This window comes from Musa acuminata, chromosome BXJ1-10 (genome assembly GCF_036884655.1).
Source record: "Musa acuminata AAA Group cultivar baxijiao chromosome BXJ1-10, Cavendish_Baxijiao_AAA, whole genome shotgun sequence".
Lineage (NCBI taxonomy): Eukaryota > Viridiplantae > Streptophyta > Magnoliopsida > Zingiberales > Musaceae > Musa > Musa acuminata.
In genome coordinates this window covers 10,301,940-10,374,028 of record NC_088336.1, presented here as the reverse complement: position 1 = coordinate 10,374,028, position 72,089 = coordinate 10,301,940, and the positions used below count along the sequence as shown (strand labels likewise).

At 40.0% G+C, this 72,089-nt stretch overlaps 1 protein-coding gene across 1 annotated transcript; it reads left to right on the top strand.

Moving 5' to 3' along the window:
- Positions 1–38,130: 38,130 nt before the first annotated feature.
- Positions 38,131–42,266, top strand: LOC135594870 (plasma membrane ATPase-like). The gene is made up of 13 exons (XM_065085375.1): positions 38,131–38,337; positions 38,438–38,557; positions 38,641–38,739; positions 38,832–38,969; positions 39,039–39,680; positions 39,760–39,879; positions 39,952–40,074; positions 40,151–40,562; positions 40,646–41,160; positions 41,249–41,422; positions 41,510–41,692; positions 41,772–41,953; positions 42,033–42,266. The coding sequence occupies exons 1-13, from the start codon at positions 38,272–38,274 to the stop codon at positions 42,127–42,129; spliced, it is 2,871 nt and encodes a 956-aa protein (XP_064941447.1). The 5' UTR covers positions 38,131–38,271; the 3' UTR covers positions 42,130–42,266.
- The last annotated feature ends 29,823 nt before the right edge of the window (positions 42,267–72,089 follow it).

The window sequence follows — 72,089 nt, the reverse complement described above, 5'->3', positions numbered from 1 at the left end:
ATCTCTTATTTGATCTCCTACATTTCTTTTTACTAGTTACTAAAGAAAAGTTTTATCTAGATCATGATCTTAAATTCTCAAAATTATAACTTAAATTTTCTTTATATGATTCAAGATCACTTGCTCTTTATTTGCATATGATTCTTGTATTTTATTAAAGAGAATATTTATTTAAATGAATCATAATTTTTCTCTTGATTTCTTAGAATTCATGACTTCAATTTTCTTTTGAATATCTTTTCTTATTTGACATCTGAAGATTTCTTTTTATTTAAGAGGATATTTGTCAAAATAAATCATATCTTTTGGTATTCATTATTTGATATTAATAATTTTTATGTCATGATTTATTTATTTCATAATGCTCCCTTATTTCAAAGAAAGGCACAACTTGCTAGCTTGCATACCTCAAAAGAGAAGCAAAAAGTACTAGCTTGCCCATCTCAAGAAGCAAAAAGTACTAGCTTGCCCATCTCAAGAAGAAGCAAAAATTGCTATCTTGCATATCTCAAGAAAAGCAAAAATTTTGCTAACTTTTGCATCTCAAAAAGTTGCTAGCTTGTATGTTTTAAAATAATGTAAAATTTGCTAATTATACTTTTCTCCTTTTGTTTGATGACAAAGGGGGAGAAGTTATGATGGTGATTTGAATCATGCATGGTATGACATACCTTGATATGTTTTGAAATTATGATGAGTTGAAATTATGTATGTAATGTTGAATCTCGGATTTTGATGATGAAGTCAATTGTCATTTGTTGTCTAATCTATGTATTGAGATAAGTGTGCAGGATTAACTACGATGAAAGATAGACAAGCAGCAAGAGTTGCGCCGGAGTCAAGTTCATGATCACGTTGGGAGTTCGAGAGTTCGACAGAAGTTCGGACGGTCGTCGGAGGTTCTGCGAGAACAGATCCGAGAAGTCCAGAAGCTTGCCAAGCGAAGCTCGTCGGAACTTGCCAAATGGATCGTCGCAAAGTCCAGGAGTTTGCCGGAAGTCCGCAGGAGCATCACCGAGGGTTCATCGGATGATCGACGGAAGTTCACCGGAAACTCGCCGGAAGGAGCGATTGACGCACCGAAGCAAAGCTGCAGAAGTTGTCTTAGATTTAATCGTAGTTAGCACATTGATTAAGTTGGAAAATGGGAGGTGATCCCATTGGCTTAATCTTGGGGCAATTGGGCCCCTGAAAGATTGAAATTGGGCCGAATGAAATGAACCATTCGGACCCTGATTGCACCAGGAGGTGCAACCGCCCAGGCCAGGAGGTGGCACCGCTTGGGCTAGGCTTCCCAGCGAGACTGGGCGGTGCAACCTCTCCAACCGGGAGGTGGAACCGCCTGAGCTCAGTCTTCGAGCAAGACTGGGCGGTGCAACCTCCCTGGCAGAGAGGTGGCACCGCTTGAGCTCAGTCTTCGAGCAAGACTGGGCGGTGCAACCTCCCTGGCAGAGAGGTGGCACCGCCTGAGCTCAGTCTTCGAGCAAGACTGGGCGGTGCAACCTCCCTGGCAGAGAGGTGGCACCGTCTGAGCTCGGTCTTCGAGCTCTGCCAGGCGGTGCAACCTCTCCAGTCAAGAGGTGCAACCGCCTGATCCCAGAATTCCGGGATTTGATTGTTTTGAGCTCCAAATTTGAATTGGGTTGGGGCCTATAAATTCCCAACCCATTCAGCACTGAAAAGATACAGACCTACACCGAAATCTTGATCTTTTCTGTGATTCTAAGAGCTCAAAAGTGTTGTAAAGCCTTTAAGTCTCCTCCTTCTGTTCTTCAAGTTTTCAGTTGTAAAGTGAGGAGAGAAAGGTCTGTAAAGGTTATCTTCTGAGCCTGTCAAAAGGAGAGAAACTGTAAAAGGGAAGTTTGGCCTTCGCCTATTGAAGGAAGGCCCCTAGTTGACGTCGGCGACCTCGTCGGTGGAGGAAGCCAAAAGTGGAGTAGGTCAAGGCTGACCGAACCACTCTAAATCTCTGGTTTGCGTTTAGTTTTGAGCACTTTATCATTACTGCAAACCTCCTTCATTACTACTGCTCTCTGCGCTTTCACGAACAAGTTCTAAGTGCTGTTCTTCCGAATCTGCATTCAGACGTAAATTCGTATTTTCGTACATTACAGTTTACGTTTACGTTTGATTCTGCAGAACTGTCTTCCGTGCTTTTATGAACGAGTTTCTTTGCAGTTTACACTTACATTTTGATCCTAGTGATAACTGCAAACTGTCCTCTGTAATTTTACGAACGAGTTTCAACATTTAGACGTAAAACTGCATTTAGACGTAAATCGGCTTTCCTCGCACAATCATCAGATCTCAGTTCTCGTTTACGTCTTGATTTCAACTGCATACTGCCTTCTGCGAGTATACAAACAAGTTTCAAAGTTCAGACGCAAATCTGCGTTTAAGATGTAAATCTGCGTTTAGACGTAAATCTGCGTCTAGACGTAAATCTGCGTTTAGACGTAAATCTATTTTTTGCAGATTACTTTTTGAGCTATACAATAGCAGCACATTGTCTTTATACTTCTGCTTAAACTGCTCCTAGATGCAAACTGTGTTTAGACGCAATCTGCGGTTAGACGCAATCTGCGTTTAGACGCAATCTGCGCTTAGACGCAATCTGCGCTAAGACGCAAACTGCGCTAAGACGCAAACTGTGCTTAGACGCAATCTGAGTTTAGACGCAATCTGCATTTAGACGCAAATTACGTTTAGACGCTAACTGTGTTTAAACGTAAACTGCACTTAATCATAAGTAATCTTAGAATCGGCTTTTGCATCAAAATAGTCTTTATCGAACGAACGCAGCTTTTGGTTTTAATCGCTGAAAAATATCCGCTACACTAATTCACCCCCCCCCCTCTTAGTGCTCTCGATCCTAACAATTGGTATCAGAGCCCGGTTAACTCTCAAAAGGATTAAAACCCAAGAGAGATGGCTTACGCCGGAAACCAAGAGGGCCATTCCATTACACGTCCACCCATGTTTAATGGGACGGACTACACCTATTGGAAGACCCGAATGAGAATCTTTCTTATTTCTATGGACATTGATCTTTGGAATCTTGTCGAGAATGGTTTTTCAAAGTCTTCTCTTCCAATGATCGATTGGAATGATTTGGAGAAGAAGGCTTTCGCTCTTAATGCAAAGGCTATGAATGCCTTATTTTGTGCACTTGATAAAAACGAGTTTAACCGTGTTTCAACTTGTGAAACTGCATTTGATATTTGGCACACGCTCGAAGTGACCCATGAGGGCACAAGTAGAGTAAAAGAGTTAAAATTCAATTTGCTGTTACATTCTTTCGAACTTTTTCGGATGAAACCGAGTGAAACCATTGGCGACATGTTTACCCGTTTCACGGATGTCTTCAACGGTCTAAAAGGATTCGGAAAGAGCTTTTCGGATTTTGAGCTTGTTAATAAGATACTAAGATCCCTTCCTAAGAGTTGGGATCCTAAAGTCACCGCTATTCAAGAGGCAAAAGATCTGCGAAATTTCCCTCTTGAAGAACTAATCGGGTCATTAATGACCTACGAAATGACTTGTAAAGCTCATGAAGAGCAAGAAGACATCCTTCCAAAGAACGGGAAGGATATGGCACTCAAAACTTCAGAATGCCACTTGAGAGAAAACTCAAGTGATGAGGACTGTGATGATGACTTGGCACTTCTAACAAGAAAGTTTAAAAAGTTCTTTAAAAGAAACAAGTTTAAGAATGATGTAAAAAATAAACTTGAACCCAAAAAGGACCAAGTAATCTGCTATGAATGCAAAAAGCCGGGACACTACAAGAGTGATTGTCCCCAAGTCAAGAAAAGAACAACAAAGAAGAAGGCGCTCCAAGCAACATGGGATAATTCGAGCGCATCTGAGGAAGAGGAGTCCAACACCGAGCAAGTTGCTCATTACGCCTTAATGGCCATCGAAGAAGAGGTAACAAATTCAATAGATGCTGATTTATCTTTCGATGAATTATTAAATGCTTTCAATGACTTATTTGACGAATGCAAGAGTATAAGTAGAAAATATAAATTGCTGAAAAAGATGCATGATAGTCTTACGTGTGAGTTTGATAAGTTAAAAGTCAAACATCATGATAGTTTAAATTCATGTATCAAATGTCATGATTTAGAAACTTTGCAAAAAGAAAACCTGCTACTCAAGGACACCTTGAAGAAATTCGAGGTTGGTAGCAAGTCATTAAACATGATCCTTGCAAACAAGGGTCACATTCCAAAAAGGAGCGGAATTGGATTTGTGAGAAGTCCTCACCAAAATCCAACCACCTTCATAAAAGGCTCCATCTTACATGTTCAACACCAAACCAAGTGCAACTTTTGTTGCAAATCTGGACACAAGACACATTGTTGTCCATTCAAGAAAATAAGTCCAAACAAACTAATCTGGGTTCCTAAAGGAACCATGACAAATTCTATGCAACATGATAAGAAATGTAGATCTATTTATGAGGCACCCAAAAGCAAATGGGTTCCTAAAGATTATCCCTTCCTATAAAAATATTAAAATTTTAGGCCGGAGCAAGAAATAATATTCTGCTCCTTGACTCTTGATGGTCATAAATCAAGAATTAAAAAAGGAACTCGCAACGCTTAAGTAACAAATGGGAGTTATGAAATCACAAATACGATTTGGATACAACCTTATTAGAAACATATGATATCCAAATTCACATACCCCCTTGATCTTCAAAACCCGTTAACACTATCATCTACGAATTAATTCTTGTATCATGAAACTAAATATGTCATGATCGTAAAAGGGATACCAAACAAACTATCAACATACGTATGCACGTTAAAAGATCTATCTTGATCGTACAAGAGCTTCTTCCTTAGATAAAAACTCATACGAAATCATGTAACAAACATTATTTGCTCTGAAACTCTCCTCAAGGCAAAGGCTCCCTGATCAAATCATATTAGGTGCTCACTGGCTGCAGGCGGTGGCACCTCTCCAGCTGGCGGTTGCACCTCCAGCTATCACGGGTTGCCAGAGGTTGCACCGCTCCAGCCAGAGGTGCAACCGCCCGCAACTCTGCCTTTTTAAACCCACACTAGGGCCGGCTATGGAACCGACCCCAACTCACTCCCATTTCCTCCTCTACTCTTCCAAGTCTCCTCCATTCCCATTTCACTCCTCTAAGCCTTCCAAATACCTCCCATTTCGGAGCAAAACATCAAGAATCCTTCCTTTTCTTGAAGATCTCACAAAGGTACTCTCTAAGAAGCTCTTAAATTCTGTTTTGTTCTTCATTTACTCTAGCTCATCATCATCCCTCTAAACAGCAGTAGTTATGGGATCTAGAAGATCCTCAAGGGATAAAGGAAAGAGGAGATTAGTAGAAGAGTTTGATTTCACTCTTTTCGATTCGAAATACAATGCTGAAAAATTTCCCTCTTTCGAACTTAGATCTATCAGTAAGGGAAAATACGTAGATCTAAATGAACTAAGAGACTTAGAGACCATTCAATGGTTTGCAAACCTAGGTCTACTTCCAATCTTGCAGATTAACGAACCCATCTATCCTAGGCTTGTTAGATTATTTTACAATAACATACAAATAGATGATGAAGGAAGGATGTCCACCTATCTTTTGGGACAACACATCTCAATCACTGATAGGTTCATTTGTGATATGATATGCATTCCCATAAAAAGCATAGGACTCTACTTTAGAGGATCATGGGATGATGAAAGTATTGGAACATCCTATGTTGAAGCCTTAGGAACAATCTTTGCCAATCCTAACATAGCATTGGTTCCCAAAAGTTGTGAACATCTATTGCCCTTGAACACTAAGATACTTCATTATATCATGACTAGTATAATTCTTCCTAAACAATACCATCATGATGAAATAAGTCAACTAGAATTAGGAACTATGTACTCAATCATGAAGGGACATGACATCTGTCTTGGCTATCTTATTCAACAAAATATGTTAGAATTATCTAAGAAAGATATGATGCTCCCATATGGTGGTATAATCACAAGAATAATAAAAGCTTACGACATTCTAATATCACCAGAAGAAGAAGTAATGAAAGTAGATCGATTCAGCATAATAAACAAAAATCTACTTCACCGACTAAGATGTTACTATAGAAACGGTAACTGGGTTAGACTCCCTAGAAGGACTGATCACCCTCAATCTGAACCAGAACCGGAAACACCAGTATTTAGGGGTACTCAATCTCCTTCGACCCTTCCCTTTGAGGAAACACATCCAGTTGAGCAAACTCATACATCCATCGAAGAAATTGGGATTCGTATGGATCGATTCGAATAGAGACAAGAACGGATTGAACAAAGACAAGATCAAATCCTATCTGAGCTGCAGCAAATTCATAGTCAATTTGACTTCTTGTTTAGGCACTTTAATTTTCCACCGCATCAATGAACTTATTGAACACCTGTTGTTGTTGTAAACTTCTTATGATACTCACTTCTGATGTACTGGCTGTAAACATCTATTATGGTAAAAGTTATCTCAGATTTTTGTGGTATCATTACTGTTTAGTATGTGATGTGTCCAAATTAAGAATGTTGTGCTTTGAAACTAAAAGTTTTTGAAAATCTTGTGTTTTGATTTCATTCGAAGAGAACTAGGAATGTTGATGTGTCCGAACAGATAAATTTGTTAAAATCATTTTTTTTTCGGACTATATTATCACTTGATTATATGTGAAAATCTGCAACAAAATCTTGTCCGAATGCATCTTATTTATGGAACAGATTTTCTCATACACTTTCAAAAAAAATGAGTTTCTGAAATAGATTTGATGAAGTGATTCATGAGTATGTATTCCATCCTGCAAAATCTTTACAGTGGAAGAAGTATTTAAAGCAATCTATGTAAAATTCCTCTATAAGCTTACTATTATTATTTTCTGGTATCATGATTACTATGCTTTTTGTTGATGACAAAGGGGGAGATATATATATGAATTGATAAACACTGCCATGATTAGAAATACTATGAATGATGCTATGAACACTGCTATGATTATGCCATCCTTGCATCACCAAGAGATATATGAACATGTGCTAAAGTTTGCATTATGCCCTGAGTTGATATCTTATCATGTGAAGAAAATGCAAAACTTGCTAGAATATTTCAAATGTGTGCATCATGTAATAAGTTTCACAGCTTTATATGATAATGTTCAAACTACATGATGAATAGTTACAAACACAATCATACAAACTTGATGATGTATGTCAAGCTCTGACATCATCTTTGAAGAGATACATCATGATGAGTATCATGATGGGAGTATTGATAAGTTTAACTGATCTAACTTATCAATACGTCACTTGAATTCTTAGGTCTTGAATTCAAGGTTGACTTATCTCAACTATGACATATAGACAGGGGGAGTTAAGGATAACTCCATTATCAATTGATTGTCATCATCAAAAAGGGGGAGATTGTTGAATCTCGGATTTTGATGATGAAGTCAATTGTCATTTGTTGTCTAATCTATGTGTTGAGATAAGTGTGCAGGATTAACTACGATGAAAGATAGACAAGCAGCAGGAGTTGCGCCGGAGTCAAGTTCATGATCACGTTGGGAGTTCGAGAGTTCGACAGAAGTTCGGACGGTCGTCGGAGGTTCTGCGAGAACAAATCCGAGAAGTCCAGAAGCTTGCCAAGCGAAGCTCGTCGGAACTTGCCAAATGGATCGTCGCAAAGTCCAGGAGTTTGCCGGAAGTCCGCAGGAGCATCACCGAGGGTTCATCGGATGATCGACGGAAGTTCGCCGGAAACTCGTCGGAAGGAGCGATTGACGCACCGAAGCAAAGCTGCAGAAGTTGTCTTAGATTTAATCGTAGTTAGCACATTGATTAAGTTGGAAAATGGGAGGTGATCCCATTGGCTTAATCTTGGGGCAATTGGGCCCCTGAAAGATTGAAATTGGGCCGAATGAAATGAACCATTCGGACCCTGATTGCACCAGGAGGTGCAACCGCCCAGGCCAGGAGGTGGCACCGCCTGGGCTAGGCTTCCCAGCGAGACTGGGCGGTGCAACCTCTCCAGCCGGGAGGTGGTACCGCCTGAGCTCAGTCTTCGAGCAAGACTGGGCGGTGCAACCTCCCTGGCAGAGAGGTGGCACCGCTTGAGCTCAGTCTTCGAGCAAGACTGGGCGGTGCAACCTCCCTGGCAGAGAGGTGGCACCGCCTGAGCTCAGTCTTCGAGCAAGACTGGGCGGTGCAACCTCCCTGGCAGAGAGGTGGCACCGCCTGAGCTCGGTCTTCGAGCTCTGCCAGGCGATGCAACCTCTCCAGTCAAGAGGTGCAACCGCCTGATCCCAGAATTCCGGGATTTGATTGTTTTGAGCTCCAAATTTGAATTGGGTTGGGGCCTATAAATTCTCAACCCATTCAGCACTGAAAAGATACAGACCTACACCGAAATCTTGATCTTTTCTGTGATTCTAAGAGCTCAAGTAGCTTGGCTAGAGAGGTTTGTTGGGGCATGAGTTTGTTGAGACAGAATATCCTTGTTGGCGATGTTTGTTGTGGCTTGAGTTTGTTGAGGAAGAATATCCTTGCTGGCGAGATTTGTTTGGGCCTGAGTTTGTTGAGTTATTGTGGACGGATCCAATGATATTGGAAGAGATGAAGTTCCTGACTTATGTTTCTCCTGTCCACTAGTACCAAGGGAAACCTCTGTTGTGGAAGGCTCCGACATTATAGGAAGAGATATAATTTTGGATTTGTCCTTCTGTCCGCGGTGCTGTCCTTGTGAGTCGGAATGCTCAATAGTCTTCGCCACCATCGGTGCTACTGCCATTAGAGAAGACTCGCTTTGTTGCGGAGGCGCTTGACGTGGTCGATAGACCTTTGTGATTTGTTTTGGAGTTTGCTGACAAGCTCCATTTGCATGACCAAAAGATAAGCAATGCTGACATCGTTGTGGCTTCCAAGAATATGAGACATGTACCTTCCGAGTGTTCCCGTCAAGATCACGATAGAAAACCTCATTTGGAAGATCTTCGTCAGAAGAAACCAGTACACATGCTCGTGCAAATGCTAATCTCGTCTGAGCAGCTGTTGCTTTGTCGATGTAGAGTGGCTGTCCCAGAGTGCTGCATAACTTTGCAATAAAACGTCGACTCCAAAGATGTAGAGGAAGACCTTGAAAGGATACCCATAATGGAATAGACTGTAGGCTATCTAACTCCAAACGGACATCAGGAGACCAGCGTCGTAGAATCATTGGATGGCCACGAATCGTCCAGAATCCTTCGAGGACTCGTTGTAAATCATCTTCAGAGTATAGCTTGCAAACAAAGAATCCGTTCTCCAGCATATGAAGATCAAATGACGATATTCCCCATCGAGTTTTGATAAATGAGGATAGTGGGAAATAAGATGTTTTGAGACCTACCACATAGCCAACAATCGCCATAGACCATGTCTCAATAAGCTCTGCTGAATCAGCAGTCTCGTATACAGCAATCTTCTTATCAGCCTGAACTTCTGGAGTAAAGAATTCCAAGCTTAGATCCGGACTTCCAACCGGAGCCTTGAAGAGGCTAGTCCAAGGCCTAGGGTCACTGGAAATGAGGGCAGGCTGCCGCGATCTAGAGCGCGATCTACTTCGATACTGTTTCGTCGAAGGAGTTTCTCTCTGGAGAGGATATGGAGGAGGAGCCAATTGAGGGGTAATGGTAGGGAGTCTTACCATCGTATCAACTCTCCCGCCACCATCGCCAGCCCTAGGGGCCGTCGCTGCCATGTTTGATCCCTCTTCTGGTCGCGGCTATAAAATCATCTCCATAGGAAAAAACCACCGTCGCAGTATATCAGATCGCCGCTACAGTACCGTCGCCCTAGGGAGATCTGGTCGCCGCTATAGTATCGTCGCCCTTGGGGAGAAGCCGACGCTGCAGGAGATCCGATCACCACTACAGTAAGGGAGATCAGATCGTTGCTATAGTATCGTCGCCCGTGGGAGAAAGCCAACGCTGCAGGAGTCAGATCGCCCTAGGGAGATCTCGTCGCCGCTACAGTACTGTCGCTGCTACAGTGTCGTCGCCGCCGCTACAGTGTCGTCGCCGGTCTCCCGTGGGAGAAAGCCGACGCTGCAGGAGTCAGATCGCCCTAGGGAGCTACTCCAACAAGTACTATCCAGGAAATTGTGCTGCAACAATCTTATCGTGCTTCAACAAACCCTGCCAATCAAGACCACATGATTCAAGGTATTTTAAAGTTTAAAAATCTGCAAGCTGTAGATGAAGTGGATAAATATAGAAATCAAGTCATAAAAGGTAAGGATATTGTGCGGGAGGAAAATACAAAACCGAAGGATAAGAAAAAGGATGGTACAGTCCATCCAAAGTCGTAGGATGAATACCTTACCACCTTTTCATTTCTTTATTACTGATGAAGATAACATGTTGGAATGTTCGCGGACTTAATAAGCCGGAAAAATGTTGGGAGCTCAATAGAATAATCAAGTCTGCCGCATGTGATATTGTTATTCTAGTAGAAACGAAAATTAAACAATCGCGCGTTCAAGCTCAAAAGAATTTAATATGGCCGGACGCAGAACTGTTTACCAATGACTCAAATGAAACTTTTGGTAGAATATGGGTCTTATGGCATCCTAACTCTATTAATGCTTGGTTTATTTCTGCTACTGATCAATTCATTCAACTTAAGGTAGAGGACAAAAAGAATGGCTGTCAATTCAATTTCATTGGTATATATGCTTCAAATAGCATGCAAGAAAGAAATACTCTTTGGTCTGACCTGACTAATATTGCAAATGGCTGTCTCAATGTACCTTGGATTGTTCTTGGAGACTTTAATACTGTTCGGTACACAAATGAAAAAGAGGGGGGTAGACAACTTTCAGAAAGCCAGCTTCAAAGTTTTAATGATTACATTGACACTGCAGCTTTGTTTGATATGAAATCTGTGGGTAATTGGCTCTCCTGGAGTAATCAAGGTGCTGCTAACAGAAAAATAATGGCTCGACTTGATAGGTGTTTGATTAATCATGAATGGTTAACAGTTTACCCAGATTCACTTCTTGTGTATGGTGCTCCTTTGTTTTCTGACCATTCTTTAATGTATATACACGCAGACAAAGCGACACCAAGAGGCAAGAAACCGTTTAGATTCTTTAACATGTGGAGTACTCATCCTCAATTTCTTGATGTTATCAGATCTGCTTGGAATGTTAATGTGCATGGATCTCCCCCTTACATCTTATGTCAAAAGCTCAAAGCCTGTAAAGCAGCACTAAAGGAGTGGAATACAAATACCTTTGGCAATATTACCACCACAGTTCAATTTTGCAGGAAGGAACTAATGTCATTGCAACATGAGCTGCAACTTCAGCCAAATGATGAGAATATTATCTACAAAGAGACAGAAGCCAGAAATAACTTCATGCAAGCCTTAAAACAGGAGGAAAGTTTTGTAAAGCAAAAGTCTCGACAGCATTGGCTTACACTAGGAGATTCCAATACTAAATTTTTCTATGCTTCAATTGCTACTCGAAGGGCTGTTAACCGTATCAGCAAATGCAGAGACAAAGATGATAATCTTATTGAGAATTTAGAAGAGGTTAAAGCACACACAGAGCAATTTTTTTATTCCTTACTCAATCAAGCTGGGAAAACTAATAACATTCATGTGGAGCCGACTAGAAAACTTGATTCGGAAGCTATTTCAATCCTCAATGCCCCAATTACTGACGACGAAATTGTATGTGTTGTCTTTAAGTCACCAAAGCACAAAAGCCCAGGTCCAGATGGATTTCCAGCTGAATTTTACCAAACTGCTTGGTCTATTATTGGAAATGATGTGATCAAGGCTTGCCAACATTTTTTCTCTTCAGGTCATATTCTTAGAGAGATGAATTGCACCTTTATTTCTTTAATTCCGAAGAATGCAGGGGCTGATTCACTAGAGAACTATCGACCCATATCATTATGCAACTTTATTTACAAGATCATCTCCAAAGTATTAGCAAATAGAATGCAAAAGGTAATACACAAGATCATTAGCCCAAATCAAGCTGCTTTCATCAAAGGGAGAAGTATACATCATAACATTTTGCTTGCTAATGACTTGGTCAAAGATTTGCATTCAAAAGCAAGAGGGACAAAAATATGTTTTAAAGCTGATTTACGGAAAGCCTTTGATTCAGTTAATAGGAAATTTATCTATAAGATGCTCCTCGATATGAACTTCCCACAGCAATGGGTTAATTGGATTCAATCTTGCTTGGAAACTCCAAAGTTTTCGATACTCTTTAATGGCTCACCTATTGGTTTTTTTGGGAGCACGAATGGCATCCGACAAGGTGATCCACTCTCTCCGTATCTCTTTACTATTGCGATGGAAGGACTTAGCTGTATGTTGGAACATGCAGTCTTAAATGGCAGCATAAAGGTACCCAATGCTGGCTCTATTCATATATCACATATAACATTTGCAGATGATTTACTTATCTTTCTCCAAAATGATCCAACTTCAGTAAAGAACCTGGCTACTATTATGAATGACTTTGGTATGGTTTCTGGACTTCAGTTAAATCATGCGAAAAGTAAAGTATATATGAGCCCTTACGTTGAGAATAAGGTCTTTATTGCACAAACTTTGGGGGTTAGTGAGGGAAGCCTGCCAGTTCCTTATTTGGGTCTCCCGCTCATATCCACAGGCATTCACAAAACCCACTGTCAGCCTATCCTACAAAAAATAAAGAATAGAATTTCTTCTTGGAAAAATAGGCTTCTATCAAAAGCAGGACGACTCGAACTCATCCGTTCTGTATTGCACTCCTACTCTATATATTAGTGTAATGCATTTCTTCTGCCTGCTGGACTTCTCCAAGATATTGAACGGTTATTAATGAACTTCTTCTGGAATGGCACAAATGATAAGGCAATGCATATGGTAAATTGGGATAGCATTTGCAAACCGAAAGATGAAGGGGGGCTAAACTTGAGAAATACTAGAGATTGGAATCAAGCATGCCTGGTACAACAATTGTGGGATCTTTTGCAAAACAAATGTTCCTTATGGTCACAATGGGTTTCTGCTAGGTATCTTTCAAAGGAATCAATCTGGGAAATTTCAACAAGAACATACCACTCTTCAGCTTGGAAAGGAATTTTAAAGGCAAGGAATTGGCTAATCAAACACATTTCTTATGCAATCTCTTCTGGAACTAGTACTAATATGTGGTACGATCCTTGGGTGAATGGGAAGAGTATATTTCAATTATATGGCGACAGAATACGAAAAGATCTTGGGGCTCCCAAAGATTGGAAGGTTTCCGAGTTCATTACTAACGGTACCTGGTGTCTCCCTAATCCTATTTCTCCCGAAATGTTATCACTTTGGCCGACTATCATAGCTATTCCAATCAGGAACAACTCTTCAGATATACTTATTTGGCCTCATGACAATGGCAAATTTAGTGCCACATCCGTATGGAATCAAATTAGACAAAGAAATAACAAGTGGGTCCCAAGCAGTTGGACATGGGATCGACCGGGATCACAAAGACACTCCTTATGTACATGGCAGGCCCTTCTCAATAAACTACCTACAATAGACAATATGAAAAGAAGAGGTATCTATCATGTTAACCGATGCTCCCTTTGTTTGCAACAAGAAGAAACTGTTGACCACCTTTATTTTGCTTGTGATATGGAAGGAGATTCTCCAGCGATTTGAACTCAATAGACTGCCGCAACCAAACTTGCACCAAGAACTAGGCGACCTTATGCAATGTTTCTCAAGAAAAGGGCCACTTACACAACTGGCAAAGGTTACTTTCAGATGCGCTATTTGGTGGATATGGAAGGAGAGATGTAATAGAATCTTTGAAAGTCAACACACAAACAATGCTCAGCTCTTGAAAGAGATTATTAGAGACTCAAGATCCTGTATGGAGCATGATCTCAAAATCGAGCATTTCACCCGAAGAGAAAAAGATATTTTTATCAAATTTAATTTTGCTATTAGCTAAAGATCTTGGAAATGATGTCAAATAATGTACCCACAGGTAGTTACAGTCTACAGCATGTGTAGTCATAACTATCGCATTCGCACTCTATGAGTTAATTGGCTTTGTCTATGACTTGTATAGATAAAGCTATTTGTAGAATCTTTACACATAATCAATTTACTTTTACTTACCAAAAAAAAAATTCTAAGAGCTCAAAAGTGTTGTAAAGCCTTTAAGTCTCCTCCTTCTGTTCTTCAAGTTTTCAGTTGTAAAGTGAGGAGAGAAAGGTCTGTAAAGGTTGTCTTCTGAGCCTGTCAAAAGGAGAGAAACTGTAAAAGGGAAGTTTGGCCTTCGCCTATTGAAGGAAGGCCCCTAGTTGACGTCGGCGACCTCGTCGGTGGAGGAAGCCAAAAGTGGAGTAGGTCAAGGCTGACCGAACCACTCTAAATCTCTGGTTTGCGTTTAGTTTTGAGCACTTTATCATTACTGCAAACCTCCTTCATTACTACTGCTCTCTGCGCTTTCACGAACAAGTTCTAAGTGCTGTTCTTTCGAATCTGCATTCAGACGTAAATTCGTATTTTCGTACATTACAGTTTACGTTTACGTTTGATTCTGCAGAACTGTCTTCCGTGCTTTTACGAACGGGTTTCTTTGCAGTTTACACTTACATTTTGATCCTAGTGATAACTGCAAACTGTCCTCTGTAATTTTACGAACGAGTTTCAACATTTAGACGTAAAACTGCATTTAGACGTAAATCGGCTTTCCTCGCACAATCATCAGATCTCAGTTCTCGTTTACGTCTTGATTTCAACTGCATACTGCCTTCTGCGAGTATACAAACAAGTTTCAAAGTTCAGACGCAAATCTGCGTTTAAGACGTAAATCTGCGTTTAGACGTAAATCTACGTCTAGACGTAAATCTGCGTTTAGACGTAAATCTATTTTTTGCAGATTACTTTTTGAGCTATACAACAGCAGCACATTGTCTTTATACTTCTGCTTAAACTGCTCCTAGATGCAAACTGTGTTTAGACGCAATCTGCGGTTAGACGCAATCTGCGTTTAGACACAATCTGCGCTTAGACGCAATCTGCGCTAAGACGCAAACTGCGCTAAGACGCAAACTGTGCTTAGACGCAATCTGAGTTTAGACGTAATCTGCATTTAGACGCAAACTGCGTTTAGACGCTAACTGTGTTTAAACGTAAACTGCACTTAATCATAAGTAATCTTAGAATCGGCTTTTGCATCAAAATAGTCTTTATCGAACGAACGCAGCTTTTGGTTTTAATCGCTGAAAAATATCCGCTGCACTAATTCACCCCCCCCCCTCTTAGTGCTCTCGATCCTAACATGTAATACTCATGATTTTATGTGCATGCATTGATGTGAAAGTCATGGTTTTAAAGATTATCATTGTTTTTGAATTAAAGTTTATTTTCTTTCAATATGACATATTGATAGGGGGAGTTTAGTTTAAACTCCGTCATCAATTGGTTGTCAAAATAAATCATGTCTTTTGGTATTCATAATTTGATATTAATAATTTTTATGTCATGATTTATTTATTTCATAATACTCCCTTATTTCAAAGAAAGGCACAACTTGCTAGCTTGCATACCTCAAAAGAGAAGCAAAAAGTACTAGCTTGCCCATCTCAAGAAGCAAAAAGTACTAGCTTGCCCATCTCAAGAAGAAGCAAAAATTGCTATCTTGCATATCTCAAGAAAAGCAAAAATTTTGCTAACTTTTGCATCTCAAAAAGTTGCTAGCTTGTATGTTTTAAAATGATGTAAAATTTGCTAATTGTACTTTTCTCCTTTTGTTTGATGACAAAGGGGGAGAAGTTATTATGGTGATTTGAATCATGCATGGTATGACATACCTTGAGATGTTTTGAAATTATGATGAGTTGAAATTATGTATTTAATACTCATGATTTTATGTGCATGCATTGATGTGAAAGTCATGGTTTTAAAGATTATCATTGTTTTTGAATTAAAGTTTGTTTTCTTTCAATATGACATATTGATAGGGGGAGTTTAGTTTAAACTCCGTCATCAATTGGTTGTCATCATAAAAAAGAGAGAGATTATTGAATCTCATATTTTGATAATGAAATCAATTGATGAAATTATGATCTAATGTGCATTTGAGTGACGTGGGGCTAACCTCGATCATGGAAAGATAATTCGATTAAAAGTATGAAGAATCAGACATTGGGATGGAGTAGAACATGTTAGAAGATTGGATATCGGGCTAGAGGAATGGTCGACATGTCGGAAGGACTTCGTGCCATGAGTTCGGGTATTAGGCCGAAGGATCAAACATTGTACGAAGGAGATCAAAAGTTACGGGAGGTCAACATGTCAATTGGGCAATACGCCGAAGGATCGAATGAAGCACCGAAGGATCAAACGAAGCATTGAATGAACCAATGATATGCTAGACAACATAGGATTCACGCTTGTAATTGATTGTGTCTATATCTAGTTAGTTTAGGGATAATTGAGTTAATTTTTTGTGTAATCATGCTAACTCAATTATGGGCCAATTAGGCCTAAATTAGGACTATTTTGGGCCAAGAGGAAGGCCCATTTAGTGACCCAAAGTTGGGTCAAGCGGTGGAATCGCCTATGAGCTGAAAATGTCAAAAGCCTAATCTCCGAGGTTATCAGGAGGTAGTACCGCCAGATTGGGCGGTGGTACTACCCAATGTTAGTGTCAGATTGATAGGTAGTGATACCTCCAGTTGTTAATCTAGTAGGCAGTGGTACCACCCAGTACTAGCGGTGGTACTGTTAGTACCTCGAAAACCCAGGATGAGACCGTTTTAGCTCCAAATTTGAATCTATTTAGGGCCTATAAATATCCCACTCTTTCTTGCTTGGGTAAGTAAGAAATAGAGTAGAAAAGGGCTATAATTCTAAGTTGAAAAAAGTTTGAAAAGTACTAAGTATCCTCCTCCTTTTCTTTATGTTTTGGGCTTAGTCTAAGAGAGGTGCAAGGCTTGTAAAGGAGAGAGAGTTGTATGAGGGTAGTTGATCTTCGCCCATTGAAAGAAGATCGGTAGTGAATGCCGGTGGCCTCGACGGAAGAGGAATCAGGAGTGGACATAGGTTAAGACGACTGAACCATTATAAAACTCGATTTTAATTTTAGTTCTACTTTTCATTGTCATTGATATTATTTTAATTACTTATTGCACTTATTCTAAGTTAAGCACACTTTCAATATTTCCGATATGATTTTTCATCAAACGAAAGTTTTCGAATCGTCAAGGTTTTTATGAAAGCACTAATTCACCCTCCCCCCCCCTTCTTCTTAGTGCCGAAATGGTCCTAACACTCTTGAGATACTAGCAATTCTCTTTCTCCCCTTTGTCATTAAAAAAAAGAAAGGAGAAGAGAAGGATTCAATGGTGCAAAAATTGACATCAATATTTCAATCATCTCATAAAAAAAAAATGAAGGATCAAGTCATGAATACCGAAAGACCAAGAATCATTTTGACAAATCTCTTCATTTTAAATAACCAAAATAATGAATGATGGGAAATGATCTTTATTCAAAAGGAAAACTCAAGTCATGAAAAACCGATAAATCAAGATAATGATCCAAAAAATATATAAGAAGAGTTTATGCATTTAAAAAATTTATCATACCTAATTCTCTTCTAATAAAATCAAAATTTTCCTCATTGGTTTAGTAAAAATATATGCTAATTGTTATTTTGTATCAATAAAATATAAAGATATATCATGATTATTAATATGATCTCTAATAAAATGATGTCTAATATCAATGTGTTTAGTTTTAGAATGTTGAATGAGATTCTTTGTTAAACTAAATTCAATGTGTTTAGTTTTAAAATGATCTCTAATTTTTCTATGCTTCAATTGCTACTCGAAGGGCTGTTAACCGTATCAGCAAATGCAGAGACAAAGATGATAATCTTATTGAGAATTTAGAAGAGGTTAAAGCACACACAGAGCAATTTTTTTATTCCTTACTCAATCAAGCTGGGAAAACTAATAACATTCATGTGGAGCCGACTAGAAAACTTGATTCGGAAGCTATTTCAATCCTCAATGCCCCAATTACTGACGACGAAATTGTATGTGTTGTCTTTAAGTCACCAAAGCACAAAAGCCCAGGTCCAGATGGATTTCCAGCTGAATTTTACCAAACTGCTTGGTCTATTATTGGAAATGATGTGATCAAGGCTTGCCAACATTTTTTCTCTTCAGGTCATATTCTTAGAGAGATGAATTGCACCTTTATTTCTTTAATTCCGAAGAATGCAGGGGCTGATTCACTAGAGAACTATCGACCCATATCATTATGCAACTTTATTTACAAGATCATCTCCAAAGTATTAGCAAATAGAATGCAAAAGGTAATACACAAGATCATTAGCCCAAATCAAGCTGCTTTCATCAAAGGGAGAAGTATACATCATAACATTTTGCTTGCTAATGACTTGGTCAAAGATTTGCATTCAAAAGCAAGAGGGACAAAAATATGTTTTAAAGCTGATTTACGGAAAGCCTTTGATTCAGTTAATAGGAAATTTATCTATAAGATGCTCCTCGATATGAACTTCCCACAGCAATGGGTTAATTGGATTCAATCTTGCTTGGAAACTCCAAAGTTTTCGATACTCTTTAATGGCTCACCTATTGGTTTTTTTGGGAGCACGAATGGCATCCGACAAGGTGATCCACTCTCTCCGTATCTCTTTACTATTGCGATGGAAGGACTTAGCTGTATGTTGGAACATGCAGTCTTAAATGGCAGCATAAAGGTACCCAATGCTGGCTCTATTCATATATCACATATAACATTTGCAGATGATTTACTTATCTTTCTCCAAAATGATCCAACTTCAGTAAAGAACCTGGCTACTATTATGAATGACTTTGGTATGGTTTCTGGACTTCAGTTAAATCATGCGAAAAGTAAAGTATATATGAGCCCTTACGTTGAGAATAAGGTCTTTATTGCACAAACTTTGGGGGTTAGTGAGGGAAGCCTGCCAGTTCCTTATTTGGGTCTCCCGCTCATATCCACAGGCATTCACAAAACCCACTGTCAGCCTATCCTACAAAAAATAAAGAATAGAATTTCTTCTTGGAAAAATAGGCTTCTATCAAAAGCAGGACGACTCGAACTCATCCGTTCTGTATTGCACTCCTACTCTATATATTGGTGTAATGCATTTCTTCTGCCTGCTGGACTTCTCCAAGATATTGAACGGTTATTAATGAACTTCTTCTGGAATGGCACAAATGATAAGGCAATGCATATGGTAAATTGGGATAGCATTTGCAAACCGAAAGATGAAGGGGGGCTAAACTTGAGAAATACTAGAGATTGGAATCAAGCATGCCTGGTACAACAATTGTGGGATCTTTTGCAAAACAAATGTTCCTTATGGTCACAATGGGTTTCTGCTAGGTATCTTTCAAAGGAATCAATCTGGGAAATTTCAACAAGAACATACCACTCTTCAGCTTGGAAAGGAATTTTAAAGGCAAGGAATTGGCTAATCAAACACATTTCTTATGCAATCTCTTCTGGAACTAGTACTAATATGTGGTACGATCCTTGGGTGAATGGGAAGAGTATATTTCAATTATATGGCGACAGAATACGAAAAGATCTTGGGGCTCCCAAAGATTGGAAGGTTTCCGAGTTCATTACTAACGGTACCTGGTGTCTCCCTAATCCTATTTCTCCCGAAATGTTATCACTTTGGCCGACTATCATAGCTATTCCAATCAGGAACAACTCTTCAGATATACTTATTTGGCCTCATGACAATGGCAAATTTAGTGCCACATCCATATGGAATCAAATTAGACAAAGAAATAACAAGTGGGTCCCAAGCAGTTGGACATGGGATCGACCGGGATCACAAAGACACTCCTTATGTACATGGCAGGCCCTTCTCAATAAACTACCTACAATAGACAATATGAAAAGAAGAGGTATCTATCATGTTAACCGATGCTCCCTTTGTTTGCAACAAGAAGAAACTGTTGACCACCTTTATTTTGCTTGTAATTATACAAAATGGATATGGAAGGAGATTCTCCAGCGATTTGAACTCAATAGACTGCCGCAACCAAACTTGCACCAAGAACTAGGCGACCTTATGCAATGTTTCTCAAGAAAAGGGCCACTTACACAACTGGCAAAGGTTACTTTCAGATGCGCTATTTGGTGGATATGGAAGGAGAGATGTAATAGAATCTTTGAAAGTCAACACACAAACAATACTCAGCTCTTGAAAGAGATTATTAGAGACTCAAGATCCTGTATGGAGCATGATCTCAAAATCGAGCATTTCACCCGAAGAGAAAAAGATATTTTTATCAAATTTAATTTTGCTATTAGCTAAAGATCTTGGGAATGATGTCAAATAATGTACCCACAGGTAGTTACAGTCTACAGCATGTGTAGTCATAACTATCGCATTCGCACTCTATGAGTTAATTGGCTTTGTCTATGACTTGTATAGATAAAGCTATTTGTAGAATCTTTACACATAATCAATTTACTTTTACTTACCAAAAAAAAAGATTCTTTGTTAAACATATTGCACTAGTGTTATCATATTTTATAGGAATATTTTTTAAGAAAAGTCCATAGTCTTCTAAAGTGTTTTTCATCCAAATAACTTGTGTACAAAATGAACCTACTACTACATATTCAACCTCGATTGTAGATAATACAAGAGAATTTTGTTTCTTGGAAGACCAAGAAACAAGTGCATGACCTAAGAGTTGACATGTTCCATATGTTGTTTTTCTATCTATTCTATATCCAACAAAGTTAGCATCGGTATAAACAATTAATTTAAATTTTTTAGATTTTGAATACCATAATCTTAGATTAGGAGTTCCTTTCAAGTATCTAAAAATTATTTTAATAGCTTTAAAATGAGATTGCTTTAGATTAGATTGAAATCTAGCACAAAATCTAACACTAAATATAATATCAGGTCAAGTTGTTGTGAGGTATAGTAAAATACCTATCATACCTCTATAAGCCTTTTAATCAAAACATTCTCTTTCATTATCCATATCTAATTTTATAAAAGTACTCATTGGTGTATTAATAGCCTTAGCACTATATATACTAAATCATTTTAATAGATTTAAAGTATACTTTTTTTTTTTGGTAAGTAGATTTAAAGTATACTTAGTTTAACTAATAAAAGTTTCATCACTTAGTTGCTTAATTTGTAACCCTAAAAAAATATTAATTCACTCATTAAACTCATTTCAAATTCTTGGTTCATACTTTTGGCAAAAGATTCACACAAAGACTCATTTATAGAATTGAAAATAATATCATCAGCATAAATTTGAATAATAAAAAAATTATTTTTAAAATATTTAATAAATAATGTGGTATCAATCTTGTCTTTCAAAAATTTATTTTTAATAAGAAATGAACTAAATCTCTCATACCAAGCTCTTGAGGCTTGTTTCAATCCATAGAGAGCCTTAAATAACTTTAAAACATGGTTACGAAAAAGAATATTCTCAAATCCGGGTGGTTATTCAACATAAATTTCTTTATAAATAAAGCCATTAAGAAAAATACTTTTAACATATATTTGAAATAACTTAAAATTATTACAACATGCATAGGCAATGAGTATCCTTATGGCTTTAAGTCTTATCATAGGAGCGAATGTTTCTTCATAATCGATACATTCTTCTTGGTTGAGAGACCTTTGGTCACTAATCTAGCCTTATTTCGAACAATGATACCAAGTTCATCTTACTTATTTCTAAAGACCCATTTAGTGCTAATTATAAGATGGTCACTAGGTCTAGGGATAAGCTTCCACACCTCATTTCTCTTAAATTGATTTAACTCCTCATGCATTGCAAAAACTCATGAATCATCTTTTAGAGCATCGTTAATGCATTTAGGTTAAATTTGAGATAAAAATATAGTATTAGCATAAAAATTTTTAAAAGAAGAATGAGTTTGAATACATTTTGATGTATCTCCAATGATTCGTTCCTTAGGATAAGCATCTGCATACTTTCATTCCTTATGTAGGGATTCTTTGGAAATAGATGCATTCAAGTTGCTTGGGAGAGGAGAATTTTTATTTAAATTCAAAGTATCAAAATCAAAATCATCATCAAGATCATTTTTCTTAATTTTGAAAAACTTATTAAAGATAACATGGATGGATTCCTCAATAACTAAAGTTCTTTTATTAAAGACACAATAAGCTTTAAAAATATAGGAATATCCAAGAAATATGCATTCATCAAATTTTATATCAAATTTTTCTAAGGCATCTTTTTTTATTTAAAATAAAATATTTTACAACCAAAAACTTTAAAATATGAAATGTTAGGTATTTTATTATTCCACAATTCATAATGAGTTTTACAAAGTAGTAGTCTTATGAGAATCCTGTTCATGACATATCATGTCCAATTAACGGTTTTGGCCCAAGAGTATTTGGGTAGTCTATGTTCATTAAGCATGGTTCTTGTTATCTCTTGTAAACTCTTATTTTTTTCTATCAACAACTCTATTTTGTTATGGATTTCTTGGAGTAGAGAAATTATGGTCATACCCATTTAATTCATAAAAATCTTAAAAATCATGATTTTTAAATTCACTACCATGATCAATACGAATAAAAAAATAATAAAACTCTTTTTATTTTGAACTAGTTTATAAAATTTTGAAAAGCATTTAAAGCAATCACTTTTATGTGCCAAGAAGTATGTCCAAATATATCTACTATAATCATCAATAATTAAAAAAAGTATATTTACTACCTCCTAAACTTGTGATATCAATTGGTCCAAATAAATCCATTTGGATTAATTGTAGTGATCTAGAGGTACTTACTTGATTTTTAGATTTAAAGCTGCTCTTTATTTGTTTACCTAGTTGGCATGTATCACAAACTCTATCTTTGATGAATTTAATTCTAGGCATACCTCTTACGAGTTTTTTAGTTGTAATTTGTGAAATTAGTTTCATACTTATATCACCTAATCTCCTATGCCAAAGCCATGCATCATCGTTTAAAATCGAAAAGCAAGTTTCATCATAATAATCATCAAGATCAATAGTATATGTTTAATCTCATATTTTGATGATGAAATCAGTTGATGTGTTTGTCATTTAACGTGCGTTTAATTGACAGAGGACTAACTTCGATCAAAGAGGGGTAAATTGATTAAAGTAAGAGGAATCCAATGTTGGGCCGGAGTGAACATGTCAGAAGATTGGACGTCGAGCTGGAGGATCGGTCAACGTGTCGATAGAAGGCTTCGTGCCATGAGTTCGAGCATTGAGCCAAGAAGATCGAACATTGCGCCAAGGAGATCGGATATTACGGGAAGACAACATGTCGATTGGGCAATATATCGAAGAAGAGGATAATGCGTCGAAGGATCGGACAAAGCGCTGAATGAACCAATGACATGCCGAACAACATAGGATTCATGCTTGTAATAATTTATCTAAATCAAGTTAGTTAAGGTCTAATTGAGGTGAAACAAATGCCAACTCAATTAAGGGCTAATTGGGCTTAATCAGGGCTGAATTGGGCCTATTGTTTGGCTCATTCATTGTATTGTAGCAGCATCTGATGGTGGTACAACCCAAACTTGGCGATGGTACCACCCAAACTTGGTGATGGTACCGCCCAAACACAGTCTTTAAGACTATGTCAAGCGATGGTACCACCAAACTAGGTAGTAGTATGTTAGAACCCTTGCAGATTCTAAACTTGGGGTTGATCTCTTTAGGGGATCGGCCTCCTTGGAACTCTATAGGGGTTCCTCCCTCCAAGTTGCTGCTCAAAGGCTGCAGAAAAGATTCATCTATTGCTTATGAAAAGAGATGGAATACATGACTATTTATAGGGCTTCTAAACCCTAACTCCTAATATGACTCTTACTTAAGACTCCTACTTCTAACCAACTCCTAATAGGACTCCTACTCAAGACTCCTACTTCTAACCAACTCCTAATAGGACTCCTATTCAAGACTCCTATTCCTTTACAACTCCCTATTCTTCTCTAAGAAATAACCTCCTAACCCTAGCCGGCCTCTTCACCTCTTTAATAGGGGTCGGCTTAGGTAGGTTTTACATGAATGTCCCTCTCAATTAGGACTCTCCTAGCTAGAGTCCTAACATAGTACTGCCCAAATACAATCTTCAAGACTATGTTAAGTGATGGTACCACCAAACTGGGTGGTAGTATCGCCTAAACATAGTCTCCCAAACTGTGTCAGGTGGTAGTACTGCCAGATTGAGTGGTGGTATCGTCTAATGTTAGTGTTGCAGGCAGTGGTACTACCAGGACTCGAGAAACCTAAGATGAGACCTTTTTTGGCTCCAAGTTTGAAGTCATTTTGGGTCTATAAATACCCCAGCTATTCCTGCATGGAGTAGCAAGAATTAAGTATGAAATTGAGTTGAAAAAGGGGGAAAGAATACTTGAAAATTTTAAGAAACTCTCTTAGGATTTAGGATTACTTCTTCCTAGTATTTAGAAGTTCGTCTAAAGGGAGAAGTGAGGTCTAAGAAAGAGAGATTTGTAAAAGTTGTCTCCTAAACCCATGAAAAGGAGAAATAGTGTAAAAGGGTAGTTGATATTCGTCCATTGAAGGAAGATCGCTAGTAGATGCCAGTGGCCTCGACGAAAGAGGAATCGGGAGTGGATATAGGTTATGATGACTAAACCACTCCCAATTCCAAAATAAGGTAAAGGAGTTTTGGTCGAGTCACTTACCTCATTGTCGAAAGCCACCAAAGCGTGATTCGCAACCTCGTCTTCGGATGTACTCGTTTCATCGTCAACTATCGTCTTGAGTGCCTTATTCTTCTTTTGTAGCTTCTTCATTTGCGGAAATTCACTTTTGAAGTGCCCCAGTTGATTGCATCCATAGCAAGTTATTTTGTCCAATTTAAGTTTGTTTTTATTTTTTAATTATTTTTTCATGAACTTTTTAAATTTTATAGTAAGAAGTTCAAAGTCATCATCATCATCATCACTTAAGTTATCACTCAAGTGATATTCTTTTGTTCTAAGTGTCAAATCCTTCATATTCTTTAGAAGGTTATTCTCATATTCAACAAGTTCATCATGTGCCTTATACGTCATTTCATAGGTCATTAATGACCCGATAAGTTCTTCAAGTAGAAACTTGTTTAAGTTTTTTGCTTATTGTATTACAGTTACTTTAGTATCCTAATTTCTAGGAAGGGATCTTAATATTTTATTAACAAGTTCAAAATTAGAAAAACATTTACCAAGACTTTTTAAACTATTGACGATATTTGTAAAACGGGTGTACATGTCAATAATAGTTTCGCTCAGCTTCATTCGAAATAATTCAAAATCATGCATCAAAAGATTAAGTCTAGAATCTTTAACCCTACTTGTGCCTTTGTATGTGATTTCAAGAGTGTGTCAAATGTCATGCGTAGTTTCATAAATAGAAACACGATTAAACTTGTTTTTATCCAAAGTACAAAATAAAGCATTCATAGCTTTCACATTTAAAGAAAACGATTTTTTTTCAAAGTCATTCTATTCATTCGTAGGTTTATGGGGGATTTGAAAACCAAGTTCAATGATATTCCATAAATCAAAATTCAAAAAAAGTAAGAAAATTATCATCCGAGTTTTCCAATATATGTAGTCCGTCCCATTGAACATAGGAAGGCGAATGATAGAGTGACCCTCTTAATAGTCGAAAAGAACAATTTCTCTTGGGTGTTAAATCAAATGAGAAAAAATGTGGGTTTGATACAAACTGTTAGGATCGAGTCTGCACTAAGGGGGGGTGAATCAGTGCTTTCATTAAAAACATCGGTTTTGAAACGTTTGTTCGATGAAAAATTGTATCAAAAATATATTAACTTGAAAACATATAAAAGCATAGTGAATAAGTAAGTAAAGTAGTTTGCAATGAAGGTAAAAAGCTTAAAGTAAATACAAACTGAGTTTTATAGTGGTTTGATCGTCGTGACCTACATCCACAACCGATTCCTCTTTCGTCGAGGCCACCAGCATCTACTAACGGTCTTTTTTCAATGGGCGAAGACCAACTACCCTTACAACTTGATTCTCCTTTTGATAGGTTCAGGAGAGAATCTTTACACCCCTACTACCTCCTCTCTTTAACTTCACCAACACTTAGAGCTTGAGAGGAATTCTCATAAGATTACAATAATATTTTTCTTCCTTTTTTACTCTCAATTCTTATGTAATCTGAGTAAGGATGAGAGGGGTATTTATAGGCCCCAAGTGGATTCAAACTTGGAGCCAAAAAGTATCTTATCCCCTATTTTCAGGGTACTAGCGGTACCACCGCTTGTGCTAGGCGGTACCACTGCCTGCAGCACTAACACTATGTGGTACCACTGCCCAATCTGGTGGTACCACTGCCTAACACAGTTTGCGAGACTGTGTCTGGGTGATACCATCACCCAGATTGACAGTACTACTGCTTGACATAGTCTTAGAGACTATGTCTCGTATACTGAGCCACTAGCAATGCCACCGCTTGACCTAACTTTTGGATCACTGAATGAGCCTTTCTCTTAGCCCAAAACAACCCCACTTTGGGCCTAGTTGGCCCCTAATTGAGTTAGCTTAATTACATTCTAAACCAACCCAATTACAGTCTAAACTAACTCGATCTAGACAAATTATTACAAGTAAGAATACAAAGTTGTTCGGCATATCATTGGTTTAATATGTCCGAATGCATGAATTTGTTAAATTTTATTTTCGGACTTTCTTGATTTTTTGATCAATCATTTAAATCATGTGCTGATAATTTTATGATGCAAATTTTACATGATGATAAGGTTGTGTGCCTCAATAACATGTTTACTTTGAAGTTGGAAATTTTGTGCCTTGATGCTAAAACTTTCTATGATTTTGAGCATATTATCATACAATGATGCAATATCATGTTTACTTTCATGATCATGATTTCTATTGAATATTGAGAAGTTTTAATCATACATCGGATTCTTAATCTTCAAGTACTACAAAGCACTAATGATTTTGTCTCATGCAAGTAAAAAGCTATGACAAAACATTTTACGAATGCATGAATTGAATGTATATTTTTTCCGGATTATCTTTCACTTAATAGATTTCTTGAATGGAGCTTTCATGAGTCTATGACATATCAAGTTTATTTCATATCCATACTCCATCACTTAATGATTTTTTATACATAGAAGTCATTGACAAATGCATCTCTCTCGGATTTATCACTTGTGAATTTTTAATGAGAAATGGATTTGATATGATCATTCATGAAATTTCTTTTATTGGAATTTCTTTTATCCTTTATATGATGACTCTTTCACATGAATTCTTTCTTAATGAAGGAAGAATTTTTTTTTAGATGAATACTTGCAAGAGTGAGGATTTAATTTCACATGAATATCTTGATCCTTGTGAAAATTGAAGCATGATTTAATGAAGCTCTTTTATTGTTTTTAACTTCATTCAAATCATTTCACAAAGTTGGTTCTCAATGGATTTTCCTCCTTACTCTCCTTCTTCATGCGAAGTTTTAATGAAAAATAAAAAGGGAGAAGTTGATGAAAGCCATCTCTTTAAATATTTATAACTTTTAATGTAAGAACTTTTGAATGATACCATGTCATTAATGCTTGAAATATGATTGGTATGCATTTCTTTATAATTTGAAATGTGACATGAATTTTTACCACACTTGCATTGTTGAATTGTTCTCCTTTTTGTTGATGACAAGGGGGAGAAATAATACTAAAATATGGTAAATTGATGACAAATGTATGTAATGTATTTCATCATATATACTTGAAATATTTGCTTGATAAACTTTCTTCATTATGATAAGATATTTAGAGCTTAACTTGTAATTTTACAAATTGATATCTTGTCATAGAATGATGAATTGCTATCTTTGTCATCTTTTATATTTGAAATATCAGACTTAAAAATAGATGTCATGCCTTGACATCATTTTAAGAATGTTAGATCATGATAGGAATCATGATGTGTGTATTGATAAGATTAAATGAACTTAACTTATCAATATGTCTCTTGAATTCAAAGGCCTTGAATTTGAGAATGAATTTTCTCAAGTATGACATATAGATAGGGGGAGTTAAGGTTAACTCCGTCATCAGTTGATTGTCATCATAAAAAAGGGGAAGATTGTTGAATCTCAAATTTTAATGATGAATTCAATTATAATTTGTTTGATCGAATCTATATGTTGAGAAAAGTATACAGGATTAACTACGATGGTAGTAAGATAGAAAGCAGGTGTTGTGCCGGAGTCAAGATCGAGATCACGTTGGGAGTTCGAGAGTTCGTCGGAAGTCCGGATGTTCGTCGGAAGTTCTACGGGAACCAACCGAAAAGTCCAGGAGCTTGCCATAGAAGCTCATCGGAACTCACCAAGAAGATCATCGCAAAGTCCAAGAGCTTGCTGGGAGTCCATCGGGAGCATTGCCAAGAGTTCATCGGATGTTCGCCGGAAGTACGCCGGAAGAGTAATTAACGCACTAGAACAAGAAGTTCATTAAATGTTGGGAAATCATTGGGGGCGACATCATATGCGCAGCGGAAGAACAAGAAAACAAAAATCCTCGATTCCCAAAAAGATGTTCGTCGTCGTGCGAAGATTGGTGCGCAAAAATCCGCAAAACACAAAACTGCGTATAGAGATTGTGTTACCTAGGGAGATCGTATATCCCTGTTTCCTTGCAGATCCTTAGGAGAGGGTGAAGGAGGTCAAGCGTCCTCCTCTCTAGCGGTGATCCACACAGCAGGGTTGCGACGACGCTCCTCAAAACTCCAGGCCTACTCTGAGGTGGAGAGGGAGAGGAGAATAGGAAAGGCAAGCAAAGACTCTAGCCTATGAGGCTGTGAATCCCTCCTATTTATAGAGATCCCGTGTCAAACCCTAATGGGTCCTTCCCTAGTGGGTATTGGATCTGCATCCAATAAGACAAGGGCTCCGTCGGATATCTCATATCCAAACCTCTACTCATCGCAATGCCTACCATATGTGTGTGACCCTCTAGGCCCAATATCGAGCTGGCCGTGAGTCATACCTGTCAGAATTCCTTCTAACTCAGTGAATTATTATCTCTGTAATAATTCACTCGACTCATCGACTACGGACGTACTAGGCCACTACGCCGTAGTCCCCAGACGATACAAGGGAATCCAATCCATTAGACCTGTCTGTCCTCAGTTACCATGTACCTATAGTCCCTCATCCATCTAATATCCCAGAGACCGTATATCGAGCATGGTGCTGTCAGACCCATACGGTTTCTACTCGAGTCTCGCTCTAATCGGATTCTCCCGGAGAACTCTTTCTTTCTCAACCCGAATGACCCTAGCCAGGGATTTGTCTGAGCAAGAACACATAGGATATTCCTCTCATGACGCCGAGAGTGGATGATCCTCTATTGACACTCAATAGCCCTCGTAAGGTCGACTACCACTCCCAATGACTAGCTGTACTAGATCTGGGGACAGCCAAACCTATAAGTCTGGTATCAAAGAGTGGAGCACTCATACAGGACATCCTTGGTGTCTCAAGTCTAAGGACCAGATACACCACTAGGACTACGGAATCGCTGTCTGACAATAAGGCATCATCAACCATCCAGCATTCCGTAAGCGGATCAATCAGTGAACTCATTCTCCAATGAGCACCTGTACTGTATCCCTAGTGTCCCTACACGAGCAGCTATGAGACCAGCTGCATCCATCATATGGACGGGTATACAACACACCAGTCTATCCGGTTATCACGATGTCCCTCTCGAGTAACCTATGACCGGGATTATTTAGGATATGTGTTTAAAGGTGAATCGATCTCATTATCGTGATCTCATCACGATCCGATTCCCATTGCATAAATCCAAGGACATCACAATATATGTATGCATTTATGCAATAGTTATAAAGTGATATATGCCAAAATATAATAAGCAAAAAGATTATATATCAAGTCACACGTGCCATCACTCACGTGATTGGCTTGCTGGGCACCTATGACTAGCAGTAAACATGTCTTAGTTGTTGTAGTTAGAGTGTAAATTAAGTTAGGATTGGGAGGTAATCCCACTAACTTAATTAGGAGCCAACTAGGCCCTTAATAGGGCTAAATCGGGCGAATAGAGCAGCTCATTCGACCCCTAAATTTTTGCCCGGTGGTGGCACCACCAGGGCTGATGGTGGCACCGCTTGGGAGACTCGATCTCCTAGGAATTCTAGGTGGTGGTACCACCCCTATCAGGCGGTGGTACCACTGATAGTTTTTTTTTTTTTTGTAAGTAAAAGTAAATTGATTATGTGTAACGTTTCTACAAATAGCTTTGTCTATACAAGTCATAGACAAAGTCAGGTAACTCATTGAGTACACATGTGGTAGTTATGACTACACATGTTGTAGACTTTAACTCCTAACTGTAACGAGCATGTTAAGATGTGCCAAGACTACCATTGGTTACAGCATTTAACATCGTTGCCAAGATCTTTAGCTAATAGTAAAATTGAATTTGATAAAAATATCTCTTTCTCTTCGTGTAAAGTGCTCCATTTTGAGATTATGCTCCATGCATGATCTTGAGTCTCTAATAATCTCTGTCAAGAGCTGAGCATTGTTTGTGTGTTGACATTCAAAGATTCTGCTACATCTCTCCTTCCACATCCACCAAATAGCACATCTGAAAGTAACCTTTGCCAATTGTGTAAGAGGTCCTTTTCTTGAGAAACTTTGTATGAGGTCGCCTAATTCTTGATGCAAGTTTGGTTGCGGCAGCCTATTGAGTTCAAATCGCTGGAGAATCTCCTTCCATATCCATTTAGTATATTCACAAGCAAAATAGAGGTGGTCAATAGTTTCTTCTTGTTGCAAACAAAGGGAGCATCGGTTAACATGATAGATACCTCTTCTCTTAATATTATCTATTGTACCACTGATAGTTATTGCTGCCAGTAGTGGTACCGTCTCTGTCAGGCGGTGGTATCGCTAAGCTTAGTCTTCGAGCTCTGTCAGGTGGTGGTACCATCCAGATTGAACGGTAGTACCGCCCAATGTTAGGTGTTAGGCGATATTACTGTCTAGTAATGGCTATGGTACCACCAGTATCCCAGAAATCCGAGATGAGACACTTCTTGGCTCCATTTTTGAAAGCCATTGGGGTCTATAAATACACTACCCTTTTTTGCATGAAAGGGCATGAAAACTTGATATATTCTTGAGTCTTTAAAGTGTTAAAGAGTTGTAAAAGTGCTAGAGTTCTTCTTCTCCCTTTCTAAATGTTGAGATCATTCAAGAGAGGAAGTGAGATTTGTAAGGGTTCTCTCCTAAACCCGTGAAAAGGAGAAAACGTTGTAAAAGATGTGGTTGGTCTTCACCTATTGAAGGAAGGCCTTTAGTGGACACCGAAGACCTTGTCGAAGGAGGAATCCAAAAGTGGATGTAGGTCATATTGACCGAACCACTCCAAATCTGGATTGCATTTTGTTTTAAGCAATCTTCTTTAATTGCAAATCATTTCATAGCAAAGTGCTTCTTCTCCTCATCTTACTTTCACGCTCTCTTACATTTTAAAATTACTATCTTTCCGAATCGATTTCCTTCGAACGTACGAAAGATTTTCTAAAATCGAAAAAGTTTTCCACTGCACTAATTCACCCCCCTCTTAGTGTCGCTCTTGATCCTAACAGTTATGCCATATCCATGATATATTTCATGTTTCAATGATCAGAAAGTATATACTTGATCCCTCTCATGTTATTAAGTATGAGCCGATGGTGATCGATAAAGACTTATCTTATGTGGAAGAGCCCACTCAGATTGTTGATAAGAAGGAAAAGATCATAAGGAATCAGATCATCCCTCTAGTTAAAGTGATTTGGAGATATCATTCTAGGGAGGAAACAACTTGGGAGCTGAAGAAAGAAATGAAGAAAGCTTATCCTCATCTTTTCATCTAATGAGGTATGATAAATTTAAAGGACTAAATTTTTCTTTTGAGGATGAGAGAGTGTAACATCCCCTATTTTATAAAAAAAAATTTGTAGATGCTTGTTTGTAAATATGAGGATTAGCTAATAATTTTTTTATATTAAATAATTTTATATTAGAAGTTTATGGCTAATGACCTAAATGTGAATCTTAGAAAATTGATATGATTTGTCAAAGATTCATATTAAGTTAAAAAAAAAATAGAGGACATATGTCACTAGCTAACCTAAGTATGGTGCCTCTTATGTTGGTTCTATGGATGACACATAAGCTCCTTTCGTGCATGCTTAGTACCTTGCAACCTTGCAACCCTGTTAGCCAAAGTTAATTAGATTAGAGATTAAAAGAAAACTTAACAAAAGAGGAATACTTGCTGCCACATTTGGAAATCAAACTTTTTTAAGACAAGTGTTCTAACCCCATCTTATAGTAATCCTAATCTCTGTTTTCATTTTAATTCCACATAATTCGAAAGATTTCAGCTTAGCACCAAACATTTCTTTCGTTTTAATATAAAGCCATAAATCTGTAATTTTTTTGTAATATGACCTCTATGCAATGGTTTTTGGTAAATTCTGATTTAGTCAAACCTAATCCATTTAAAATTAAACTCAAAGATCTTTATTTTGATACCTAGATTGAATAATTTGGAGTTTAAATGCCTACTAAGACTTCAGTTTCAATTAACCCTATAGATTCTACAAAATAGGGACTATAATTTCTGACATTTTGTTGCTTAACTACTTATAACTTTCTACTAAGAGCTCAGATTCATGCAAAGTATGATTTAATAGAAACTAGACTCAAAACTCTTTCTGTTCTTACCTTTTTTTTTAACTTTTGGAATACAAATGCAAACTGAAACATCTGTTCTCATTGATCTTGTGGATTTAGTAAAACAGAGCTAATACTTTCGGATCTTTTACTACAAAATTATTTGTAACCCCATGTTATAAACTCCAATTCATACAAAACTTGATTTTTCTAAAATTAGATTGATACATCTTTTGAATGACACCTATTTTTTACAAATTAGAATACAATTGGATAACCAAATAATTCATATAATGTGTCTCTCACATTCTGCCAAAATCGAGCTTTGGTCGATTTTGTCTCTTCTCGTTTCTTCTCTTTGGAATTTGATTTAAGCAAAAACTCTTACTTTAATTAAGCTTTATATTATTTCTTTAAATTATTATATACTCTTGTCCTTTAATTATTTACATACCTGATTTTATTATATAAAGCTCATGTTTGTATCGTAATGCTTCGTATTGGCACATGCATTCTGTTGTTCTGCATGTGTTTCCGATATATCCAAATTTTATTATTAATACTATCCTTTTATACTTTGGTGTGTGGGATAAATATAAACCTTTGCCAGAAATGGTAAAGGGAGTTATGCTTAGAGCCTGCGATGCTTTGTTGGCCCCATATGACTTCACTCAGACGTGGGTGGAAGACATGGGAGACTTATGTTTAGTAGTCATTCAGAAATGGTAAAGGGAGTTATGCTTAGAGCCTGCGATGCTTTGTTGGCCCCATATGACTTCACTCAGACGTGGGTGGAAGACATGGGAGACTTATGTTTAGTAGTCATTCAGAAATGGATGGACCATACTATGTTATGATCCCACTTTACCTTCTATGTATTTGACATGATATCCAAAGCTTTGGTTATATATTTCTATATGCGCTTTGGATAAGAATGAAATGAATACAACATCATATGTGTTATTGAAGCTTCTATTTTATATTTGTTCTTTAATATGCTTCAAAATGATTATACGTCCTCGATATACTTTGAAATATTCCATATGTCATGGATATACTTCTTATGCTAATGATATGCTCTAATTAGCCCTTACTCTATTGTTATGAACAAAACATGCTTCGAACGATACAACATTGTAATTCTGCATTCGTCAAGTGGCTATCTTTGAACTCTTGTATCTGTGTCTGGTATTTTGAAACCTTATTTGTTCGAAATTATCCTTTTTTCCATAGATATGTTAGTCACATGTTGAGCTTTATATACTCACTCTATTGCTATATAATTTTTCAAGATAGCTTATTGCTCGTTAAAATGTTTAAATTGGGCTAAGGTAGTGGAAGACTAGAAGATTTTTGGGGAAAATCTTTTGTAGTTGAAAGGTGGTTGATATAGAAGTACATTTTGCATGTAATGAAATATTAATGACAAATCTGGGTTGATGTATCTTGTAAATGTTTGAAAAGTACCTCTTATATCAGGATTTTGGGAGTGTTAAGTTTAAATTGTGTAATGATATAAACATGTGGTACATGTTGGTTTTGTGATTGTATAGATTGTATAGATTTCCACAACTATGGATTTATGATATGGTTATTGTTTAGTTGAGTTGGCTTTGGATTTTATAAAACATTAAGTCATATGATGTATGATTATAAATTACACAGGTTTATGAATTGTGGATTATAGATGTGAATTCTAACTTAAATGTTTTCTTAGTGGCCTCAAATGTGTGTTTGGATCCTAGATTGTTTGTTGAATTATAATATTATCAATTTCGAGGGAGGTTCACACCTCCTAAATGAGAATTAAATTCATGGGGCATGACACAATGTCATTCAGATTGAGAGAGAGTTCTCTAGGAGAATCTAATTAGAGCGAGACTCGAGGAGAAACCGTATGGGCCTAACAGCACCATGCCCGATATATGGTCTCTAGGATATTAGATGGTTGAGAGACTATAGGTATATGGTAACTAAGTATATATAGGTCCAAAGGATTAGATTCCCTAGTATCGTTTGGGGACTACGACGTAGTTGCCTATTACATCCGTAGTCGACCAATCGAGTGAATTATTATGGAGATAATAATTCACTAAGCTAGAAAGAGTTCTGATAGGTATGACTCATGGTCAATTTGATATTAGGCCTAGAGGGTCATACATATATGGCAGGTGTTGTGACGAGTAGAAGTTCAGATATGAGATATCCACTAGAGCCCCCATCTTATTGGATATCCAATAAGCCCCTGAATTATTAGATCCCATGGATGAGATACAATTAGAGCTAATAAGAGATTATTGGGTAGAGACCCACTAATCTAAGAGACTTGGGTAATTGGATTGATATCTAATACGCAATAGGGTAGGATCCATTAGGGTTAACTAGGGGCCTCTATAAATAGGAGGGAACTAAAGGCCCATAGGCTAGGGCTTCTAAGTTGTCACCCCCTATTCTCCTCTCCCCTTCTCTTCCTCAAATAGTAGGCTTGGAGATTTGAGGAGTGTCATTGCAGCCCTATTGTGTGGATCACCACTAGAGATGAGGATGCTCGACCTCCTTCATCCACTCCTATAGATCTGCAGAGATTCAAGGATATACGATCTCTCTATGTAACACAACTATCTCATGCGTGGTTTTTTGTTTTGCAGATTTTGTATACCAATCTTCCCACGACGATGAACACTTTGAGAATTTTAGGATTTTTATTTTTCTGTTCTTCAACCATTCAGGTGATGTCGCCCCTAGATTTTCCTACAGTATCATCACCCAAACCACTTGGGAGGCTGAGCCTCAAGTGGTTCCACCACCTGACATAGCTCTAAGTGGCTGAATGAGCCATCCAACTGACCCAATTCAGCCATGTTTAGGGCTGAGTTGGCTCCTAATTGAGTTAGTAGGATTTCTCCCAAAACTAATTCAAATTAAAGTCTTAACTGCAATAGTTAAGGCTAAAACAATTACGATATAAGTAATTTAAGTTGTTCGGCACGTCAATTGTTCAACTGAACTCTTAGTGAACTTCTAATGAATTCCTGCCGATCTTTCGGTGTGCTTTCGGCGAACTCCCGATGAACTTCCGGTGAGCTTTTACTACATCGTCTGATCCTTCGGTGTATCCCTCGATTTATCCGGCCCGATGTTTGATCATTGACTTTGGCCCAACATTCGATTTTTCTTTAATTGTTTTACTTTTCTCATGATCATAATTAGTCCTACATCACTTATCTTAATACATGGATTAGATCATTAATTTATCAATTGATTTTATCATCAAAATTCGAGATTCAATATCAACAATAACATATTATTATCACCATAGATAGATTTCATCAAAGGAAAGGTTTAGGTCTTACTAATTGGGTATATTAGAAAAGTACATCAGAGAAAAAAAATCACATATCAATACTATTAAGATCGTAGAGCTTATTACAAGAATTATTCACAAAAAATATGAGTCAAAGTCGATGAAGTTTAGTCACTTAATCATATAGCAAAAGATTTAAAATCCTAATTTTTTTCAATTCTCCCACCACAGATGCTATGCATGATCCTATTATTTTTATTTTTATTTTTAATAATTGATATATTTAGGCTTAATGCCTCTAATCTAAGGCCAGCAAGCAAGAAAGTTTGATGAGTAACAAGCGTGTCCCCTTCCTTCCAACGGGCTGAGCTACTCAAAGCGATGTCAGAAAGAGATGGAGAACAATATGCCAGAAAGCGAAGTTTGTGCAAACAATTAAGTGTCATAAGTTTTTGGATTCCAAAATGGGTGTTTTTTAATATGAAAATTGGATGATTTTTGTATAAATTAATATGGTTTAGGATAGAGGTGTTACTCATATTCATGGGTGTAAATAAATGAAGATGGGACAATGAAAATGATGAAGTATTTTATTTTATTGTAAGGGTAGAGATGGATAAAATTTTCTCACTTATCCTAGTCCTATTAATATATGAATTTAGACATTGGGTTGTAATGTTCCACTCGATTGATTCAAATCAGATTGGGTTATTATAAGATATTTGATTCAATTAAATCAAATGAAACACCTTCAATTTAAATCAATTTATATCAATTTAAATCAATTATAAATCCATTAAATCAAATGAAACAACATCAATTTGAATTTAGCCTATCACAAATCAATTATAAGATATTTGATTCAATTAAATAAAATGAAACAACATCAATATTCAATAATAACACTCTATCATTATTATTATTTATAAATTTTAATTTTTTATTAATAATTTTTTTTATTTTTAAAATTAAAATAGATTAATTAAGAGAATATTAATATCTTGTAAATTTTTCACCCGATGGGGATTTCCTATCTCTGCCCACACTCCATCTAAATGAGGAATATAATGAGAATGAATGATGGGGATGAGATGAGAACTAAGATGAAAAAATCCTATTGCCCCATTCACATCCCTAGTTTAGGATGACATGATTAGAAAATAGATATTAACTTAAATCTAATTTAGTTATGTTGTAAATCCGCATACTTAATTGATTTGGCGCATTGCGTCAACTGTTTGAATCATACATCCGAAATAAATATTTAAAAAATTAAATTATATATAATATATTAAAAGATAAAAATTACTCTTATATGAAAATTATAAATGTGAAATACTGCAACTTTGAATTCATGAAATTTGATTACCAAAAGATAGAAATATAAACTCCATTCAGTTGACTGACAGAAAAATAGGTTGACAATTAATACCATGAGAAGATTGAAAAAAAAGTGATCATGACAGAAAACTTTTTATCTAACAATTAATATAGAATATATATATTTTTAGGATATTATGATCAAGGAAAAAAGCAGTCGAATTAATAGATCGGACCGATCAAGAGTCTGGGTTTTTGTTATGGAAACGACAGTCCGATCCAGTGCGGTTGCATGGCTCGGCCAATAACAGATCTGGTGGCTTCCCCTTAAAATTATACGCATGGCGAAACCAGAAGGCTCTCTCTCCTCCTCCGGAAATGGATGAATGGCCGCGCCTCTACGTCGCTCTCCTTTCCGCAACACACTGGACACGAAACCGCTGCGCACCTGGAGCGAGTGACGCGCGCGAAGGTAGTCGCCGGTTTGAGCGGCGTCCCCAGGAATCCGCCTGGCCACCTGCTTCCCCCCAACCCCTTCTTCCTCCCTCCTAAAAGTGCATCCACCCTCCCCTCCTCCTCGACTGGCAGTGAAGGCCTGAAGAGAGCCAAGAGTGTCTGTTTTGTGCGTAGGTTCGAGAGAGCGAAAGAGTGAGAGACAGATCAATTCTACGTCTCTCCTGCTCTTCTCCTTCCTCTTTTTGTAGACACTCGAAGTTCTCTTCTTCCGCCTCCTTCGCAACCAGTGCAATAAACAAACAGAAACCACACCAAAAAATAGAAAGAAAGGAAAGCACAAGATGGCGGGGGATGGCGGAAACGGGACCATCTCCCTGGAGCAGATCAAGAACGAGGCCGTCGACCTGGTTAGATACCTTACCAGATTCTTGCTGTTTCGTTGAATCGTGCAGTGGACGTGGTAGTCATCCGTCGTGTGTTGATTCCTTCTCTTTGTCTTCTTTGCAGGAGAGGATCCCGGTGGAGGAGGTCTTCGCGCAGCTGAAATGTACCCGGGAGGGGCTCACCGACGCCGAAGGGGAGCAGAGGCTCCAGATCTTTGGCCCCAACAAACTCGAGGAGAAACAGGTGCGTCCCCTGACCTCCGACTTCTCCACCATCGGCGGCCACCGGTCCGAAGTCTGACGCATGTGTCCTTGGAACTCTCGCAGGAGAGCAAGCTCCTCAAGTTCTTGGGCTTCATGTGGAACCCGCTTTCCTGGGTCATGGAGATCGCCGCCATCATGGCCATTGTGTTGGCTAACGGAGGGGTAAAGCCATTCTGCTATCTCCTCTTTGAAATTTCACCAACTTGCGTCGCCGCATGAGGATGATGATGATGATCCACGACCGGGTTTGCCAGGGTAAGCCACCAGATTGGCAGGACTTCGTCGGAATCGTCGTCCTCCTCATCATCAACTCCACCATCAGCTTCATCGAGGAGAACAACGCTGGAAATGCCGCTGCAGCTCTCATGGCTGGCCTCGCCCCCAAGACCAAGGTCTCTTTGCATCGACGAGCTCGTTCTCGCGCCATCGGCTTGCTAATCCAAAGGGGTGGCTTGGTGCAGGTGTTGAGGGATGCGAAATGGTCCGAGCAGGAGGCGGCGATCCTCGTCCCCGGCGATATCATCAGCATCAAGCTCGGCGACATCGTCCCGGCCGACGCCCGTCTCCTCGAGGGCGATCCGCTCAAGATTGACCAGTCCGCCCTCACTGGCGAGTCCCTTCCCGTGACGAAGAACCCCGGGGACGAGGTCTTCTCGGGCTCCACCTGCAAGCAGGGAGAGATCGAGGCCATCGTCATTGCCACCGGAGTGCACACCTTCTTCGGCAAGGCGGCCCACCTCGTCGACAGCACCAACAACGTAGGCCACTTCCAGAAGGTGCTCACTGCCATCGGCAACTTCTGCATCTGCTCCATCGCCGTGGGCATGCTCATCGAGATCGTGGTCATGTACCCGATCCAGAGACGGAGGTACCGGGATGGCATCGACAACCTCCTGGTGCTGCTCATCGGCGGCATTCCAATCGCCATGCCCACCGTTCTATCGGTCACCATGGCCATCGGATCCCACCGGCTGTCGGAGCAGGGCGCGATCACCAAGAGGATGACCGCAATCGAGGAGATGGCAGGCATGGACGTGCTGTGCAGTGACAAAACTGGAACACTCACCCTCAACAAGCTCACCGTTGACAAGAGCTTGATCGAGGTGATGCTTTGCATCATCTCTTTAGACGACATTTTATCAGACCATCAACTGCTACTACTGATTGGTTTCTCTGTTGCAGGTGTACGTGAATGACTTCGACAAGGATACTGTGGTTCTGTTTGCTGCCATGGCTTCAAGGGTTGAGAACCAGGACGCCATCGATGCTGCCATTGTGGGAATGCTTGCTGATCCCAAGGAGGTGCTCAATCGTTGCAATGCTGCATCTCAGATGAAGCTTTCATGCTCATGTTCGTCATCTTCGTGCTCGCAGGCGCGTGCAGGGATCCAGGAGGTCCATTTCCTGCCATTTAATCCAGTTGACAAGCGCACTGCCATCACCTACATCGACTCCAATGGCAACTGGCACAGATCGAGCAAGGGTGCACCTGAGCAGGTATATATACAGAGGACTACTCTGTTTCTTGTGATCCTGTCCTGGATTGGATACCTAATCTTCTGCTTCGCATCAGATCATTGACCTCTGCAACCTGAAAGATGATGCTAAAAAGAAGGTCCACTCCATGATCGACAAGTTCGCCGATCGTGGCCTTCGCGCTCTGGGCGTGGCGAGGCAGGAGGTTCCCGAGGCAAGCAAAGAGAGCGCCGGCGGTCCATGGCAGTTCATAGGTCTCTTGCCACTCTTCGACCCTCCGAGGCATGACAGTGCGGAGACCATCCGTCGTGCCCTCGACCTCGGTGTCAACGTCAAGATGATCACCGGCGACCAGCTCGCCATTGGGAAGGAAACCGGGCGCAGGCTGGGCATGGGAACCAACATGTACCCGTCCTCCACCCTCCTTGGGGAGAAGAACGATGACGTCGGTGGCCTCCCCATTGACGAGCTCATCGAGAAGGCTGATGGATTCGCCGGAGTCTTCCCTGGTCTCTTCGCCTGCCCGTCGTCACTCTCCGTATGAATCTGAGAACCAAGCTGACTCTTTGTGCTGTTGCTTTCTCTGTTGCAGAGCACAAGTACGAGATCGTGAAGAGGTTGCAGGAGAGGAAGCACATCTGCGGCATGACAGGAGACGGCGTCAACGACGCACCTGCTCTGAAGAAGGCTGACATCGGCATCGCGGTGGCGGACGCGACGGATGCCGCCCGGAGTGCTTCGGACATCGTGCTGACGGAGCCGGGGCTCAGCGTGATCGTCAGCGCGGTTCTGACGAGCCGCGCCATCTTCCAGCGGATGAAGAACTACACCATCTACGCCGTCTCCATCACCATCCGAATCGTGCTCGGCTTCTTACTCATCGCCCTCATCTGGCGCTTCGACTTCTCGCCCTTCATGGTCCTCATCATCGCCATCCTCAACGATGGCACCATCATGACCATCTCCAAGGACAGGGTGAAGCCCTCCCCCTTGCCCGACTCATGGAAGCTGCGTGAGATCTTCGCCACCGGAGTCGTTCTCGGAGCCTACCTCGCCATAATGACCGTCGTCTTCTTCTACCTGGTCCATGACACAGACGTCTTCCCTGTGAGTAGCAGAACACCGCTATCGCCAGTGCATCAATCACACAATGTTCTGAGGCAGCTGAATCCATCGCTATTCTCTTTCGAAACAGGAGATCTTTGGTGTGAGGGAGATCAAGGACAGCAACGACGAGTTGACGGCAGCTCTCTACCTCCAAGTGAGCATTATCAGTCAGGCGCTCATCTTCGTCACCAGGTCGAGGGGCTGGTCCTTCGTCGAACGCCCCGGCGTTCTGCTAGTCGTCGCCTTCATCGCCGCCCAGCTGGTAATCTCGTCTCTTCGACTTTTCTTGTGATCCAATGATCACGAGGACCAGACCACACACCAGCGGCGTGATTCCTTCTCACCGTAGGTTGCGACGGCCATCGCGGCGCATGCGTCGTGGGGCTTCGCTAGGATCCAGGGCATCGGATGGGGATGGGCAGGGATCATCTGGCTCTTCAGCTTGATCACCTACTTCCCTCTAGACATCCTCAAGTTCATCACCCGCTATGCTCTGAGCGGCAAGGCCTGGGACAACCTTCTCCAGAACAAGGTAAGCACGGTCTTCCATCTATTATCTTCACCGATCTTTCCCAGCATTGGAGCGAGGTGACGATCATGCCATGGTGCAGACGGCATTCACCTCGAAGAAGGATTACGGGAGGGGCGAGAGGGAGGCTCAGTGGGCGCTGGCGCAGCGCACGCTGCATGGCCTCCAGACAGCAGACACCTCCGTCCTCTTCAACGACAAGAGCAGCTACAGGGAGTTGTCGGAGGTCGCGGAGCAGGCGAAGCGGCGCGCCGAAGTTGCCCGGTAATCCACCAAGCAAGCCTACACCATTAAATGACATATGAATGATGCCAATGAATGGAGCTAATTGTTTTTGTTGCAGGCTGAGGGAACTCCACACGCTCAAAGGGCACGTCGAGTCTGTTGTGAAGCTGAAGGGACTGGACATTGAGACGATCCAACAGCACTACACTGTGTAATGGAAGGAAAAGACGAAGACAAATGTGGACCATGGGGATGGCCTTCTTCGTGGTGTACTGTGTGTGTGTTGTGTGAATGTGGCAAGCCTGGTGTTGAGAGAGAGAGTATAACATAGAATGGACGGGGGATATGGTGATTGACGTAATGTGATGCCTTTTACTTTCCTTCTCCTTCGATATTTCAGGCTTGTTCTTTTTGGTATTATATATTTTTATTTCTCCAAAATAATGAAAGGAAAATTTTGCCCTTCTTGTAACATTTACTTCTCGGTTTGCGGGTGCTCGTTCTTCTCTTCAATACTCAATTTCTTCGTCGGTACTGCAGCTTAATCATTAACATACAAAAAACCACAAACAACGTGATTAAGACTAATAAATAAAAATGAACGTTCAAAAAAGAAAGGATGATTTTCTCATAAATAACTTATGATAAGTAGATAGATTTCTCTAACTATTTGAGGAAATCTCTCTACTCTGTTGAGGGAAATCCTCTAACGAGAAAAATTCTCCGTATATATATAAAGAAGGGGGATATGTTAATAACAAACTATGGTATCAGAGCAATTCCTCCTTGGCGACAGTAGTATCGTCGTGTGTTAGCCAAGCGGCCACAGTAACACGCTGCCTCAAGCTCATTGAAGAAGTACCAAGACATGGATTTAGAGTCGGTGCTAACGAGCATCGTCTTGGCTCTGCTCATCCACTCCTTCTCTTCCTTCATCGCCGATCTTGCTTTTCTTTGCTGACCTTGCTCCCTCTCCTATTTGCTGCCTACAACAAACACTCTCCGTCGCCATCACGCAAGGAGGAAAACATTTTCTCACTGCCTCCTCAATAGCGACGAACGGCAAACAGCAGTGTCTTCCTCCCGGCCAGCAGCAGTCGCAACTGCTGCATCTTCCTCTACCGTAGCAGCTTTCGCTGCTGCTTCCCTCTACACAACGGCGCCTCCTCAACGGTAGTGTCTTCCTCCTCAATAGCAACGAACGACGAACTGACACGGACTTAGCTGGTTTTGCCTAAGTCGTGCGGCACCCTTGCGTGTCCGTCCGCAAAGGTCAGCCTCCCCGAAGCCTCCCATTGTCCCTTAGGACCATCAAAAGAGAGAACGGGTTAGAGAGAACGCCTCAATCGGGATCCACAAGCAAACATCTCCGAAAAACACTTCATCGACAATGCAAATTACAAACAGACTTTACAAGCTCTGAACAGTGGCACAACAAAGGGTAAAATGGTCCATTACAGATCGAGAATCTCTCGCACGTGTCCACATGACACAACCTTTATTTACAAGCCTAAAGAGGCCATCAACCCAACTAAAATGGGACTATTAAGCCTTTGGCCGCCCCTTTACATTCTGTACAAGGCATGAACATGCCAAAAGACACGGACATACATAAGCATTACATCAAACACCTTGTTTAGAAGTTTGTCCGTGACATTCTCCCCCACTTATTCCTTCGACGTCCTCGTTGATTCCTGCGGATCCACCAAATGAAGGAAAAGACCATCCTTACTGCGCCAGTTTCTCAAAATTTCCACATGCTGCTTGAATTGGGTGGATGCTTGTTGGAGCTTTAACGAGCATCGCCTCGCAAACTTATGAAGTTTTGGTTCCTTCCTCCACAAAATCTGCTCATTGACTATTCTTTCAGTTAGTTGTCGCATCCAAGTAGGTTCGCATCACTTCCGCTTTCGATTGACATTTCGTTGGGAAATGAAGCGGACAATCTACTCTCAGTAGCACTGATCACCGTTGGTGAGGATTTGACAACTATTGTCTTCCATTATCTTCGAAGGGTCTTTGAACTTGTGCAGAGCTCCTCTGCTGGATAGATAAGAGAATTGGGGTACTCGGTTTCGCCCATCCTCTTAAGAGTTGAGAAGGCAAAGGTTACTTGACTTCGCCCGCCTCCTCGAGGTTGTACTTCATGCATCGAGCTGGTTACTGGTATTCGCCTGCTCTTTGCTCACACTTCTGAAGCACTTGAAGTGTTTGCACTCCTTGCATTGAGTTAGCTACTGTGATTCACCTTCTCAATGCCATCGAACTTCTGGAATGCGGGAAGTTTTCACCCCAACTTGGAGTAATTCTCTGATAGATGAGGTCGCCTATGGGATTGTACCGTCTTCTCCATCAACCCTGCCGCCTACTCCACTGAGTAGCAAAGGTACAGCACCGCGTACTGCCTGCTTCGTTCCTTGGTTATGCACTCTTGCATGACCCGAAGTCCTTCACTTTCGGCTATCTTGATGAGAAACTTGTTGACACCGGTCTTACGAAGTTTCTTGGCCTCTGCCCTTCAGCCTTGTCTCGGTACTTGGAGATTGCCTCTGCATGCTCCACCTCCTCGGCCCCTTTCACGACCAAACGCTCTCCCTCCGTGAGAGCAAGGGATTAATGACTTTCACGGAAGTCCCGCCTCTGCGGTACCATGGCGCTACCATGCCCATGGCCCTACTATCCGTCTCCTCGCATCTGCATCCCTTTTCTTCACGATCAGTAGATATGTCTCCGTGGCACTCCTTTGAGTCCACCTCCATTCTGACTGATGCTTGATTTTGGGTAGCTAAGTCCCTCTGGACTCGTCGTCGCTTCCTCGCCCCTTTCGACCTCCTGCTTCAACACCTCTGTGTTCTTCAAGCAGTCCGTTTGGTCGATGGAAAGACAGACTGCAACTCCCATGCATGGCCTCTGCCATCACATTGTAGGGTTTGCACCGATTCTGTTCTCCTTAGCTTCCTTGGTAGCAACATTCGCTTACTCGACCTTGTCCTCTGACTTGTCGGGCTCCCTTAAGCGAATATGAGCTCTGGAGCAGTCCAACTCTCCAGCTGCTTCGATCATACCTCTGCATGATCAAGTCCCTCTCATGGGACTCACTGGTACTTGTATCCAAACTCTTCCCTTGGTGGAACCCAACCCCCATATGCTGATGACCAAGGTTTTCATCCGATGCAAAATTCGATGCACGCACGGAAGACCCGCCTCTACGGTACCATGGCCTTCACTCCTTGAATCCATAGCCCTTCTTGCCGTCGTGTTATTCACCGAAGTGGAGCTCCCAATAGCTCCCGATCATACCTCCATATGATCTAGTCCCTACCGGGACTAGATTGTGTGTATCGCATTGTCACGAACTGTTCCACCACGATCCGCTGCACCATGTCGCCTCCTGGTGACATCTCCATTGCATTCTGATCCTTGTGGAATAAACTCGAATTGTGAACCCTCCATGTGTGGCCTCTGCCAATACATCGCAGGGTCCCTTCCACCTTCGATTTTGTTCGCTCATCTGGCAATCGACCTTCATCCACCCACTCCTAGGTCACACCTAGATGAAGCACCGCTCTAGGACAGTCCGTCGCCTAGTAGTTCTCGAAGTCCACCGACTTCACTGTAATTTGTGCACCATTGTCTGGATCCTGGGCCTTTGCCCCTACCAGCACAATCTCCGCTGCGCACCGCTTCCTTCCTAGCAACTCGAATGCCAACACTGTGGCATATTCTTCAAGAGTACCCGCCTCTGCATCCTCTTGCCCCGTGCTAAGGCCTTCTGAACCCAACTTCGCCTCCACAAATTGAGTCGCCTTAGTTCCTCCATCAAATGCTCCTCCAAGATAAGGTGCATGTGCCTAGAAGCTCCCTTCGTCTTTGGCACTATGCAAGATGAGTCCACTCCGTCAGAATGAAGGACCCATGGAACAACATGATCCTGCTCTTGCCTCTGCAAGAGCTCATGTCCTTGACCTATGTCTAAGAAAAGCACTGTGCCTCTACTCCATGTTCCAACTTCTCTGCTGGCTCCCTTCATGCGGCTTGGGAACTTCGCCAAGTTACACCCAAGTTGCTCCGCTCCTCGTTTTCGCATTGAGTCGATGGTGGCCCTCGCTCCCACCATTCCACGGGTCAGCCCTCCCTTGAGTCCGATCTCCACATCGACTCCAAGTGTGCCTTCATTTAAGTTGCTTCAGGTCGCTCCCCCACTTGATCTCGCAATGCATCCACCAATGCATTCTCTCGAGCGAGATCATGCGATGACTCCTCGCCGCTTGCTCAGTCCATCGAGCTTCGTGGAGTTGTTGTTTGTTGAGGTACTCCTCCTCAACTTGTGAGGTCCGTCTCACATGATTCTCCCTCTGGAGAGCCGGGACTTACCCCTCCTGGATAACTGTCCCGTTGGAGCAACATCTCTCTTCGTTTCGGAGACCACCATCCCCTTGGACTACTCCGATTCTGCTGAACAAACTGTGCATTGTTCTGCCTCCTGCAAACGCACTTGCTAGATTGCGACTCCCCGTCAATACAGCCCCCGCTGCACCCCTCAAGGCCTAGCAACATGCTAAACTTGTTGCACACTTCAGCCTCCTATGGACGTATCCTTCACATGCCGAAGAGAAAGTTTCAATGCTCTATGGCGCCAAGTTTCGGTCGCCTTGGGATGGCCACGAACATTCCATAGTCCGCATACAAGCCCATGCATGAGTACCAAATTCTTCGAGTTAGCAATTCCCCTCACCTCTATGAGCTTTGCATAACTCTTTTGGTCGTTGAGCAACTCATTCCACCTTGGATGGTCTCATCCTTTACCAAGCGCCTCGCTTGGCTTGAGCACCATCAAGTATAGTTGTCAACGTTGAGCCGTAGCTCAAACTCAGCCATCCCAACCTTTGTGCGCTCCACATTCTTCCAAGCTTGCCTGTTCTCATGGTGCCTCTTGCGCAAAGGGTTGGCCATTCCTCTGAATGCCAATCTCAGATGCCCGCTCCTCAAAGCGACTCTTTTCCCTACATCTCCATGCCCGTTTTCCCCCAAACGATTGCGCCTGTGCGGACTGCCCTCAACGCAGCCCCGCTAGGTCCCCTACGTTTGCATGCTAAGTGTTTCTATGAGTGCTTGTCCCGCTTTGATACCATCTGACACGGACTTAGCTGGTTTTGCCTAAGTCGTGCGGCACCCTTGCGTGTCCGTCCGCAAAGGTCAGCCTCCCCGAAGCCTCCCATTGTCCCTTAGGACCACCAAAAGAGAGAACGGGTTAGAGAGAACGCCTCAATCGGGATCCACAAGCAAACATCTCCGAAAAACACTTCATCGACAATGCAAATTACAAACAGACTTTACAAGCTCTGAACAGTGGCACAACAAAGGGTAAAATGGTCCATTACAGACCGAGAATCTCTCGCACGTGTCCACATGACACAACCTTTATTTACAAGCCTAAAGAGGCCATCAACCCAACTAAAATGGGACTATTAAGCCTTCGGCCGCCCCTTTACATTCTGTACAAGGTATGAACATGCCAAAAGACACGGACATACATAAGCATTACATCAAACACCTTATTTAGAAGTTTGTCCGTGATAGAACGGCGGTGTCTTCCTCGCTCAATCTTCCTTGCTTAACGATAACTGCCGTGTCCTCCTCCTTCGTTGTCGCAGCCGCTTCCCGGCCAGCAACAGCGGCAACCGCTGCATCTTCCTTCCTCTACTGTAGCAGCTTTCGCTGTCGCTTTCCTCTATACACCTAATTGCTGCCGATTTCTCTCACTTTAGTTTCCTTGAGTACCGCTGCAGATTTTCGCGGCCATTTCCCGGCGAACCGCAGTCTTGAGTACCGTTGCAGTTTTCATGGCCATCTTCCGGCGAACTGCAGCCTCTACAATCTGCTGCAACAAGCAGTAATCCACAGCAGCGAACCACAGTCTTGAGTACCGCTGTAGTTTTTGTGGCCATCTTCCGGCGAACTGCAGCCTCTACAATCTGCTGTAGCAAGTAGCAATCCACAGCAGCGAACCGCAGTCTTGAGTACCGCTGCAGTTTTCGCGGCCATCTTCCGACGAACTGCAGCCTCTACAATCTGCTGCAGCAAGCAGCAATCCACAGCAGTTGTCGACAGCTTTGGGCACTGTTGTAGATTGCCCAATCTGCTGCAGCAAGCAAGCAATCTATAGCAGCAGCCCCCTCCCTCATTCTACACCTTGTGTGACCTGAGTATCACATAAGGTTCGCTGCATTGCTTCTACAAAAAAAAAAAAAAAAAGTCTTCGTTCACTTCTTCTGATGTTTCAGTTCCTGTAGGGACTCCCACTTCTTGTTCTTCTACAGGGCTTATCTCCATCAATGCTGTCATTCTGATCCCCTTTAAGTTATCAAAGGTGGCAACTATACGTCCTGGCGAGCTCAATTTTCTAATCTTTTATTTGGATATGACTTGTTAGGTTACATTGATGGCTCTTTCAGTTGTCCTTCGGCCACGCTCAACATCCCCGGCGATCCTAGTCCAGTACCCAATCCAGCTCACAAACTGTGGCTACGTCAAGATCGTCTCATCCTCCAAGCTATTCAAGCTTCAGTTGCTGGATCCGTTGCTCCCTTGATATCTTCATGTGTGACAGTTGCTGATGCATGGTCTAAACTGTAAACCACCCTAGCAAATCATTCGCATACTCGCAAGCTCAGTCTTCTATCCAAGCTTCTGGAGACAAAACAAGAGGGAAGTACTATCTCTGATTATCTACAACATATCAAGGTTATCATCGATGACTTGGCTTTAATAGGTCATTCCCTATGTGACGAAGAGGTTGTCATTCATACCCTCAATGGTCTCGACACCGACTACAAGGAATTGGCTGCTGTAATTTGGACATGCAACTCGCCAGTCTCTTTTGAAGATTTCTATGATAAGCTGACTGACTATGATATGTACTTGAAGCGTGCGGATAAACTGCCTGGATCAACTGTCACAGCTCAAGTCAGTCACAAGTCTAAACGGAAGAGCACTCGATACTTGCCGAACATCAGCTCAAGTCAGTCACAGGTTTGGCTAATGCGCCTCTTGATTCTATGAGTTCCATGCAACACCCCTCCTATTCTCCTAGTCATCACTTCTCGCAAAGTGGCAACTCCAACCATCATCCATCTTGGCATCCTACCCTACCGAGCCATCAAAGACGAGTCGTTTGCCAACTGTGTGATAAAGTCGGCCACTCCGCTAAAGTTTGCCAGTCTCGTCCCCGCCTCCCTGCTCCGTCATGCTAGCCTTAGGTAAATCTCCTAACTACTCCGACACCTAGCCAGTCCAACTGGATTGTCGACTCTGGTGCCTCTCATCACATCACCGCTGATCTTCAGAATTTGTCTCTTCATAATCCCTATGGCGGCGATGAAGATATCATCATCGGTGATGGTAATAGACTTCCTATAACTCATACTGGTTTCACAACGCTTAATTCTGACTCTAATACATTTACCCTCGATGATGTTTTATGCGCCCCTCATATTAAACGCAATCTCATTTCTGTTTCTTAATTTTGCAAACATAACAATACTTCCATTGAATTCTTTCCTGATTCATTTCTTGTTAAGGACTTGAGCATGGGGGCATCATTGGTCCAAGGCCCGAATAAAGACAACATTTACAAATGGCCGTCAGCCTCTCGAATAACCCAGCCCACTGTTCATTCTTCTGTTGAGGCTCCAGTTGATGTGTGGCATCGTCGGCTTGGTCATCCCTCGTCCTTTATTCAGCAGAAATTATTATCTCGTCACTCTCTTCCTCTTTTTAAGTCCACTAATTCTATGATGCATTGTGATGCATGTCTTAGTAATAAGAGTCATCGGCAGCCTTTTGGCTCATCTTCCATTTCCTCCTTTAAACCTTTTGAAATTATATATACTGATGTTTGGGGTCCTGCTCCAATCTTATCTTTTGGTAAGTTCCAATTTTATGTTATTTTTGTAGATCACTTCTCTAAGTAGACATAGATATATCCTCTTTCCCATAAATCTGACGTTTCTCGCATTTTTTCCACTTTCCAAAAGTTGGTCGAAAACTATTTTTTCCCATAATTCCTCATCCCCCAACGTTGAACCCACCACCTTCACTCAAGCCCAAAAATCTCCACATTGGCGTACTGCCATGAGTGAGGAATATAATGCCCTCCTCCATAATTCAATGTGGGATCTCATTCCTTTCAATCCTTCACAAAACATCATTGGGTGTAGTGGGTCTTTAGAATTAAGCGGAACCCAGATGACTCTGTTGCCCGATATAAGGCATGCCTGGTCGCCAAAGGGTTTCATCAACGACCTGGAGTTGATTTTGTTAGGATCGGAGCGGCACTAAGAGGGGGGGGGGGGGGGGGTGAATTAGTACAGCGGATTAAAACTTCGATTTTAACAAAATCTTTCGTACGATAAGAACGGAACTTGAAAAGTTTAACTTGAAAGCGTATTCTTAAAGTTGCGCAGCAAGGGTAATAAGGAACTAAAGCAGTAAGAAGATTTACAGTAATGTAAATGACAATAATAAAATGCAAACCAGAGATTACGCCGATTTTTAGAGTGGTTCGGTCAAATGACCTACTCCACTTGCGATGCCCCTCTTCGATGAGGCTCCCACCTTCCACTAGCAAATCTCTTGAAATGGAAGGGTAAACACCCCTCTTACAACCTTTTACAAGCAGTTCAACCTCTTACAAATTTTCAATAAGAAAGAAGGAGGAGAACTCTCTAGCAAATTGAAAACAAGACTTGCTAAGACTTTCTAAGACTTTTCTCTCAATCAAAATGCTTCTCAAAAGTTGTTATCTCAGCTGAGATTTGAGGGGTATTTATAGGCCTCAAGAGGATTCAAATTTGGGCTCCAAAATTTGAATTCTCTTAGGGTTCCCGGTGCTGGAGGTGCCACCGCCCAGCGCTCGGGTGCTGGACGGTGCAACCGCCCAGCCAAGGAGGTGTCACCGCCCAGCTCTCGGGTGTTGGGCGGTTTCACCGCCCAGCCAGGCGGTGCCACCGCCTGGCTCTCCGATTCATTGGTTTGGCTTAATTGTAGCCCAAACCAAATCTGACTTTGGGCCCAGTTGGCCCTTAACCAGGATATAGGATTATCTCTTAATCCTAATCCTAATTACAGGTGAACTACATAACACAAAAAAAACATCCTAAGCAAGTTTTTAACCGCGAACGTCGAGTCTTGTTCCGGCGAGCTTTCCGACGAACTTCTTCCGACGGACTCCCTGCAAGCTCCCAATCTTTGTGATGACTTTAACGAGTAGCCGAGCCTTTTCGGTGATCTCCACGAGCCTCCGACGATTTCTTCGGCGAACTTCCGACACGTTCCCGATTTCTTCTCGGTTGGTTCCGGCAGCATCTCTGATGATTCTTCGGTCTCTTAAACGTCCATCGAGCTCGACTCCGGTATCCTTGCTTTATGTTTTCTGGTTATCGTAGTTAATCCTGCACACTTAACTCAATAATATGGATTAGATCAATTAACCCACCAATTGATTATATCATCAAAATCCGAGATTCAACAGATTTCACTGAGACGTTTAGTCCTGTTGTTAAACCCACTACAATCCGGCTTATCTTGAGTCTGGCTACCACTAAAGGCTGGCAATTACGACAATTGGATGTTAATAATGCATTTCTATAGGGATCTCTATCCGAAGTTGTTTTTATGCAATAATCCCCCGGTTTTACTCATCCTCAGTATCCACAGCATGTTTGCAAACTTCGGAAAGCCATTTATGGATTTCGTTAGGCTCCGAGAGCTTGGTACACTGAACTTAGCTCATTTTTTACTTCTATCGGCTTTCTTAACTCCAAATCTGACACTTCGTTGTTTCTGCGACATCATCATGGAAACACAATGTATATTCTGGTATATGTGGATGATATTATTATCACAGGAAACAATCCTATCAGCATCCAAGCGTTCATCAAACAGCTGGCAGCTCGATTCTAAGGATCTCGGACCCTTGAGCTACTTTCTGGGCGTCGAAGCTACCTTCACATCTTCCGGTCTCCTTTTATCACAACGCAAGTACATTCAAGATTTGTTATTAAAGACAAACATGCAGGATGCAAATGCAGTTACAACCCCCATCTCTACTAGTGGTTCTATCAAATTATCGGATGAAAATCCTGCCAAGTTGTTGGCTCTTTACAATACTTAGCTCTCACGCGTCCAGACATCTTATTTGCTGTCAACAAATTATCACAGTTTATGCAGCAACCATCTACTCTACACTGGTCTGCGGTCAAGAGACTTCTACGATATCTTAAAGGGACCCTAAATCATGGACTCTTTTTTCGTAAACACTCTCCACTTCGTCTTCATGCCTTTGCCGATGCTGATTGGGCAGGTAACCTTAATGATAGAACATCCACATCGGGGTATATTATCTTCCTAGGTGCTCATCCAATCAGTTGGAGTTCTAAGAAGCAAAAGATAGTCGCCTGGTCTATAATTGAAGCTGAATACCGTGCCATTGCCGCTACCACTACAGAACTCAATTGGATCACGAATCTACTCTAGGAACTCAACATCGATTCCACCCCTACAATATATTGTGATAATATTGGAGCTACCTATCTGTGCGCTAATCCGGTATTTCACTCCCGTATGAAACATATTGCTATCGACTTTCACTTTGTACGCGATCAAGTTGTCCGCCGTCAACTTCGTGTTTCTCATGTTCATACGGCTGATCAATTAGCCGACTCATTTACGAAGCCTCTAGCTCGTAAACTTTTTACATTACATTAGTCCAAGATTGGCCTCCTTGATAGGAGCACCATCTTGCGGGGGCATGATAAGTAGATGAGATTTCCCTAACTGTTTGAGGAAATCTCTCTACTTTGTTGAAGGAAATCCTCTAACCTGTTGAGAAAAATTCTCCCTTCTAACCTGTATATAAAGAAGGGGGATATGTTAATAACAATCAACTTCTTCTACAACTTGTTTATCTATTTATTTTCTAACAACTTATAGGTTTAGCTCATGGTGGGCTTTAATAGCCCACACAGTCCACCTCTCTTTCTTTAAATCCTAGATCCAAATTAGGGAAGTGTGGTGGCTTATCTCTAGTTTCATATTTGTATATTCATTATTCTTATAGTGGATTATCTTTAGTTTGTCCCGTGGTTTTTACCCTTCATATTAGAGAGGTTTTTCACGTAAATCTTGGTATTTTATTTTATTGTGATTTCATTTAATTCTGCTGTGTGTTATGGCATGCTAATATTTGTTTATATACAAAAGTTTATTTCTCTTTATATCCCATCAGAAATGACGGGAGGGAGAAGAACAGATAATGGGAAAAGGGAAGGAGGGGAAAGAGAGGAGGCCATAGGGAAAGAGTGTGGGAGGTGGACTGAGGGAGGGGGAAATCGTCCAAAAAGAGAAATCATAATCGAAAAGATCATAATACAAGATAACGAAATATTTCTCAAGGAAGTGAAACTTAATAATTTACTATTGAGGAAATAATTAATGGATCTTAAGTCATCTGAGAACACAATTATATCCGACGACACCTAATCAATTTCTTCTAATCGAGGCTATTGGTACCAAAGAATCATGTTTATGGGTGAACTTAAAATAACACTAAAAAGGTAATATTTGTTGAATCTCGAACTTAAAATAACAAGTGGGTCCCAAGCAGTTGGACATGGGATCGACCGGGATCACAAAGACACTGCTTATGTACATGGCAAGCCCTTCTCAATAAACTACCTACAATAGACAATATGAAAAGAAGAGATATCTATCATGTTAACCGATGCTCCCTTTGTTTGCAACAAGAAGAAACTGTTGACCACCTCTATTTTGCTTGTGATTATACAAAATGGATATGGAAGGAGATTCTCCAACGATTTGAACTCAATAGACTGCCGCAACCAAACTTGCACCAAGAACTAGGCGACCTTATGCAATGTTTCTCAAGAAAAGGGCCTCTAACACAACTGGCAAAGGTTACTTTCAGATGCGCTATTTGGTGGATGTGGAAGGAGAGATGTAATAGAATCTTTAAATGTCAACACACAAACAATGCTCAGCTCTTGAAAGAGATTATTAGAGACTCAAGATCCTGTTTGGAGCAAGATCTCAAAACCGAGCACTTCACCCGAAGAGAAAAAGATATTTTTATCAAATTTAATTTTGCTATTAGCAAAAGATCTTGGGAATGATGCCAAATAATGTACCCACAGGTAGTTATAGTCTACAGCATATGTAGTCATAACTATCGCATTCGCACTCTATGAGTAACTTGGCTTTGTCTATGACTTGTATAGATAAAGCTATTTGTAGAAACTTTACACATAATAAATTTACTTTTACTTACCAAAAAAAAATTTTTTGATGATGAAGTCAATTGTCATTTGTTATCTAATCTATATGTTGAGATAAGTGTGTAGGATTAACTACGATGAAAGTGAGACATGCAGCAGGAGTTGCGCCGGAGTCAAGACAATGATCACGTTGGGAGTTCGAGAGTTCGACGAAAGTTCGGACAGTCGTCGGAAGTTCTGTGGAAACAAATCCGAGAAATCCATAAGCTTGCCAAAGAAGCTCGTCGGAACTCGCCAAGTGAATCGTCGCAAGTCTAGGAGTTTGCCGGAAGTCCGCAGGAGCATCACCGAGGGTTCATCGGATGATCGACGAAAGTTCACCAAAAGCTCGCCGGAAGAAGCGATTGACGCACCAGAGCAAGTTGCAGTAAATGTCTTAGGAAAAATCGTAGTTAGCACATTGATTAAGTTGGAAATGGGAGGTGATCCCATTAACTTAATCTTGGGGCAATTGGGCCTCTGAAAAACCCAAATTGGGCCGAATGGATCAACCCATTCGGACCCTGATTTCTGCTAGGTGGTTGATCCGCCCAAAGCAGGAGGTTGCACCGCCTGGGCTCAGTCTCCGAGCGAGACTGGGAGGTGCAACCGCTCCAGCCAGGCGGTGGCACCGCCTGGGGCTCAGTCTCCGAGCGAGACTGGGCGGTGCAACCTCCCCTAACAGGAGGTGGCACCGCCTGAGCTCAGTCTTCGAGCTTTGCCAAGCGGTGCAACCGCCTGAGCTCGGTTTTCGAGCTCTGTCAGGAGGTGCAACCGCCCCTGACAGGAGGTAGCACTGCCTCGAGGCTCAGTCTTCGAGCTCTGCCAGGTGGTGCAACCGCTCTAGTCAGGAGGTGCAACCGCTCTAGTCAGGAGGTGCAATCGCCTGATCCCGGAATTCCGGGAATTGACAGTTTTGAGCTCCAAATTTGAACTGGGTTGGGGCCTATAAATACCCCACCCATTCAGCACTGAAAGGGTATGAACTTACACCAAAATCTTGATCTTTTTCTATGATTCTTAGAGCTCAAAATTGTTGTAAAGGCCAAAAGTTCTTCTCCCTCTGTTCTTCCAAGTTCTGAGTTGTAAAGAGAGGAGAGAAAATTCTGTAAGGGTTGTCTCCTAAGCCCGTCAAAAGGAGTGAAACTGTAAAAGAGTGGTTGGCCTTCGCCTATTGAAGGAAGGCCTCTAGTTGACGTCAGTGACCTCGTCGGTGGAGGAAGCCAAAAGTGGAGTAGGTCAAGATTGACCGAACGACTCTAAATCTCGGTTTGCATTTACTTTAAGCATATTATCTTTACTACAAACCTCCTCTAAAGCTTACTGCTTTCTGCGCATATACGATCAGGTTTTAAGCCTTGCACTTTCCGAATCAGCGTTTAGACGTAAATCTATTTTTTCGTATGATCATCATATTTCAGTTTGCGTTTACGTTTTGATTTCTATCTTAACTGCAAACTGCCTCTATATCCTTGCTTAAGCTGCATCTCGCTTAATTAAGTGATTTACGAATTAGCATTTAGACGTAAATCAGTTTCTTCGTACGAACGTCGTATTTCAGTTTGCGCTTATATTCTGGTTTTCATCATAACTGCAAACTGCCTTCATAGATTGACTTTAACGTCATCTCGCTTGATCTTAAGTTAAAGTAATCTTAGAATCGGCTTTCACACTGAAATCGTTTTTATCGTTCGAACATTTTTTTTCTATCGTCGAAAGATTTCCGCTGCACTAATTCACCCCCCCCCCTCTTAGTGCTCTTGATCCTAACAATTGGTATCAGAGCGGGGTTAACTCTCTAACGGATTAAAACCCAAGAGAGATGGCATACGCTGGAAACCAAGAGGGCCATTCTATTACACGTCCACCCATGTTCAGTGGGACGAACTACACCTATTGGAAGACCCAAATGAGGATCTTTCTTATTTCTATGGATTTTGAACTTTGGAATCTTGTCGAAAACGGATTTTCGAAGCCTTCTCTTCCAGTGATCGATTGGAATGAATTGGAGAAGAAGGCTTTCGCTCTTAATGCAAAGGCTATGAATGCCTTATTTTGTGCACTTGATAAAAACGAGTTTAACCGTGTTTCGACTTGTGAAACCGCATTTGATATTTGGCACACACTCGAAGTGACTCACGAAGGCACAAGTAGAGTGAAAGAGTCAAAAATCAATCTTCTGTTACATTCTTTCGAACTTTTCCGGATGAAACCGAGTGAAACCATTGGCGACATGTTTACCTATTTCACGGATGTCGTCAACGGTTTAAAAGGACTCGGAAAATTTTTTTCGGATTTTGAGCTCGTAAATAAGATTCTAAGATCCCTTCCTAAGAGTTGGGATCCTAAAGTCACTGCTATTCAAGAGGCGAAAGATCTAAGCAACTTCCCTCTTGAAGAACTAATCGGCTCATTAATGACCTACGAGATGACTTGCAAAGCTCATGAAGAGCAAGAAGACATCCTTCCAAAGAACAGGAAGGATATGACACTTAAAACTTCAGAAGGCCACTTGAGAGAAAACTCTGTTGAATCTCGGATTTTGATGATATAATCAATTGGTGGGTTAATTGATCTAATCCATATTATTTAGTTAAGTGTGCAGGATTAACTATGATAACCAGAAAACATAAATCAAGGATACCAGAGTAAAGTTCGATGGACGTTTAAGAGTCCGAAGAATCGTCGTAGATGTTGCCGGAACCAACCGAGAAGAAATCGGGAACCTGTCGGAATTTTCGGAAGTTCACCGAAGAGATTGTCGGAGGTTCACGGAGATCACCGAGAAGGCTCGGCTACTCGTTAAAGTCATCACAAGTTCGAGAGCTTGATGGGAGTCCATCGGAAGAAGTTCGTCGGAAAGCCAGAACAAGACTCGACGTTCGCGGTTAAGATTAGGATTAAGAGATAATCCTATATCCTGGTTAGGGGCCAACTGGGCCCAAAGTCAGATTTGGTTTGGGCTAAAATTAAGCCAAATCAGTGAACTAGAGAGCCAGGCGGTGGCACCTCCTGGGCTAGGTGGTTGCACCGTCCAGCACCCGAGCGCTGGGCGGTGGCACCGCCAGCATCGGGAACATAAGAGAATTCAAATTTTTTGGAGCCCAAATTTGAATCCTCTTGAGGCCTATAAATACCCCTCAAGTCTCAGCTGAGAATACAACTTTTTGAGCAGCAATTGATTGAGAGAAAGGTCTTAGAAAAGTCTTAGAAAGTCTTGTTTTCAATTTGCTAGTGTTCACCTCCTTCCTTCTCGAAAATCTGTAAGAGAGTGAACCACTTGTAAAGAGTTGTAAGAGGGGTATTTACCCTTCCCTTTCAAGAGATTTGCTAGTGGAAGGTGGGAGCCTCATCGAAGAGGGGCCTCGCAAGTGGATGTAGGTCATTTGACCGAACCACTCTAAAATTGGAGTAATCTCTGGTTTGCGTTTACTTATAGCAATTTATCTTACTGGAAACTTTCTTACGTACTTTATAATCGTGCTGCACTTCTCTACGAACACGCGTCTAAGTTAAACTTTTCAAGTTCAGTTTTTTTATCGTGCCAACGATTTCAAAAACCAACGTTTTAATCCGCTGCACTAATTCACCCCCCCCCTCTTAGTGCTCTTGATCCTAACAATTGGTATCAGAGCAAGGTTATCTCTCATATTTGGTTTAATACCCAAGAGAGATGGCTTACTCCGGCATGCAAGAGGACCATTCTATTGCATGACCACCTTTGTTTAATGAGTCGGATTACACATATTTGAAGACTCACATGAGGATCTTCCTCATTTCTATGGACTTTGAGCTTTGGTCTATTGTCGAGAATGGATTTCAAAAATTGTCTCTTCCGATGAGCGAATGGAATGAATCGGAAAAAAAGGTTTTTATTTTAAATGCAAAGGCTATGAATGCCTTGTTTTGTGCACTAGATAAAAATGAATTTAATCGCGTTTCAATTTGTGATTCGGCTTTTGATATTTGGAGAACTCTTGAAGTCACTCATGAAGGCACTAGCCGAGTGAAAGAGTCCAAAATCAACATCCTTGTGCACTCTTACGAACTTTTTCCAATGAAACCAAGTGAGTCCATCGGAGACATGTACACCCGGTTCACGGATGTCATCAATGGACTCAAAGCTCTTGGTAAAGGTTTTACTAACTTTGAACTAATAACTAAAATCTTAAGATCTCTCCCAAAAAGTTGGGATCCAAAAGTTACGGCCATTCAAGAGGCCAAAGACCTTAAAACATTCCCTCTTGAAAAACTCATTGGGTCTTTAATGACCTACAAAATGACATGTCAAGCTCATGACGAGCTCGAAAACCCCCTTCCAAAGAACAAGAAGGATATGGCACTCACATCACAAGAAGACCACTTGAAAGGAACATCAAGTGATGAGGACAGTGACAATGACATTGCACTTTTGACTCAAAAATTTAAAAAATATTTAAGAAAGAACAAATTTAAAAATAATATAAAAAATAAATTCGAACACAAGAAGGACCAAGTAATTTGCTATGTGTGCAAGAAACCGGGACACTACAAGAACGATTGTCCACAAGCCAAAAAGAAAGCATCAAGGAAGAAGGCGCTCAAGGCAACATGGGATGATTCAAGCACGTCTGAAGAAGAGGAGTCCAACACCGAGCAAGTTGCTCATTACGCCCTAATGGCCTTCGAAGAAGAGGTAACAGATTTAATTAATGCAGATTTACCTTATCATGAATTATTAAATGCCTTCCATGAGTTATTTGATGAATGTAAGATAATTAGTAGAAAATACAAATTGCTAAAAAAGGAGCATGATAGTCTTACTTGTGATTTTGATAAATTAAAAAAATATCATGATAGTCTAGCTCCATGTGCTAAATGCCATGTCTAGAAACTCTCCAAAATGAGAACTTGGTACTTAAGGACACCTTGAAGAAATTCGAGGTCGGTAGCAAGTCCTTAAACATGATCCTTACAAATAAGGGTCACGTTCCTAAAAGGAGTGGAATCGGATTTGTGAGAAGTACTCACCAAAATCCAACCACCTTCATTAAAGGTCCTATCTTACATGTTCAACACCAAAGCAATTGCAACTTTTGTTGCAAATATGGACATATAACTTACCAATGTTCATTCAAGAAAATTAGTCCGAACAAATTGATTTGGGTTCCTAAAGGAACCATAATCAAGTCTATGCAACATGATAAACAAGTTAGATTAGTTTTTGAGGCACCCAAAAGTAAATGGGTACCTAAAAATAATTCCTTCTTGTAGAAACATACACCATCACATGCTAGGAGCAAGAGATGGTATCTTGATAGTGGATGCTCAAGGCATATGACCGGAGATCCATCCCAATTCTCCAAGCTCACTAGCATGGACGAAGGCTGTCACCTTCGGAGACAACAACAAAGGCAAAATCATTGGCAAGGGAACCATAGGTAACAAATCAAGTTTTTCTATTGATGATGTGTTACTGGTTGATGGATTGAAACATAATCTGTTGAGCATTAGTCAATTATGCGATAAAGATTATATCGTTAGATTTGAATCAAATATGTGCATTATTGAAAAACCAAATCATAACATGACTATGATTGCTTTAAAACAAAATAATGTCTATACCATCAATCTTGATGAACTAAGTAATGAAATGTGTTTCTCCGCTGTAAATGATGATGCTTGGCATTGGCATAGGAGATTAGGCCATACAAGCATGAAAACAATATCTAAAATCTCATCTCAAGAATTAGTACGAGGGATTCTGAATATGAAGTTCATTAAGGATAAGGTATGCGATGCATGTCAACTGGGCAAACAAATAAAAACAAGCTTCAAACCAAAAAATCAAATTAGCACCACTAGACCGTTACAATTGATCCATTTGGACTTATTTGGACCAATTGATACAACAAGTCTAGGTGGAAGCAAATATGCTTTTGTGATTGTGGATGACTAATCTAGATACACTTGGACCTATTTCTTAGCTCACAAAAGTGATTGCTTCAAGTGTTTATCTAAATTTTGTAAACTCACTCAAAACGAAAAAGGCTTCATGATTTCATCAATTCGGAGTGATCACGGTGGTGAATTCCAAAACCGTGACTTTCAAAATTTTTACGAAGTTAATGGGTACAATCACAACTTCTCAACTCCAAGAAATCCTCAACAAAATGGAGTAGTTGAAAGGAAAAATAGAAACCTACAAGAAATGCCAAGAACTATGTTAAATGAACATAGTTTACCCAAATATTTTTGGGCCGAAGCCGTAAATACGGCTTGTTACATCATGAATAGGGTCCTAATAAGACCATCTCTATCAAAAACTCCCTATGAATTATGGAATAACAAAAAATCAAATATTTCTTATTTTAAAGTTTTTGGTTGTAAATGCTTCATTTTAAATGAAAAGGATGCCCTAGGTAAATTTAATGCTAAATCCGATGAAGGCATTTTTCTTGGTTACTCCTCCGTTTCTAAAGCCTTTCGTGTCTTTAACAAAAGGACCTTAGTAATAGAAGAGTCTATTCATGTAGTTTTTAATGAAATTTCCAATTTAAAGAAAAATGATCTTGATGATGATCTTGGTTTTGATAATTTGAATTTAAATGAACCCCCTCCTCAAAATAGCCATTTGAATGCATCTTCTTCCGAAATTTCTTTACCCAAAGAATGAAAGTATGTAGATGCTCATCCAAATGAGCTAATTATAGGAGATACAACAAAAGGGGTTCAAACTCGTTCTTCTTTCAAGAATTTTTGTGCTAACGCCGCTTTCCTTTCTCAAATTGAACCTAAATGCATTGACAAAGCCTTAAAAGATGATTTTTGGGTCATTGCAATGCAATAAGAATTGAACCAATTTGAGAGGAATGAGGTATGGAAGCTTGTTCCTAGACCAAGTGACCACTTAGTCATAGGTACTAAGTGGGTCTTTAGAAACAAGTAAGACGAAAATGGTATCGTGGTTAGAAACAAGGCTAGATTAGTGGCCAAAGGTTTCAACCAAGAAGAAGGTATCGATTACGAAGAAACCTTCGCTCCCGTGGCTTGATTAGAAGCCATAAGGATGCTCCTTGCCTATGCTAGTAGTAATAATTTTAAACTATTTCAAATGGATGTCAAAAGTGCTTTCTTGAATGGTTTTATTTCCGAAGAAGTATATGTCGAACAACCTCCCGGATTTGAAAATTCTCTTCTTCCTAATCATGTATTCAAATTGACTAAAGCTCTCTATGGCTTGAAACAAGCTCCTAGAGCTTGGTATGAAAGGCTTAGTTCCTTTCTTATTTTAAATAATTTTACCAAAGGCAAGGTTGATACTACATTGTTTATTAAATATTTTGAAAATAATTTTCTTATTGTGCAAATTTATGTTGACGATATTATTTTTGGCTCTTCGGATGAATCACTATGTGAATCATTTGCCAAATGTATGAGTCATGAATTTGAAATGAGTTTAATGGGTGAATTAACTTTCTTTTTAGGATTACAAATCAAACAACTTAGTGATGGTATATTTCTTAACCAATCCAAATATATATTAGAATTGTTAAAATGATTTAACATGGATAATTCAAAAGCAATAAACACCCCTATGAGTACTGCGACTAAGTTAGATATGGATGAAAATAGTAAAAATTTCGATCAAAAAACATATAGGGGAATGATAGGTAGTCTACTCTACCTCACCGCGACTAGACCAGATATTATGTTTAGTGTAGGACTTTGCGCTAGGTTTCAATCTAATCCTAAATTATCTCATCTTAAGAGTGTTAAAAGAATATTTAGGTATCTTAAAGGAACTCCAAATTTAGGACTATGGTATCCAAAATCAGATAAATTCGATTTAATAGCCTATGCAGATGCCGATTTTGGCGGATGCAGAATAGAGAGAAAAAGTACATCTGGAATATGCCAGTTTTTAGGTCATGCACTTGTTTCTTGGACATCTAAGAAACAAAATTCAGTAGCTCTATCTACGGCCGAAGCCGAGTACATTGCTGCAAGTGCATGTTGTGTGCAAGTTGTCTGGATGAAAAATACACTAGAAGACTATGGAATTCACTTGAAAAATATTCCTATAAAGTGTGATAATACTAGTGTCATATGTCTCACCAAAAATCCAATTCAGCACTCTAGGACTAAACATATCGACATTAGGCATCATTTCATACGTGATCATGTCCTTAACAACAATGTGGTATTAGAATTTATTGACACAAAGCATCAATTAGCAGATATTTTTATAAAAGCCTTAAATGAAGACCAATTTGAATTCATCCGAAGGGAATTAGGCATGTTAAATTGTCCCTAAAATGAGCTTCACGAAAAATGACTCGTCCGTTTCCTTTCTTTTGTGAATTTGATTTCTTCCTTCTTTTTCAATTCAAAATGATCCATTAAAGTATAACTTATTATCTTGAGGGAAGAAGCTAAACAAAAGGGAGGAAGAAAAATTTTTTTCTTTCCTCCGCGGGATGCCAGCGGTGGCACCGCCAGATCCAGCGGTAGCACCGCCTGAGCGCTCGGGCGCCAGGCGATGACACCGCTCGGTTTGGCGGTGGCACCGACCGAGCGACCCTTATTAACCTGAGTGGTTAGGGCCGGTGGTGACACCGCCCCCAACCCGAAGAAAAAGCTCTCAAAACCCTCTCCCATTCCCTCTAACCCTCATTCTAACTCTTAGAAGCATTGGAGAAGGATTCTTGGTGGTCCAAGCTCTCCATCTCTCAACATAATCTCCATAAGATAACACTTGAAATCCCTCTTTTCTTTTCTCTTTCCCTTGCTTATTTTTCATAATTTCATCATCATCTTGTCTAGATAATGGCTCCTAAGAGATCAAAAGGAAAAATGATTGAAGGAGATTCATATGACCATGATCTTTTTAGATCAAAAGAGGTAGCCCTTAGCTTTCCAAAATTTGAAACACGATGTATCCATAAGGGAAAATACGTTGATTTGGATGAACTAGAGGACTTAGAACCCATTAGGTGGTTTGCACACCTAGAAGCTCTACCTCTACTACAAATAGATGAACCAATCTATCCGCGGTTAGTTAGATTGTTCTATGCCAACCTATACGAGGACAACGATAGCCTAAGCACTTATCTTCTAGGAACACCCATTAGAATATTTGACAGCACTATTTGTGAGCTAATTGGCATAACTGAAAAAGATAGGGGATGCTAGTTTAAAGGTAAATGGGACGTCAACACAATAGGAGCAACCTATACCGAAGCCGCAGAAACAATTTTTGCAAATCCAAACCTTGGCTTCCTACCCAAGAGCTATGAACACTTACTGCCTTTCAACTCTAAAATTCTTCATCACATTATCACAAGTATCATATTCCCCAAACAATTTCATCTTGACGAAATAAGTCAAATAGAGATAAGTACTATGTACTGGATTATGACCGGTCAGCATAATTGTTTTGGGTACTCAATTCGGCAACACATGCAGGATATGGCTAAAGATACTATGTTGCCATATGGGAGGTTAATCACTAGATTTCTTCATGCCTATGACATTTGCATCCCACCCGATGAAGAATCTATTCAAAATGATCGATATAACATAATAAATAAAAACCTACTGAAAAGACTGAGGTGCACATTTAGCAATGGCATATGGGTTAGACAGCCTAGAAGGACTGATCCAATTCCTCCACCAATAGAACACCCCGAAACACCAATTCTTATGGGAAATGAATCTCCTCCTCCTAGTCCCTTTGGCGCAGCTCCTGTTTCCTCCTCTGAAGATCTCATTATGGCGGAACTATCTCAGATCAAATTCCAGCAAGATCAACTCAAATCACAGCAAGAACAAATTCAAAATCAACAAGCTGAAATTTTGAAGACACTACGACAAATGAATGAAAAAATAGATATCATGTATCAGCACTGGATTACCTCCTAAGGATTAAATTAATGTATCTTTTTATTATGTTCTGTTTACTTTTAACAACAAGTTCAAAGTTTGTAATCATTTGAACGATAACTGATCCTTCCTTTTAGATAACTACTGTTTTGATCTGCATAAATTATGATTTCTTTTGGATAAACTATTTTTGGCAAATTTGAATGATGAATTTTGTTTACTATTAAATGCTAAATTTTTTAATGATTCAATGATCATTTTCAGCGAATTCTATGATCATCAATTAGCTGGCTTGTCTCTTTTTGTTGATGACAAAGGGGGAGAAGTGATGACTAAGTGATGACTTACACCATATCGATAGCATGACTTATATGAATTACAAAAACTTGTGTGACTTATATGCCTTGCAAAATCCTTGAAAATATCACAAGATTGATTGATCATATTGAAAGCATACCTTACATCTATATCATGAAATTTATATTGAAAATCTTTATCTTCTGTCGTAGTAAAATTTGTCCCTTATCATTTAACTTATGATTTTCATCGAAGTTTCATACTTACTATTGTTTAATGAGGATTACGATAAGCTCTACGGTTAGAACTTATCGGGTTATGCTTGAATCCAATGGGATGGAATTCAAGTGTTTTTATCTTCTCATAATATGGCATATAGATAGTGGGAGTTATGTTTAACTCCGTTTTCAATTGATTGTCATCATCAAAAAGGGGGAGATTGTTGAATCTCGGATTTTGATGATATAATCAATTGGTGGGTTAATTGATCTAATCCATATTATTGAGTTAAGTATGCAGGATTAACTACGATAACTAGAAAACATAAAGCAAGGATACTGGAGTCAAGTTCAATGGACGTTTAAGAGTCCGAAGAATCGTCGGAGATGCTGCCGGAACCAACCGGGAAGAAATCGGGAACCTATCGGAATTTTTGGAAGTTCGCCGAAGTGATTGTCGGAGGTTCACGGAGATCACCGAGAAGGCTCGGCTACTCCTTAAAGTCATCACAAGTTCGGGAGCTTGATGGGAATCCGTCGGAAGAAGTTCGTCGGAAAGCTCGCCGGAACAAGACTCGATGTTCGCGGTTGAAAACTTGCTTAGGATGTGTTTTGTTATGTAGTTCACTTGTAATTAGGATTAGGATTAAGAGATAATCCTATATCCTGGTTAGGGGCCAACTAGGCCCAAAGTCAGATTTGGTTTGGGCTAAAATTAAGCCAAACCAGTGAACCGGAGAGCCAGGCGGTGGCACCGCCCAGCACCCGAGAGCTGGGCGGTGACACCTCCTGGGCTGGGCGATTGCACTGTCCAGCACCCGAGCACTGGGCGGTGGCACCGCCAGCATCAGGAACATAAGAGAATTCAAATTTTTTGGAGCCCAAATTTGAATCCTCTTGAGGCCTATAAATACCCCTCAAGTCTCAGCTGAGAATATAACTTTTTGAGCAGCAATTGATTGAGAAAAAGGTCTTAAAAAAGTCTTAGAAAGTCTTGTTTTCAATTTGCTAGTGTTCACCTCCTTCCTTCTCGAAAATCTGTAAGAGAGTGAACCGCTTGTAAAGAGTTGTAAGAGGGGTATTTACCCTTCCCTATCAAGAGATTTGCTAGTGGAAGGTGGGAGCCTCATCGAAGAGGGGCCTCGCAAGTGGATGTAGGTCATTTGACCGAACCACTCTAAAATTGGAGTAATCTCTGGTTTGCATTTACTTATAGCAATTTATCTTACTGCAAACTTTCTTACGTACTTTATAATCTTACTGCACTTCTCTACGAACACGCGTCTAAGTTAAACTTTTCAAGTTCAGTTTTTTTATCGTGCCAACGATTTCAAAAACCAACGTTTTAATCCGCTGCACTAATTCACCCCCCCCGCCCTCTTAGTGCTCTTAATCCTAACAAACTCAAGTGATGAGGACTGTGACGATGACTTGGCACTTCTAACAAAAAAATTTAAAAAATTCATTAAAAGAAACAAGTTTAAGAATGAAACAAAAAATAAATTTGAACCCAAGAAGGACCAAGTTATTTGCTATGAGTGCAAGAAGCCAGGATACTACAAGAGTGATTGTCCCCAAGTCAAGAAGAGAACATCAAAGAAGAAGGCGCTCAAAGCAACATGGGATGACTCGAGCGCATCCGAAGAAGAGGAGTCCAACACCGAGCAAGTTGCTCATTACGCCTTAATGGCCATCGGAGAGGAGGTAACAAATTTAATAGATGCAGATTTATTTTTTGATGAATTATTAAATACCTTCCATGACTTATTTGATGAATGCAAGACTATTAGTAGAAAATATAAATTGCTAAAAAAGGAGCATGATAGTCTTACTTGTAATTTTGATAAGTTAAAAACTGAATATCATGATAGTTTAAGTTCATGCACAAAATGCCATGATCTAGAAACTCTCCAAAAGGAAAACTTGCTACTTAATGACACCTTGAAGAAATTCGAGGTTGGTAGCAAGTCACTGAACATGATCCTTGCAAACAAGGGTCACGTTCCCAAAAGAAGTGGAATCGGATTTGTGAGAAGTCCTCACCAAAATCCAACCACCTTCATAAAAGGCCCCATCTTACATGTTCGACACCAAAGCAAATTCAACTTTTGTTGCAAATTTGGACACAAAATGCATTATTGTCCATTCAAGAAAATTAGTCCAAACAAATTAATTTGGGTTCCTAAAGGAACCATAATAAATTCTATGCAACATGATAAACAATGTAGATCTATTTTTGAGGCACCCAAAAGCAAATGGGTTCCTAAAAATCATCCTTTCTTATAGAAACCTATACTATCGCAAGCTGGGAGCAAGAGATGGTACTTTGATAGTGGATGCTCAAGGCATATGACCAGAGATCCATCTCAATTCTCTAAGCTCACTAGCATAGACGAAGGCTATGTCACCTTCGGAGACAACAACAAGGGTAAAATTATTGGCAAAGGAACCATAGGTAACAAATCCAACTTTTTTATTGAAGATGTTTTGTTAGTTAATGGTTTAAAACATAACCTCTTGAGCATTAGTCAACTATGTGATAAAGGATACATTGTCAGATTCGAATCTAATGCTTGCATCATTGAAAAATAACACAAAAACATGTCTATGATTACATTAAAACAAAATAACGTATACACTATTGACATCAATGATTTGTGTAATGAAATGTGTTTTTCGGTTTTGAATGAGGATGCTTGGCTATGGCATAGAAGATTAGGTCATGCTAGCAAGAAACTAATCACTCAAATATCATCTAAAGAACTTGTAAGAGGAATTCCTCATATCAAGTTCATCAAAGATAATGTATGTGATGCTTGCCAATTAGGTAAACAAATTAAGGGTAGTTTCAAATCTAAGAATCAAATAAGCACCTCTAGGCCCTTACAATTGATCCATATGGACTTGTTCGGACCAATCTCTACATCAAGTCTAGAAGGTAGCAAATACGCCTTCGTTATTGTGGATGACTATAGCAGATATACATGGACTTACTTCTTAAAACAGAAAAATGAATGCTTTAGATATTTTACCAAGTTTTGTAAACTTGTTCAAAATGAGAAGAGGTCTATGATTTCGTCAATTAGAAGTGATCACGGTGGAGAATTTTAAAACCATGATTTCCAAGAATTTTGTGAACTCAATGGATACAACCATAATTTCTCTACTCCAAGAAATCCTCAACAAAATGGAGTAGTAGAAAGAAAAAATCAAAATTTACAAGAAATGGCAAGAACCATGTTGAATGAACATAGCCTACCCAAATATTTTTGGGCCGAAGCCGTAAACACCGCATGCTATATTTTGAATATTGTTCTGGTAAGACCCTTACTCACCAAAACTCCTTATGAGTTATGGAACAACAAAAAACCCAATGTTTCATATTTTAAAGTCTTTGGGTGTAAGTGTTTTATCTTGAATGAAAAGGATAACTTAGGAAAATTTGATGCTAAATCCGATAAAGGAATCTTTCTTGGTTATTCTTCGGTTTCTAAAGCTTTTCGTATCTTCAATAAAAGCACCTTAATTATTGAAGAATCCATTCATGTTGTTTTCAATGAGATTTCCGAAATCAAGAAAAACGATTTTGATGATGATGTTAATTTTGATTCCTTAAATTTAAATGAAACCCCATCTCTAACTAGCAACTTGGATGCATTCACTTCCGAAACATCCTTACCCAAGGATTGAAAGTATGTAGATGCTCATCCCAAGGAGCTAATCTTAGGAGACACATCAAAGGGGGTTCAAACACGATCTTCTCTTAAAAATTTTTGTGCGAACGCCGCTTTTCTCTCTCAAATTGAACCCAAATGTGTTGACGAAGCCATGAAAGATGATTCATGGATTATCGCAATGCAAGATGAATTGAATCAATTTAAGAGAAATGAGGTGTGGAAGCTTATTCCTAGGCCAAATGACCATTTAGTTATTGGTACTTAATGGGTCTTTAGAAACAAGCATGATGAAAATGGTATCGTGGTTAGAAACAAGGCTAGATTAGTGGCCAAAGGTTTCAACAAAAAAAAAGGTATCGATTACGAAGAAACCTTCGCTCCTGTGGCTCGATTGGAAGCCATAAGGATGCTCCTTGCCTACGCTAGTAGTAATAATTTTAAGTTGTTTCAAATTGATGTTAAAAGCACTTTTCTTAATGGCTTTATTTCCGAAGAAGTCTATGTTGAACAACCTCCTGGATTTGAAAATAATAGCCTCCCTAATCATGTGTTTAGATTAACTAAAGCTCTCTATGGTTTAAAACAAGCCCCAAGGGCTTGGTATGAGAGACTTAGTTCTTTTCTTATTGAAAATAATTTCACAAAAGGCAAGGTTGATATTACATTATTCATCAAGAATTTTGAAAATAATTTTCTCATTGTTCAGATTTATGTTGATGATGTTATCTTTGGTTCCACGAATGAATCTCTTTGTGAATCGTTTGCTAAAACTATGAGTATTGAATTCGAAATGAGTTTAATGGGAGAATTAACATTCTTCCTAGACTTACAAATCAAACAACTAAGCAATGACATCTTTATTAGTCAAACTAAATATGCTATGAATTTATTAAAAAAGTTTAATATGAATAACTCAAAGGCTATTAACACTCCTATGAGCACCTCCACTAAGTTAAAAATTGATGAAAGTGGAGAAAGCTTCGATTAAAAAACTTATAGGGGTATGATAGGAAGTTTACTTTACCTCACTGCAACTAGACCCGACATCATGTTCAGTTTAGGACTTTGTGTTAGATTTCAATCAAAAGATATCTCATCTCAAAACAGTTAAAAGAATACTTAGATATCTTAATGGTACCACAAATCTAGGATTATGGTACCCAAAATCAGAGAATCTTGAGTTAATTGCTTATGCTGATGAGGACTTTACTGGCTGTAGACTAGATAGAAAAAGCACATCAGGATCATGTCAATTTTTAGGATATGCTCTTGTTTCCTGGTTATCTAAGAAATAAAACTCGGTTGCACTATCAACAACCGAAGTTGAATATATTGCAGCAAGTGCATGCTGTGCACAAGTTGTATGGATGAAAAACACCTTAGAAGATTACAAAGTTTATCTTAAAAATATTCCCATTAAATGTGATAACACAAGTGCAATATGCTTAACCAAGAATCCTATACAACACTCAAGAACAAAAATATTGATATTAGACATCACTTTATACGAGATCATGTTACTAATCATGACGTAACCATAGAGTTCATTGATACTAAACATCAACTAGCTGATATTTTTACAAAACCTCTGAGTGAAGAGCAATTTGATTTCATAAGAAGAGAATTAGGAATGTTGATGTGTCCGAATACATAAACTAGTTAAAATTATTTTTCGGACTTTATTAAATGCTCAAATCACTTGATTGTCATTACATGCCTAAATAACATGTTGGAAATTATGTGTTGAATACAAAAATGTTTTGTCTTCATGATTGTATTTGAAAATCTATAGCATAGTCTTGTCCGAATGCATGAAAGAGTTCATTTCATTTTTCGGATTCGCTTAACAACTGGAATGCTAAAAATCGAATTCTCTCACACACTCTTATGAAAAATATTTTTTTCTGAAATGGATTTGATGAAATGATTCCTGCTTATGAATTCCATCTTGAAATATGGATGATAGTATTTTTACTTGCAAAAAGCTGTTCTTGACTCAAAGTAAACTCACAAATAGCTGGTATCACAAATGACTTTCCTCCTTCATGCAAAAAGGATTATAACAAAAAAAAGAGGAAGAAGTATTCAACGCAATCTACGTATCATGCCTTCCTTTATATGCTTGATAATTTGCTGGTATCACAACTACCATGCTTTTTGTTGATGACAAAGGGGGAGAAATATATGAATTGATGCTATAAATACTGATGCTATGATTATGCCATGCTTGCATCACCAAGAGATATATGAACAGATGTCATGCATTAATTTGTATTATGCCTTGAGTTGATATCTTACCATGTGAAGAAATGCAATACTTGCTAAAATATTTGAAATATGTACATCATGTAATGATATCAAAATCTTACTTCACAGCTTTACATATTAATATCTTACTATATGATGAATTGCTACTATTACCATCATTCAAACTTGTTATATTTGAAAATGAATGTCAAGCCTTGACATCATCTTCAGAGAGATACATCATGATGGGAATCATGATGGGAGTATTGATAAGTTCAAATGATTTTAACTTATCAATATGTTTCTTGAATTCTTAGGTTTTGAATTCAAGAATGACTTATCTCAAGTATGGTATATAGATAGGGGGAGTTAAGGTTAACTCCATTATCAATTGATTGTCATCATCAAAAAGGGGGAGATTGTTGAATCTCAAATTTTGATTATGAAATCAATTGTCATTTGTTATCTAATCTATATGTTGAGATAAGTGTGCAGGATTAACTACGATGAAAGTGAGACATGCAGTAGGAGTTGTGCCGGAGTCAAGACAATGATCACGTTGGGAGTTCGAGAGTTCGACGGAAGTTCGGACAATCGTCGGAAGTTCTACGGGAACAAATCCGAGAAGTCCATAAGCTTGCCAAAGAAGCTCGTCGGAACTCGCCAAGTGAATCATCGCAAGTCCAGGAGTTTGCCGGAAGTCCGCAGGAGCATCACCGGGGGTTCATCGGATGATCGACGGAAGTTCGCCGGAAGCTCGCCGGAAGAAGCGATTGACGCACCAGAGCAAGTTGCAGTAAATGTCTTAGGAAAAATCGTAGTTAGCACATTGATTAAGTTGGAAATGGGAGGTGATCCCATTAACTTAATCTTGGGGCAATTGGGCCCCTGAAAAACCCAAATTGGGCCGAATGGATCAACCCATTCGGACCTTGATTTCTGCCAGGCGGTTGAACCGCCCAAGGCAGGAGGTTGCACCGCCTGGGCTCAGTCTCCGAGCGAGACTGGGAGGTGCAACCGCTCTAGCCAGGTGGTGGCACCGCCTAGGGCTCAGTCTCCGAGCGAGACTAGGCGGTGCAACCTCCCCTGACAGGAGGTGGCACCGCTTGAGCTCAGTCTTCGAGCTCTACCAGGCGGTGCAACTGCCTCAGTCAGGAGGTGCAACCGCCTGAGCTCGGTCTTCGAGCTCTGTCAGGAGGTGCAACCGCCCCTGACAGGAGGTAGCACCGCCCAGAGGCTCAGTCTTCGAGCTCTGCTAGGCGGTGCAACCGCTCCAGTCAGGAGGTGCAACCGCCTGATCCCGAAATTCCGGGAATTGACAGTTTTGAGCTCCAAATTTGAACTGGGTTGGGGCCTATAAATACCCCACCCATTCAGCACTGAAAGGGTATGAACTTACACTGAAATCTTGATCTTTTTCTATGATTCTTAGAGCTCAAAATTATTGTAAACGTCAAAAGTTCTTCTCCCTCTGTTCTTCCAAGTTCTGAGTTGTAAAGAGAGGAGAGAAAATTCTATAAGGGTTGTCTCCTAAGCCCGT

What these genes read in the sequence shown, in the direction of transcription:
- LOC135594870 (XM_065085375.1), top strand. Translation starts at nt 38,272, where the DNA reads ATGGCGGGGGATGGCGGAAACGGGACCATCTCCCTGGAGCAGATCAAG. An exon ending in ATGACACAGACGTCTTCCCT is followed by an intron (nt 41,161 to 41,248) that starts GTGAGTAGCAGA and finishes CTTTCGAAACAG; the next exon opens with GAGATCTTTGGTGTGAGGGA. An exon ending in ACAACCTTCTCCAGAACAAG is followed by an intron (nt 41,693 to 41,771) that starts GTAAGCACGGTC and finishes GCCATGGTGCAG; the next exon opens with ACGGCATTCACCTCGAAGAA.